Below are 72,089 nucleotides of genomic sequence, written 5' to 3' on the forward strand. Positions count from 1 at the left end.
TATAATAATTTTACAATTACCAAATATTTTTCGCAATGTATCTGAAAATAGATAAAGATAAGACAATACAGACAAAGAAAAACAAGAAAATGTTTCGACGCTTTCTTTTAATAATAGAAATGTGCATTTTACTTGCTTTGCACGTGACCCTGTCATTTCGTCTGTTACTTATTTAAAATTTTCATATTGTTCTATGTCTTAAAATTAGAAATTAAAGTTAATGACCTAAAACTACCATAGTATATTACAGTACAAGTGAAAAAATTGACAGTTTCACACACGTGTGTTTGGATTTGCGCATTATGTGGTCCCACAGAATTTTGGTAAATATTATGGGGGTCCAGGGGGTCGCGAAAAACCTCCCAGTGATAAAAAGGGATCGCGACTGAAAATATTTAAGAAATGTTTCTTTAAAGGAAAGACACAAGCATTATGCTCACTGATCCACATTCAAGCCTGGTGAAATTTCAGCAATAAAACACTCACCTGAAAAGAAGAGAAAACCGTAAATGAAAATAATATTCTAAAATAAAAGCATGATAAGATAATAAAACAGTCAATTAAAATCTCCTTTGTTTAAACACAATACTGAATATAAACCTATTTATGGCTGATTACTTGATCAAGTATTCAAGATATTTTCTCAGAATTCTAAAAATTTTTTTCTTGAAGAAAATCTGCATATTTCATCGAATTCATTAAATTATCTTTTTAACGTGCAAAATTTTAACCATATTCTAAATAACAATATCGTTATGACTTAGGAATTTTATTATAAGTAGCTAAAGAAATTGTTTAATTTGAGTTTAATTATATATTTTAATTAGGATTTAATTTGAATTTAATTATGTATTTTAATTTGAGTTTAATTATATATTTTAATTAGTATTTAATTTGAATTTAATTATGTATTTTAATTTGAGTTTAATTATGTATTTTAATTAGGATTAGGATTTAATTAGGCTTCTACTGCTTCTCTTTAATTAGATACTACCAATGGAATAATGCCCAGTGTAAGTAGGAGAACTGCACCCCTTGCAAGCACACCACCTAAACAAAATCTGATGCGTACACCACATGACTTCCTTGTACGGAATTTTAAATTATACGCATTTTGTCCTGCCTTTTACTTAAACGTATTTCATCGGATTCCATTAGAGATATATTTCTCATTCAATTAATTCAGTTCTCACTTCGTAACAAGGCAAAAACACATAAAATCTCAAAAATATCTATATTAAAAATTGAAAGCTATAGATAAACATAAAACACCAAATGCAGTTAAAACAAATAAAAAAATTATAATTAAAATTGTAGTTTCTACGAAAAAACAAGCAATTCGGCCAAGGGACAAGAAGGCAGATTACTCTGCACAAAATTGAAAGTACACTTTTGGTCAAACTCGGCAAAAAGGCACTGTGCGAGTAGAAACTGACTTAATTTGTTGTGGACGCTATGATTATAAGGTATTTCTACCAACCTTGCTAGCGTGCCTTCGTGGTGTAGTAATTCTGCACGCTGGGCCGGTATTCCAGAGATCCGTGGTTCGATTCCTGACGAAGGCGTTTGCTCATTTTTCATCTTATACCTGCTTCAAAAAAATCCTAATCTCGCTACATTCTTAGTCAATATATACGATAATTTTATAACTTAAATGATAATTCCAGAATGTATTAAACAAAATTTAATTCGCAATAATAAGAGAATACGTTACTTTGTTGTTGCAAAGCTTAGTTTCTCTAGATTGACAACAAATCCACTATTCTGCTGAGTGTCAAATATAAACAAATAGGGCAGCTATAGTAAAAAATTACGCTTAGCCGCCCTTAAAATTTTTTAAATTGTTTATAATTCTACAATTATAGCATGCAGATTAACTAAAGTAATAAAAACCTTAAACGGAAGATAGAAACAATATAATTCAATCATTTTAAAATTTTTAATTTACTTTTAAGTTAAAAAATGCACAATTTACAAACACATAAGAATAAACAAATTTCAGTGTTCTGAGGCTACTCGTTTTTGAGTTACGCGAGATAAATACATATGTACATACAGACGCCACGAAAGAAATCTCTTTTGAATCCATTTTAAATCAGTTTTTCTAATTCGTTTTGGGAAAAAGTGTCCTTTATTCTATACATACGTAGAGATGTCACGTAAAATCATGGCTAAATTGCATTCGATAGCGGTCACAATGAATATTTTCGTTGAAATATGATACTTGACATTTTTCGCGATTACAATACCTCCTTTTTACTTCGTACAAGGAAGTAAAATTTGGGCAGTTCTGTATCATCCAGTCCACTGGGCCGACTGACAAAATTTAACTGGATACCTAATTTAACTTAATACAAAAGAGCTGTATAGTTATTGTATTTTTGCTCTCAGGCATCACTAGATTTGTTACATTTGCGATAAAGTTTTCCCACAAGAACGTCTATTAATTTAATCTAAATTACGCAAGTTAATATAAAAGGAACAGAAAAAGTAAATTTCAGTAATTTTAAAGGTATAACTAATAGAAGGATTCGAATTTCACAGAAATGTACAGAACATCATGGAATACATTCAATAACGAAAAATGGTCTTGCCAAAAAAAGTTACATTTTTGTTTGATGTTACAGATTTACAAAGGACGGACAAAATTAATGGCCACATTGAAAGAAGCTTTTCGATATCATGTGATAGGAATTACAGTTGAGCTGTCTTCCGTCCTGTGCACAGACAACTCTGCTGTGTCTTCTGAACCTCCTCATGAATGATGGTTGTATAGTTATTACTATTGCCTTGAGAAGTGTGCTGTAGCATTGCTTAAAATTGTGGCAAACCGGTCGGCGAAAAATGTAATTATTATTGTAATAAAACACTACATACACACACAAAAAGAAGAAAAAACGAAAAGAAAAGAGAAAAAGAAATAAGTTTCTCTTTTTTCTGAGCATTTCTGTGAAAATCACTTCGAGCTATACTTACCGAAATATTTTACACCTTCTGTTACTTTTGGATCACCTCGAATGCTTGAACAGGACTTTGTGCGAGAACTTTAAAAGCAGAAACTGCGTTTTGAAACCTGATTTGGTTAACGTCTAGTTAAAATAAAAAAAATCCATTTCGGATTAATACTTATTGTTAAAAATATTTCTCTAAAATTTTTAAAACCTCAGTGAATGTCTTTAGTAGGTAGTTTTAAGATAAAGAGATATCATATTATAAAAATAAAAGAATTTCTCTTATCAACACATCGAGCTTCTATGCATTTTTTTAATGTTTATTAAGTAACGGTAGATGAATTATCAGTTCAATAATCTTTTTTTTAATCAATTATTTCAGAATAGAATTAAAAATGAGATTATTTTGTTAATATGTTCTTATAGATATAATGGAAATGATAATATTAAAAAAGAAGATGTCTGAAAATATTATGCTGAATAATAAGAATTTCCAATCTGCATTAAAAATACTCTAAGAATAAAGAGTAATTAAACATTCTCATTCCAAGTTAAAATTGAAAAACGGAATATTTTGAAAATGTATTATTTACGAAACGAATGTTCCCATCCACCCCCTTCACACAGCAGAACAAAATAAAATGGTTTTGAACTTTTTTTTAGTAGTTAATATATCAGATGTAGTTGCTTTGTCTTTTTTTTCCAAGGCATACATAAAGTCTAAATGCCTTTACACCAATTCAAACTATTCAACGTTATTAAAAGAGACTACTTTAAAGATAAGATGGAAGAAGAGAAGAGGTCTTAAAAAAGGAAAAAGAAAAACCAAAAATCATAGATAAAAATCTAGAAAGAAAGTGCTGTTCTTCCCATTTTGCACGGTTATTAAATAAGTTTTAACGAGAAAAACGTGCTTTGGTTCACGTTTGAAAACAGGTACAACTGTCTTAAAAAAAAAAAAAAAAAAAAAAAAAAAAAAAAAAGTCATTTATATACATAATGTATATATATGTAGATATATCTTTTTTCCCTCCATATTTCATCACATTTCTTTGTTCAATTCTCGATAAGTTGAATATATAATAGGATCGGAAAATGAAAGATAAGGGGTTGCGTTTTTCCCTAAAAATCCTTCATTTTCTTCCCTGCGTTGGGATTTTTAATAACAGCTCTTTTAATGGCATTTTCACGGCAGCAAATTCCGAAAATAACCTCTTGAATTGTGAAGACAAGTTGATGACTTGAAAAGAACAATTTGCGCGCAGAAGAAATGTATTGAATTTTCCCCTCCCTCTATTGGATAGGTGATTGCAGCAATCAATAATTTAAAGTTATTGCGAGTATTTTCTTCTCATTTATTATTGTTTCTAGAACATCTAAAAATTCTCATGTCTTTCATAATTAAGAAGCTATGCAGTCCTTTTGAACTTTTCCCAGAATTGACGTTGTTCTTTAACTGGAGATAAAACAGCATATGTTTACTTTTAATAATATGTAAAAACTCTCCACTTTTTTCCTTTTAAATGCTTTAAATAATGTTTTATATTAAAAAAATATATAATTTACATTTTAATTACATTTATAATAATATGACATATAATATTATTTAAAACAATGTTTTAATTTTGATCGTTAAATTTTACTTTTTCACTTTTGTTCTTTTGCACATTATATTTATATTATAGGGAACTTATTGCTTCATCAGGATAAATTTATTTCTAGGTATAGTCCTGGATTTTTTTTTATATCCAAAAAAATGATTAGTGTTTTTCTAGAACATTAGTTTGATATTGATATATAATAATATTTCCGTTTGACATTGATATGTAATAATATTTTAAGAAATTTTGAGATGAATTAAAATGCAATGTTGCAGTTTATTAGTTTTATTTAAATTCTTCAACTGTATAAAATTTTTTACTGTTAGAATAAACTAGTGTCATATTTGAATAATGAAGCTCGGCAACGAAAAAAACAAACAAGCGCCAAACGACATATTGGCGAAAAAGAATTCTACCTAAGTTCTACCTAATTCTTCTTTCATTATTTCAGAAAAATATTGTAAGAGCAAATATATTAATAAAATAGCAAAAACTGACCATTTAAAAATAATCCGAGTAAAAAGCTTAAATTAAATTCGCAGGGAAATCTATACAAAACATAATAAAAAAAGTACATTATCTAAATTTAAAATTTCCTGGGAAAAAACTAGTCTATAGTGAATGTTTCTTGACGGTCTCTCACTAATTTTAAATTGCTTTACAAAAATATTTTTCGCAATTCATATATAATAAAACATTAATGCAATTATGCATGCTGATATGTTATGCAGATAAAGCGAAACTAGATAAGTAATTATTAAATTTAATAGTGTAGAATTTCAAAGATTACCCACATGTCTTCCTTTTCATAAAAATTAGTATATTTGAATTATAATTTTCATATTTTACTAAGAAATAAATTTATTTTATTGTAACGTAATCATAAATGTAAATTTATAAGTGATTCGAAGCAAGAATAATAAAAATAAGTTATAGCGGTATTAGGTATTTTTTCAATGCAGGAAAGATGAAAAATGAGCACTGCACTCGTCAGGATTCGAACCACTGACTTATCGAATACGCGCTGACCGTGCCGACCACTGCACCCCGAAGACCGCGGGAGAAATATCTTATATATTCCCCCTTTCAAAGGGTGACTGGAGATCAGGGCAGTGAATCACCAAACTCTGGTGGTGGAGAATCATCATCCACCACCTTTTTTATTTCGGACTCCACTGTAGCGACATTAGGTATTTTTTGAATGCAGGAAAGGTGAAAAATGAGCAATGCCCTTGCCTCTCGAATACGCACCGAGCGTGCTGACCACTACACTAGGAAGGCATGCTAAGAAGGTGGCATAAATACCTTATAAAGTAATAATAATAAAAAATATATATATATAATAAACAGCATGCATAACAATTTAATTAATTAACTTCTGATCTCTTTTGTATATTTATATATTTTAAAATATTTTAATGCACATATGCATATACATAGTCACATTTACGCTTAAAAAAACTTTTGCTTCTCTCATAGAAAGAAGCAAAATATTTTAATTAAATTATGTTTTAAAATAAGGTATGTAATACATCTTGAATACCAAATAACGAATATATATATACAGAGAGAGAATATTGAGTTTCCAGAGCATATTTTTTCCCTTTAATTTTTTAGAATGCAAGAAATAATCTACCTCACGGAAGCAAAATAAAAAAATTCTCTAATCGCAAATTAATCTTCTGCACATTAGTTACTTATAGATAAATTTTTAGCCAAGTATGTAAAAAACCTTTCATAAACATTTACGAAGCTAGAAAAGCTGAACAATACAAAATTGAGTATCTCATACCATTAACTAAACAAACCATTTTTTTCTCGCTATGAACGAAGAAAAAAAGGATTATTTTTGTAATAATTTCCCTTAAGCCTCCTTTTTTTAATTTATCCTCAACTTTGGTAATTACATGAGTTTACCTACAATTACTCACGTTCACCAATTATCTTCTTCAGAAATAAAAAAAAAAAAAAATTCAAACTAAGAACACAATTATCCCTTTTTGTCTTATAATTAAAACTTACTCTGATTAAAAAAAAGCACATACACCACAGTATTTTGTTCAGTATCGGAGAAGGGAATTTAAAAAAGAAATTTTCCCTCAAAGATCAATGGTCTCTACTCTGTTGAAAGCCAGTCATCGTTCGCTCGCTACAGAAAAATTCCCTTATTCCCCCCAACAGCTACATTCTCCCAATATTTCATTGATTTCCTCTTCCTTTGCTAGCCTGTGGGACCTCTCGAAACCTATCATTTTCTTTACGTAACCAAAGGAAAAAAGAAACAAACAGATAAAACACCAAAAACGAATGACGATGCAAACATTTGTTTTAGTATAACCCCCCACAACTATGACCCCCCTCGTGTATAAAGGTAACGACATTCACAGCGAAATATAGACCCTTGCGTATTTATATAAGCTGTAGCGAAATGTGAAGGTTATTCGGTGGACGATTCCTCAGGGATTAGATAGTGGTTCGTTCAGATTCGAGGTTATTGCCTTACTCAGAGCTATCTCTGGCCCTGGAGGTGTTGAAGACACGTGACTGATAAGATTTTTTGTGATTGGTGCGAAATAGAAAAGACAACGACGAAAAGGTTAAGGATATGGATGAGATGAGATTTGTAACTGTTTGGTTGCAGCACTGAGTGCTAATGCAATTAAGAAGAGAGTTTTTCTTTCGCCAGTGAGCAACCAGATGGAAGTCCAAGTTCACTTATTTTGCAGTATGTCTTTGTATTTGCAATTTTATTCACAGTTTATTCCGTTTACCAAGGCTTACAATGTTATGGCCGATAATATATATTTTTCAACTTACGTTCTTAAGAGAAAGATCAACTTGTTAACTTTTTGAAGATGGGGCTTTGGTAGCAGTAAAAGCTACCAAAGGAGCAGTAAAAGCTACCAAAGGACGGGGAATCTTGAACCGAATGCTTTCCCCCTTTAAGAAATCACCTCCTATTTGCAACAAAGATTCTTGTGTGTAGTTTAATGGATTCTCAGAGGGGTGCATCTATGTCGCAAAAGGAGACCTTTGAAAGAGATAAGTGGTTAAATCCCCAGGGACGTCAAATTTGACTTTTCACCCCACTTTTCAGCCTGAAAAATGGTGGGAAAAGACATGGCCACTAAAGTGGACAACCCCGTCTTTTCAACGAGAGGACTCTATGGCCACTATAATGGCCATCCCGTCTTCAAAAGGTTAAGTCTATTTTAAGTGAGTCTGTTGGAACTTGAGGAAGGTTTTGACAGTTTCCAGAGAAATTTGATGGCATGTCTATGGTTTGGACTCCCACAGTTTTACGCTAGTAGGCAATAAACAGAGTGTCTTAAAGGACCGAGAACGAGGGCTCAAGCTTATTAAATATGCATGTATGTAGGTAGGTAGGTATGGCGCAGTCCACCCTCCTGACAAGCCCAAGCTTATGGCTTTTATAGACCGGCCTCGAAAGAAAAACATATAGGACAACACTTATAAGGCTTGGTATTTTCTTCTCCCTTTCAGCATGTCTTCATGGTGTAACGATAGCGCACTCCGCACGTATTTGAGAAATCTAGGCTCGAGTCTTGGCGAAGGCATTACAGATTTTTCACATTTCCAGCATCAAAAACTCCTAATGACTCTTCAGGGTTTTAAAATGCACCTAATACTTTCAAGATTGAAACACAATAATGAAAGTAATATTTTATAATAGTAATACATCATTTTGTAACCTAAATGACGGTATGAATGCTAATAATTAATAAGTATGTATATTGTTTCTACACGACTTAGGTTTTAAATAAGCAATATGCAGGTATTAAGTAAGAGATGAATTACATGTCTCACCATGTGGAAAGGAAAGACTTCGAAGAAATTAGAATTTGCCTGGCCACACGGTTATGAGTGGATGGTGACATAGAACTGACAATAGAACTTACCAGGTCAACTGATAAAAATCGCCAGCAATTTGATAATGTAACGTAGAATGATATTAACAAATATTAAAAGACTTAGTTATAGATGTTTCTATGGTACACAGAAACAAATCATTGAAGAAAAATTATTTTTATTAAGTATTTTGTTAATGATAAAAGCACATATAATTTAAAACATTCCAGTTACGCAATATGTTTATAAAGATGAATTAATACCTTTATTATTTCCGACCAAGAAGAAAAGAAATTCGAGATAGCTTTGCAAATATGAAATATTTTCCCTCAATTTAACAGAAACCATCATATAAATAAAATAGTTCTTTAAAATTCAATACTCTCTTCGCTGCTCATCCGGGATAGTAGTTAATGACTCTGACGGCCGTACCGAAGGACCCGCGTTCGAATCCTGGAGAAGATTTGGGTGTTTGTAAATGTACAGTGTCTGTGCGGCTTGGGTAATAAACACACCGAGTGCTAATGCAATTAGCACTCAGTGTGTTAATTACCCAAGCCAATTAAGTGTGCCAATTACCCAAGCCAACAATGTGTTAATCATCTTCTAAATATATGACTAGTGAAAAGTCCTTTTGAGAGGTTGTGGTAGAGGAAGAAGGGTGGCAGACCCTCGGATCCATCCCCCGGGGTGCTCTCACTCAAAAATTATGTTCTGGACTGAGCTAAACCAACTTCGTCCTCTAACTATCTAGGAGGTGTTGGCTTAAGTCAGGTTGTCACCTATATTATACTCAAGGCTCTCAGGGCATTTAGCTCCTTGCCACCAAGAATGTAGTGGAACTTGTGCTGATCTTTGTCAGACAAGTGTGATTGGTAACAACAAGAACCGTATTATCTTCAATGAATGTTTGCAGTATGTGCTAAAAGAAAACATATTCATGTTAGCGATTATTTTATGAAAAAGGTAAATGTTAATTAAGAACAAAAACAACGGTACTTACAGGTATAAAGTTTTTAATAACTTAGTTCTCCATTCGAATATGGACATCTGGAAGCCCGAATTAGGAATTTGTTTTATTACCTATTTCACATTTTGCAAAAATTTAAGAAATTTTTAACTCAGGGATTTCAATGCGAGCAATGGCAACAATGTACGAAAAGAAAAACACTTTTATCTCCAGCGCGCGAGACTGTCTGTCAGAAATTCTAAAGATATGCTGTTTTCAAATATTTTGTGATATTGCTGTTGAATTATGGGGTTTAAGTGGTTAACGTGATATTTAATAAATAAAGATAACTCACGAAACGTTAAGAAAACACCCCTTGAGGCGTAATATAAAATTTTAAAGCTTTCAGTTTTTTTTTTTTTTCAATATTATAGTTTGCTGAAATTGAGATAGATATAAATATTAAAACACTGATCATTAGTTCATTATTATCTATTTATCTACTTATTAATTTATTTATTTTTCAATTTGAGTTGATGCAATTAACTCGTTTTTTTTTTCCTTGAGGTATTTTCTCACATTATTCACCAATAATTTTAGAGAAATAATTTCTCTATGATGTTAATTTTGGATCGATTTCTTTAGGACCATGCCAATATAGTGTGGTAGCAAGTGATTTGCCGAGAATAAATAACTGTTCACTTTCGTCTGCCGTAAACAGTCCTACCATTGAGCTAGAACAACTTTATGATCAATTCTTTCTACTTTTTCTCGTACGCATATTCAGTAGACAGGTAGGGATGCTTTGAAAGATTAGCATATGCTAATAACCTGCATTTTTACATTCACACTATTCCTCCTCTCTTCAGACAATTTCCATTACCTTTTTTCTATATCTCTCTTCCTGTGCACGTAATGGCAAACAGCACATTCAGTTGATCAATGTTAAACGAATTTCGCATACTGCGCATGCCCAGAAGAGAATTTGGCGTAATTACGACTTTGGTACAATTTTAAAAGAAGATAAGTAAGGTATGTGGTTGATATTCTGTTATCTGGGCGGAAACAGTTCGGAGTTTTAAAACTTGTTAGATTGTAAGTTCGTTTATTACTTAGAGGGTAACTTTCGACTGTAAACTACTCAAATTTTCGTTTAAGAATGATTACAAAACAGAAAACATCACACGATATATTATCTGAATCTTTATTGAATATACTTGTGAGGAATAAAAGCAATTACTTATGGTAAATAACTATATGTTCCATTTGTATATACTTTAACAAATTAAAGAATAAATCCAGTTTAAATTGCTGAATTAAAGTCAAGGAGGTTATTATAAATAACTGATAATGAAATGAAACAGAAGCAAATGCATTAAGCACAAATAAATATCGGTTGTATTCTAAAGCAGGTATATTATGTAGTCAGCTGTAAAATGTTGGAAGTGATTGCTTTTAAAATAAATAAAATATCCTAATTCTTGCAACAGTCAGATATTCGAAGATCAAAAGAGGTTTAAGGTGTATGAGCCCCCTTAAACAATTTTCTTCTTCCCTAGACTTCTCCGGATGGCATGATAACTGGTGGCACGGTCCGCTACCAAAATACGGAGTTCCAATCACAATGGCAACCTTTTTTTTTTCATGTTTCTTAATTCTAGATAAACCTAATGAATTTATAACTAATATGGTATTTTCTCTTTTTGATCACGCAGATGAACCTTTAAGGGCCTCGTAACATCTTAAAAGATACACAAATTGAATTTCGGTATTCAGCTGTGCAGTGTTATTCAGTAACTTCTCGGTGATTTTGTGTGGATTAGCATCTAAATACTAAAACTCTACAGGCAAAGAAAGCTGTAAAATTGGTCATAACATTGCAATTCTGATATTCTATCACGAAGTGCTATCATGTTTTGCCCTCCCTTTTTATCCCTCCGATCAACAAAGAGTTTTACTAAGTAAACCTAAATTCGCGAAAATTGCCTTCAAGTAAAAGATATTTCCTTAATTTTTAACAAGAAAAATGCTCCTAGTACTTTATACCTGGATTTATTCACTTTTTATATATTAATTTCTTGGACATATTTCAAGGTGCACGTATATATACGTTTCAAGGTGTACGTATATATACGTTCTTACATACATTACAAATATTATTCTAAGCCTTATATATACGGCCTTGCCGGTCAGAGGGATTTACAGTGATGAACAGGAAAATATGAAAATATCAGCTTCATACCCACGAAGATATTTGAACATGAACTCATGATTAATGCACCCAGAACGTGGATCGGGCAATTATATAACATCGCAAACGATTACTTAATATGAATTACGCTATGCAAGTAATTCAAATAGAATAAAAGGTTTTAAGGATTCCAAATCGATCGCAAATTTAATGTTACTTTACATAAAGTATTCTGACAGCATGGAATTTATCAAATAAGTACTTTTTAATATTCTGATATAATCTAATATTTTTATGCAATTTTTCGATACTCTAGTTATTGAATAAAGCATCAGAATTTAAAATTTCATAAAATGTATTTTTTTCTCCGAATAATCTCCTCATTGCCCATATCCACAATTGTGTCGCCAATATATCACTTTAACTTTTCCTCCAACCACCTGAATGAATAATAAATGTTGCTATATTCTTTCAAATTCCCTACTTGACATATTTTATTCCTCTTCTTTTCATTTAATGATTTCTAAGCATCTGAAAGTATGATTTCAAAAATATTTCAGAAAGAAGTTTTTAATCATTCAAAAGCTATGTAATATATTATATCTAATTTTATAAAATATTTTCAAGTTAGATATGTAGGAAATTATTTGCTGCTTAAGTTATTTTTCTCGCTTCATAAATTACTTTTTATGTCTGATGTATTATTTCCGCTAAGCTTAATTTGGTTTCTAACTTTTTCGTTTCGTTTTAATTTTCTCTTTCTTATCTATCTGTTTTGGCCTCCTCGGTGATTGCGGTGATTTGTGCCCAGAGGGCGCACCGCACAAAAGGTTAGTTGCGTTACAGAACGTAAGGGAAGCGGACACGCCAAAATGTCGGGCGTATTACCGCTAATTGAGGTAATTGCATCGTATCTGTCAGGTGACAGAAAACTAATATGATGTATCAATTCACATGCCAGGTGGCAGAATATGTCTATCATATACATGCCAGGAGGCATAACGCTTGTAAACATGCCAGGTGGCATACGACTTGTAAATAAATTGTAAATAAATGTACAGTAAAATATCTTGGTGCAATAGATCAAGAACACGCATCAACAACCTTCTGATCATTTGGATAAGTACATTTTTTCTGGTGACCCGGACGTGATTTGTGGAGATGAAGAATGGACGAAGAAAATTAGTGAGTTCATGACTGAAAAGCCAGGATTTAACGCGAAGAAATTCGAGGTAGGCCCTTTTTCATTTTTCCAGTTTTGAATAGAATTGTTGAATAAAAATCTTGGTGATTATTATAGTTGATAGAATCTAATGGTAAAATGGAGGCTATGAATAAGGCAAAGAAGTTGCGTACGGTGACGCGTAGCTTAACTACTAAGTTGATGAGTAAAATAGATTCTGCATTGTTAGAAGAGGGTGAAACCGCGGATGAGAAATTAAAAGAATTACTCGAAATGTTACTTGAAAAATCGCAGTTGTTGAAACAATACGATTCTGAGATTGAAAAACTTATAATTACGGAACAGGAGTTGGAAACAGAAGTAATTTCCGCGCAGGAATATCAGGAAAGAATTATAAGTGTTAAATGTAAAATTCAGGAAAAATTAAGAAAAAACGCGTGTAAAGTTGAATCTAGAAATTCTAGTGAGGAAACTATATCTCCGAAGTTGAAAACTTGTGAAGTTAATACTTTAAAATTGCCAAAATTAAAGATTACAAAATATTACGGTGATCCTTGTTCTTGGCTTGAATTCTGGAATCAGTTTAGTAATTCCATTCACCAAAACGAAAGTCTCAGTTCGGTTGACAAGTTTTGTTATTTAAAATCGATTTTGGGAGGTTTAGCTTTAAATGCTATTAGTGGATTAACATTTACTAGTGAAAACTATACGGTGGCTGTTGATATACTAAAAAACCGTTTCGGCAGAGATGACCTGCTAATTAATGCGCATATGAATAAATTGTTGAGTTTAGAACCTGTAAAATATTCCGGAAGTACGGCTTCTTTGAGGAAGCTTTATGACGATATAGAAATAAAAATAAGGAATTTAAATTCTTTAAATGTTACTAGTGGTTCTTATGGACATTTATTATCCCCTATTTTGTTAAAATTAATACCCGAGAATTTAACTCTAGAATTCACTAGGAAAAGAAGTGATAAACAAAATTTCGATGTTAATGAACTACTAACGTTCTTGAAAACTGAAGTGGAATGTAGGGAAACATCAATGATGTTAGCGCGTTCTAAGAATTTTGATGTAAATGAAACATCAATACGAAACAAAAGTTCCCATCAAGGTTATCAAAATAAATCTTACATGCATTCTAAAAGAAATGATTACAGTACGAATAAGCAAGGTGCTTCGGTATTAACTAGTGAAAGCGAAACTCCCTCCAAATACTTTCAAAAATCACATTTTAATCCATATCGAAAGTTCTCTACCCCGCCTAAGAAAGAGAATCAAAATGTCTGCATATTTTGTTTATCTGCTTGTCATATGAATCATGATTGCGCATTTGATTTAAAGGCTCGCCGAAAGGCATTAATGAATCGAGGATTATGTTTTATTTGCTTTTCGAAAGGGCATCCAAGGCGTTTCTGTGCTCATAAAGATGAAAAATGCAGACTGTGCAATGTCCAAGGTTTACATAATTCGTTAATATGTGACGCCGCATCGAAAGGTTTAGAGACGGATACTTCCAATCAGACAAAACAAACGCCAATCCCTGAAGCTTCTCTTTCGCTCTTATGTAATGAAAATAATAACAAAATTAAACTACCGACTTCCGTTCTTTTACAGACGTTTTCGGCAACAGTTATGTGTAAAGGGGGCAACGAAAAGGTATTACGTTGTATGCTAGATTCAGGGTCAACAAAGTCATTCATCTTACGAGAAGTGGTTGATTCACTGGGGTTGAAAATTATTAATAAAGAAGCGCTTATTATTTTCACATTTGGATGCAAAGATGCAAAAGAGCGCTTGTATGATATCGTAGAAATCGTATTGCAAAATGTAAGCCATCCCAGTAAAAAGATAAAAATTAACACAATAGTCATTGATTCTATAACACTAGGGCAAGTAAAAGTTCCTTCTCGGTGGATACGAAAGATGGCGTTTGAGAAGGGAATAGAATTAGCAGATGCTGGTACGAGTGACGAAATTCAAGTATTAATAGGTTCGGATTATATTTGGGAAATTTTAGGAGAACGAAACGTGAAGATTTGTAAAAAATTAGTCGCAACAGAAAGCACTTTCGGTTTTGTGATTCAAGGCAAGGACGAAGGATCAAAGTGTAAGGACGCAAGAGTTAATCATATAACCGTTGTAAATGAGGACTTAGATTATGAAAGAGTTAAAAAATTATGGGAATTAGAAGCAATTGGGATAAGTTCGGATAAAGAAATATCTCTATCAGATAAAGAAATTTTAGAGTCATTTGAACGAAATACAACTTACAAGAATAAAAGGTATGAAACTCGATTATTGTGGAAAGAGGGTGTTGAAGGTTTAAATAACAATTATGAAATCGCGAAACAGCGTTTACAATTTTTAAATAATAAGTTTCAGAAAAATAGCGAGCTATATTTAAAATATAATGAGATAATTAATGAACACTTGAGAGATGGTATAGTGCAACGGGTAGATACGTATTTAAATAGTAGTTTGAAAACGGGGTATTACATGCCTCATCACGCGGTAGTGCGCGAGCAGAAGGATTCTACAAAGGTTCGAATAGTTTTTGACGCTTCTTCTAAAAGTAAGGGAAATTTATCACTTAATGATTGTTTGGAAAGCGGACCTAATTTAAATCCTGATTTGCTAAAGATTATCATTAAATTCAGGGTACATTCAATTGCGTTTTGTGCCGACATTCAGCGTGCATTTTTAGAGGTAGGCTTAGCTAAAGAAGATAGGAATTTTTTAAAGTTTTTGTGGATAAATGAAGAAGGGTCAAATCTCGATCACAGTAATCCCAACTTACAAGTTCTCCAACACAATCGAGTTCCTTTCGGGGTCAAGTGCTCACCTTATTTATTAACAGCTACAGTAAGACTGCATTTAAAAAAGTATGAAGATGCCTACGAAGAGGCATGCAGTATGTTAAAAGAGCTTTACGTAGATGATTTAATTTCTGGGACAGTTAATGTAGCAAAGGCCTTACATTTAAGCAAGGACATGATTTTCATTCTTAGCGAGGCCAGTATGAATTTACGTAGATGGGTTTCAAACTCACCTGAGCTGAATGAACTATGGAAACTTAATGGAATTGACTTTCGTGAAACATCTGAAGACTCTTTGGTACCGTTGAAAGTTTTAGGTCTTATCTGGGACAATGTCAATGATAATTTGAAAATAGATGTATCTCAGTTTGAGAAGTTACAAAATCTCAAAGTAACTAAACGCATCATTTTAGCAGCATGTGGTATGCTCTTTGATCCCTTAGGAATTATGAATCCATTTACTGTTCGAATTAAACTCTTAATGCAAACTATGTGGGAAAAGGGTATTCAATGGGACGAAAGTGTTCCCCTTGATACAGAATTCATATTTCAGGAATGGTTAAAAGAAGTTGAAAAAATAAAGTTTTTCGAAATTCCCAGACAGTACTTCAGTGATATGTGTTGGAAGTTTATAGAAGTTCACATATTTTCTGATGCCAGTCCCAAGTGTTATGGTGCCGTAGCATATTTTAGATTTAAGAAGAAAATTAAATGTAAAACAAGTTTCATAATGTCGAAATCCCGTTTGGCTCCATTAAAAAGGGTAACACTCCCTAGGCTTGAACTTTTGGTAACATTAATTTCTGCAAGATTAGGTTCGTATTTGCAATCGATATTTCCGCAGTTGGATAACGGAAATATATTTTACTGGACTGATTCCCAAATTTGCATTCACTGGATCAAGGGATCTGCCAACGAGTGGAAACAATTTGTTAGAAATCGTGTGGTAGAAATCAAAGAGAAAACAATTTTAAACAACTGGTACTTTTGCAGTGGGAAGACAAACCCTGCTGATAAACTTACGAGGGGGATGGATGCTGAAGCTCTAATTAGTGATAGTGATTGGTTTTCTGGGCCACCCTGGCTTTCAGAAGTAGATATTCGACATCACATAAACGAAATGAATACCGAAGCTGACTTGCAAAACGTTAGTGAAGAACGTAAATGTGTTACTTTGAAAACACTTGTGGAATCTACAGAACCGTTACTAAATCTTGAACTGTACGGAAATTTAACCAAAGTACTGGGAATAATGGCTTATGTTCTGCGCTTCGTGAACAACTGTAATTCCGCTCGTGAAAAGCAATCTGGTGTGCTTACCGCCTATGAGTTACGGAAGGCTTCAGAATTTATTATAAGAAATGCTCAACTTAATGAATTTTCAGAAGAAATTAAGGCTTTAAAGAGAGAACAACCTATTAAAACTAAAAGCAAAATCATTTCACTTAATCCGTTTCTAGATGAAAACGAAATTTTAAGAGTAGGAGGTAGATTAAGAAACGCAGAAATTACCAGAGAAAGTAAACATCCCATTATATTGCCAAATAATAATCACTTCACAAAATTAATGATACAGCATTATCACGAAAAACATTTACACGGAGGGTTGCATTTAATGTTATCCGCAATAAGACATAAATACTGGATAATAAGTGCAAAGAATGAAATTAAAAAATGCATTTGGAAATGCATAAAATGTTGCAGAGTACGAGCAGTAACATCTATTCAATTAATGGGAGAACTACCTGCAAGTAGAGTGATGCCAAGTAGAACCTTTTCAAAGGTTGGCGTTGATTATGCCGGCCCATTTTCTGTGAAAATGAAAAGGGGAAGAGGTATAAGACCAGTTAAATGTTATATCTGTATTTTCGTTTGTGTAGCTACAAAGGCTATCCATTTAGAGATTGCTAGCGACTTATCAAGTGAAGCATTCCTAGCTGCTCTAAAACGATTTGCTTCGAGGAGAGGAAAACCTCAAGAAATAAGAAGTGATTGTGGAACTATTTTTATAGCTTCAAATAAAATCCTCAAGGAAGCAGTTTCATCTGTCCAGTCAACCTCAGAATTTCAAAGGTGGTTAGCAAATGAAAACATAAGGTGGATATTCAACCCGCCAGCTGCTCCACATCATGGTGGTATATGGGAGGCAGCTGTTAGATCTATGAAGCTGCATCTAAAGAAATGTGTTGGAACTCAAATTTTGACTTATGAAGAGTTTCTAACTCTAATTGCACAAATTGAAGCATGCTTAAATTCGAGGCCAATAACACCGGTCTCCAGTGATCCCAATGATTTGACAGCTTTGACTCCTGGACACTTTATTATAGGGACTTCTTTAACAGCTGTTCCGGAACAAGATTTAACCGAAGTACGAGTGTCTCCATTGCAAAGATGGCAACTAACACAGCAGATGTTCCAAGGGTTTTGGAAGCGGTGGTCTAAAGAGTACCTGTGCCAACTACAGCAGCGTAGCAAATGGAGACAGCCTAGCAGAAATATTCGCCTAAATGACTTGGTTATCATTAAAGAAGATAATATGCCTTCATTACGTTGGAAACTCGGGCGAGTAATAGAAGTGTTTCCTGCAAGAGACAATAATGTCCGAGTGGTTAGACTAAAAACTGTGCACGGGGACATTAAACGTCCTATTACCAAACTGTGTCTTTTACCAGTTGAAGAACATTAACTTAAGTGTTTGGTTTATATTGAATATGTTTTAATATTATTTTAATTTCTTATTGTACTAATAATTTTATTTGTTTGTTCTAGTTTAACCCTCATAGTTAACTTTTCAATATAGTAAGATATAAGATGTTTTGCTAGAAGATTGGTAAGTGTAATATGTAATTTTATACTTTTTGAAGGTTCTTGTATGTTTTCAGTTTCTATATTTTTCATTTATTTGTTTGCATATATTGAAGATTGTATTAAGATGAATGTAATTCATCGGGGGGGGGAGGATGTTTTGGCCTCCTCGGTGATTGCGGTGATTTGTGCCCAGAGGGCGCACCGCACAAAAGGTTAGTTGCGTTACAGAACGTAAGGGAAGCGGACACGCCAAAATGTCGGGCGTATTACCGCTAATTGAGGTAATTGCATCGTATCTGTCAGGTGGCAGAAAACTAATATGATGTAGCAATTCACATGCCAGGTGGCAGAATATGGCTATCATATACATGCCAGGAGGCATAACGCTTGTAAACATGCCAGGTGGCATACGACTTGTAAATAAATTGTAAATAAATGTACAGTAAAATATCTTGGTGCAATAGATCAAGAACACGCATCAACAACCTTCTGATCATTTGGATACGTACACTATCCTTACAAAAGTATCTGTTACACAAAAGCCGGAAATGTTATAAATTTCGATGCTTTCCTAAAAAGAAAATCTGATTAAATAAAAGCGCGCTTAAGCAAAAAAAAAAAAAGGTAGTACAAGGAGATGAAATAAGTAGATTTTTATGATGGAATGTCAGCGAAAATGGCAGGTTGAAGTGGTAAAGGGTAGTGTTGACTGGTAAGCTATCCCCCCAGGGGTCCACTGGGGGCAACTCCTGGCGTTCTGGCTATAACCTGTACCTATACAGACTGGATTTATGGGGTAAATAATCAGTCTTCACAGTGACATGAACCATCGTTTATTCGGTGGTTAGGTTTAGGTTCGGCAGAAACTATATAATATACTGTCTCGCCTGGCCCTTGGTTGTGGGGACGACACATGGTTACATATCAAAGGTTGTCCTTTGGGGTTTGGCACTCCATGGACAGCACTGGGGGGTACAGTCAATGACTTTATTGTTTTCTCTTTGTTGGTGGAATACGCTACCGTCCACCTGATTTGTGCTACTTATCGCAGACTTTGTGAATCAAAATTGTAAATTCTGGGTTTTCTGGGGGCATTATGCCTCCTTGGATCGCTTTTAGGGACTGAAGCATTTTTAACCCTGTAAGGCACTTCAGTGTAGCGAGATCTGGAAGCCTCTGCTCTCTGGTGTACTGTTAAGCCAAAGCATTCTGCTGACTTAATTGTCCTTCCTTGTGCGAAATTCGATCACTATACATCGCTATAAGAATGCAGAGCTCGCCATCATGCATTTTACCTATAGGGTTACTGTTCAAAGAAGTACAGTTTAAAGCAAGGCCAACTTTTGTGCATTCCTGTAGGTATATTAGATACCGCTGGGGGTTGCTAATTGTCAAATTTCCTTCCTAGTTCTGAGAGAGAATTTCCCGGGAAATGGTCCGAAGGTCTTCCACAATTCTTCCTCTACAACTAAACATTCAGAAGGACATTCAGATAGCCGTAACCTCCTTGACACCTCCTTGATACACATACGCTTTACGCTTACAAACATCAATGCCTTCCTCAAGATTTGAACTTGGGCCCTACCGTGCGGCATTCAGTGTCACTAACCTCTATACCAGTTGGGCGGCGCATAGGAGGTGCAGGTCAGGTCACTTTGAAGTACGTCGCTGAAAAGTGGTAGTTCAGTCCGAGGTTCGAATCCCGCGAACGGGCTTGGCTACATGGGCGTTTTCGTGGTTTTCCCCATGTGTAACGTATATACAAGCTAGTTCCCTTAGAAAGTCCCGTACGAAGGCATCCCTCACCTTTGGTAGATAGCCCTCGGGGTTTTGCCGTAATCACATAAACCAAACCATAAAACATGCTTTGAAGTAAAGTTGACACCCAGTGTTTAAACACAGGTAATGTGGGGGCAGTCCAATTTCACTATCTGTTTATACCGCCACACACAGCGGAGCCCAAGAAGAATCCCCAGAATACTTTGAGAAATGTTTTGCAGTTGATGGTTTTTGCACTTACAAAAATTTAGTATAGTTGGTTAAATTAGTTCTTAGCATTATATATGTATTACAAGATTTGGAACAGTTGGTGCCTTACATGCTTACAACAGTTTAGAGCGGTTGGTACATTTTGCGCTTATATAAATTTAAAACAGCTGATATCCTTCGCATTTACAAAACATTGAAACAGTTGTTAGATTTCGGACTTTTATAAATTTAGAACAGATAGCGTCCTTCCCACTTAAAGAAATTTAGAGCAATTAGTTCCTTTCGCACTAATAAAATTTACACTTAACAAAATAATAGATACCTTATCAGGACTTGTTTTCCTCTTTACTTGCTTTGGAAACATGAACTGTCCTGACTCGGAACAGGGAGCTTACTCAAGCTATGTTCAATAAATTGTGAAGTAGACAATACACACAGGAAGGCTATACGAAACTCTTTATTTTTCTATCTTTACAGCGATTTCCGGAACTTCGGAATACAGAGACCAACCACTTGTGGTCTGAACGTAAGAATATAAAACTACTAACTAAAACTCTAACTAAAACTAACTTTGAATTAATATACAAGTGCCTAACTTTAAGATTGGCCGTTATTTAACAAAATCCGTATGTTGTACAGAGAGCTGCTAAAACTACGATACGTTTGAACTTATCAAGAGGACTAAACCTCTGGCCTTGAAGGCAACCAGCAACCGAGTAAAACTACTATGGCAAGCGGCCTGCTTCTAATAACTCCTTCCTCTCTCTTGCTTGGGAAAAAGCCACAACTTAAGTACTTGGCGTTAGCAAGACAAATTTGCATAAATAAGTTAAAGCTTTTAATTCTGGCCGGAAGTAGAAAATAAGAAGTGATAGTAAAGATTTAAAATAAAATAAACGTTAGTAAAACTTAGGATCCTTACAACCTCATTAACTTCATTCTCAAACAGTAAATGCAGGAAACATATTTTAACTTTAATTTCGGTATGAAATTCTGCAAAGTCAAAAGTTACGCAATATCCCTAATATTTGTCGCAATGAATCTTTGGTTTATTTTGATCTCAATCATCATCTGGGGACAAGACTCTTCTCTGAAAACCAAATGACTACTATATGGCATAACTTTTAACATTTGCGGATTAAGGTAAACTTAAGCTCTTTGAGATTCCTGTCATTTGAATACAGCATACCGAGGGAACTGTTGAAACAAGCCTTGAGTATTTTCTAGGGAAGTCCTGAAGATGGAATTGAAAGGTGTGATAATGAGTTAAACACCACTAGAAGAAGTAACCATGGTTGCAGATTATACAAACGGGAATTTTAATCTAATTTTAGATGTTATACAGTTCGACTACCATTAGATACTAGACGATTCAGAGCTGAAGCAGAGTTCTAAGGAAAACGCTGACGAAGATACTTCAGATTAAAATTAGTTGAAATTCGACATTAAATGGCGTTAATTACACACTAAATCTCTCCAAATTTCGAGAGAATGTGTGCTTTAAAATAAAGTATAAGCAAAATGTCCTTTAAATAGGGAAGTGTATAATGAATGCATACAAATTATCCCCCTCCCATGACATTATTAACAGTTTTACGAGTCTGTTTCTAATTATAAACGTGCATCTTGTTGTAATTAGGTTGCTAAATAATCAATGAAATAAAAAAAAAACATAATTCATACACAAAACAATATTTTATTTGAAATATTACATGGATTCTTTTCATTATAGTCCACTAATTGTAAAGCTTTGATGAAAGGAAAAATTATCTTACCCAGTTTTGTTCAAAATGAGTAGTAGTACTAAGATACAAAATAAAAATGTATGTTTTGAGTTCTAGTGTTTTATTCCGCATGATAATATATTTATGTTGTTCAAATTTTAAGACTACATTTTAAGTTCTTATTTCGTTTTCGTAAGTTTTCAAGCTAATATTCTATTCAAACATTTTCTACATAATTTACGATACCTTTCTTTCGAGTTTACTTTTAATGGCATACTGGGAATAATTTTTGAACAAAAACATTTTTAGGTATTTTTTCATTTTCTGGCTTCTTTTCAATTATTTGCAATCGCTTAATAAACTATAAATCTAATGACGAATATTTCAAAAACTTCTATACTCATAAATTGTAAAATGAAAGGTTTTTGGCATATATCGTATAATCAAAATTGAAGAATGGAATAGCTTACTAGTGGTTAAGTGGGTAACAGCACTAAACACTCGTAATTCTAGAGCTCAAACATCTACCAATGAACTGGCTGCGTAGACCTTCTCGCATTTTTTCCCACGTGTAATATGAATACAAGCTCATTTTCTCTGAGAATATAAAAGCATTCCTTTTAATACATAAAAGCATCCCTTTCTTGCTGAACTGTTATCTAATAACCAAACTTCGTGAATTGTAATCTTTGATTTGCGAACTGTAATCTAATAACTAATGCTTCAAATGCTTCTGCACTCGGAAACTGGTAAATGATATGCTCAAGTTTCTAACATATATCATATAATCATTATTGAAGAAAGAAATAGCTTACTAGCGGTTAAATGACACTCGTAAGCACTAAACACTCGTAGATCTAGAGCTTAAACAGCACTAAACACTTGTAGTTCTAGAGCTTAAACAGCACTAAACACTCGTAGTTCTAGAGCTCAAACACTTACCAATGAACAGGAACAGGCTGTGTAGGCGTTCTCGCAGTTTTCCACATGTGTAATTTGAATACAAGCATATTTTCCCTAAGAATATAGAAGCATCCCTTTTTTATACATAAGAAACATTCCTTTCTTTACCAGATTATTATCATCTGCTCTGTTTTATTAATTAAAAGGCAAATACATAATACGAAAGTAAACAGTGTAATGCAAGGTACAGTTTTCAAAACCACAGGTATTTCATTTCATTGCTTTTTTGACACTCAAACTATACAACGAAATAGTTTTACTAATCTTGAAATTCTCAGATCATGCGGCCTTTTGAAATACTGGAGAGCTCCAGTTATACATAAATAATATGTTTCACAGAAACCGGTATATTTGGATAATTCTGCCACAAAATTCTGCACAGCAATGATGGGATTCATAATAGAAACACGCGTCAAACAATGTGACTCTGTATCATTCTCAAGCATCATTCTAAACTGATTGATATTCACTCTTTCCCTAGAAGGCTGTCATTGAGTGACCTCCCGCCACAACTTCGAAAAGCATGAAAAAATTATGCAATGATAAAAACACATTTTTAGCACTGAACATGCCCACATAATAAGACCCTAAGTTTGGAGTGCCGCCATTTTTAAGACATTCGTAATAATTGCAGATTAGCAGTACATTTGACTTGATTCTTGATTGACCGTAAGAATGATGTAGTACCTCTCTACTTTAAATGGAGTGTGAGACGCACTATACAAAAAAAAAAAAAAAAAAAAAAAAAAAAAAAACAAACATGAGATGAAGTTTTTAGGAAGTAGATGCAATAATAAATATCAAACCTTTGCCATGAGTTGCTTGAACCACTTGAGGAGTTAGATAGCGAAGAGGAGAAAGTGGAAATCTTTCTAAGGACTTCGTAATTAAAGATGAGTAGTTATTATCGAAGTCAAGTAAAAATAAAAAAAAAAAATAATAAAACAGAATTCTGGTAATTTCAGCTTTTATTTAGACTTAACAACTGTCTATTTCACGGAAGCATCGGATTTTCTGCAACCTATTCCTTTATGTATACACATTAATAGACTCGAGTGCAAAAGTAACAGAGTTGAGAAATTATATCTATTTTTAATAAACATATTGAAACAATGATATTAATTATGCCACAGAAGAATTATGAAAAATTTAGTCGACTACATAGGCGTACACGTGAATGTCTGAGCAGCTGTTCTTAAGGAGGCGATGTAAGTTCACGAGGGATTTTTCGGCAATTTATGTGCTCATATTCCATCAAAGAAATTCGCCGTGTTTCTTGGCGAATTTACCCAGCTCAAGTATGCAGAACAACAACATCAAAAATTTACCCAACTGCAGTTGGGTAAATTTTATAAGGTGTCAGGTAAAATGAGTACCCACGAACGTTTGGATGAAAGAATGAGACGACGAATTGTTACCAGAGTGCAGGTGCCCATAAAAAGAACTCCATTAAATTTCAAGTATGTACCATTAGCCATTTTTAATATATCATGCGCGCAGGGTGGAAACATGATGAAAATTTTCTCACAAAGCGGATTAAATTACAAAAATATTTGTGGCAACACAAAATTTCTGGTTATTAGTTTCTAAAGCAGCTATATTATGTAGTCAGCTGTAAAAAGTTGGAAGTAATTGCTTTTAAAATAAATAAAATATCTCAATTCTTGCAACAGTCACATATTCGAAGATCATAAAGCTTTTAAGATTTTAAAGGAAGTTTAAATGAAGCCCCTTAAAGAAGATGTTCATCTAGTTGACTGTATAGTGGTTAGGGAAGCCTACTACGATACCAAAGGGCCTGGGTTCGAATATATATGGCGAGTCGAGAGTCTTCTTGTGTGGATTGGTGGTAAGGGAGAGGAGTGGGGTCCGAGGGTCTCTCCTCGGGAAGCGGTCCCTAAAATCTGGGATAGAAATACCTCCTCCAGTCCAACCTCCTTGAGGCTCTGGCAACCATTGGTCCATGAAATTCATAGACAAGACAACAACAAGTGACTATTTTCTGTAGGCAAACAAAACGACGTACAAAGGACAAAAATAACGTAACATCAGTATTAACAATGTTGTTATTTACAATGATATGAAAAGAATACCTTTTACATTATTCATATTTCATTTATAATAGCTCAATGTATGCAATACATTAGAAATAACGAAAAAATGTACATTCAGTTTGTTATTTGTTTCAAAAACATTTCCGTCTCAGTAAAATACACAGAAATAAAACATCTTATCTTTCAGTCGCTAAAGAACTAAGATGGCGTTTCTTTATTTTTATGTTTCTGAAGCATCACTGTAACATACGAAATCTTTCATATTGTAATAGACTCACGTCTCAGATGCATTCCAATTCAATACACGTATTTATTTAGAATCGCATTTCGAAATCAATGGCAGGCAATACAATACAAAACATTGAGTGGAGTGCATTTCATATGATACATTCCACATCTGACCACCTTGCCTAAAAATATAAATAGAAGTTTCCTTTCAATGGGTTTCAAATTTTTAAAAAAACGGTGAAATGAAAAACCTGAGTAACACAACACTTGATGCTATTAGAATAAGCTCATATTTATATTTTTATTGGACAGACAAAATAAAAGTTTGTCCTCTAACCACGAAAAATTTAAGTTCTTCAGAAAGGTAATAAAAGAATCTTTTTTGTAAATATATACTAGAGAGAAAAATCTAAACATGGATACTAGCAAAAATATATAGAAATATGTTTGTTAGATTGAATTGAATTTAGGAAGCCTACAAACAAAATATATATTTCAATACTTCCAACACAAAAACAGGTCTGAGTTCCTAGCAATACTTCCCAGGTTCTTCCACATTTGAACTTGTACTTATTAAGGAAAATACTTAAAGCAGGAAAACTGCCTTTGTAAAAACATGTGGAATACAAATAAGGGTGTATATATGTTACGGACACTGCATTTTAAAATAGTGGGTAAGGACTAAGCTGTGACTTTAATTCCATCAAATAAGTAAATACCTGGGATCTTTCAATTACAGACCCACACGCAAAACAATTTTCTCTAAAAAGATAAATACTCGAAACAGATCTTCGAGAAACAAAACATACATTTCTCACCAGTTCATTTTAACTGTGGTAATTTTTTTTTTCAAATAAGAAATATATCACCAAGCATAGCTATTTCATTCAAAAGGAAACAAAAAGAATGTTGCACATAAAACCTTTTCTAATAGTTCTGATTTTGAAAGCAAGAACGCTGTTATAAGAGGTTAACAACAACACATTCAATTTACCAGCGGCCATTAGTCAATATTGGAGCATATGTCCTTCTGTAGAAATGTTTTCCCTTGTCGTCCTATAACAGAAAAAAATCCAACTTTTGTGAAGTTCTTATTACTATCTGCTAGTTAAAATGTATTTTTCGACTATCCATATGCAGTCCCCCTGAGATAATATACAGTTAAGAAACTGGACGTTAGTTTTACTTACAAGCGCGGTATATTTCGGAGTAGTGGCACGTATTTTAGTGACTAAACTGCCTTTGTGGTATAGGAGAGTTTAAAAATTAGTGAATCCAAAAATGATGTAGAGTTATTCTAACGGAAGAGGAAAAACAAGATCTTCGAACTCCTTTGCCCAGGTTCTCTTCCTTCCAAATTGGATGCAACTTAGTGAGCTCGCATGTTCTCAGCATACGTCATATGAAAATTAAATAGGAAACATTCTAAGGTTTCTACTGTTAACATTGAAATCTATTTCCTAAACGATCCTGCAACTTTTCCAGTTCTTCCACTCTAGGTACGAGGCGTAAATAAAAATAATGCATTTCTTAACATTAAAGATTTAATGAAAGCAAAACTGATACCTGCGTTTAGTGAAAAATGAACTGAAGAAAAAACTTTAATATATACCTGTGCATATTAAGAAGTTCAAAGGAAATTTAGTGAAGTTAGTTTAGTGAAGTTAAATGGTATTTTCTCCCTCCTTCCGGCATGCCTTCATGGTTTAACGGTAACACACTCGGCGTGTTAGAGAACGCCAGGGTTCGTGTCCCGGCTAGGGCATTGTTAATTTTTCGTGTTTAATGCTTCATAAAGATTATAATGACTTTACAAAGTACATAACTAGAAACCTTTTATCTTAAGGGTAATTTTTCGAGTAACAGTTCAACATTTTTGCTCTTTTCTAAAAATTTTCATAATATAAAAAGAGAAGACGGTTTCAAGAATTAATGTAGATAAGCATTAAACATGTAATACTAAATTCCCTCCTGACACAAGGGTTTGCAACAATGTAAAATTGGTGATCGAAAGCAACTGAAATTATAAGAATAGCTTTAATATTATTTAAGGCTTCAGTGGAATATGAGTAAAACCGATCGGCTTTATGATATAGCATAAAACGCAGTAAATAGTTTTAATCATAAGATATATGTGCCAACCTGACACAACGAAATATAATCTTTTCATCAGTTCATATCGGTTCTGATAAAATTTTGTTAAATATAGAAAGTATATCTCTTATTTATTTAAATGAACTAAATTCTATTATTATTTCAAGAAACGCAATTCAAATAGAATGACTTACTTTAAATTTTACAGAATGAGTTGACAGTATAAAAGTTGAAAAAAATTTTATATGAAATGATAGTAACACATGTATTTTAACGATAGACAATACGCAATGAATGGTTCATATATTTTTCTGCAGAAAACTATTTGATGTAAGTTATTCTACGACAGGAAAGACCCAGTTAATCTTTCATGAAGTTTTGGGTCAAAATTTTAAGAGGATTTTGAGAGTAGGATTCGAATGTTTCAAATGATGAAAAAATGGGCTAAAATAGACTCTTAGAGTGTAGAAGATCTGACTATCCCTTCTATAATATAATGCAATCAAATCCAAAGAAAACGTTTCCTGCAGTTCTTTTAAAATAAAGGAAACTACAAGAATTACCCTCACGCGCTTATATGACGTTAAAGTCAAGAAAATGTTTTGGTACTTGAAAGTTCCGTTTTCAATTTGAGGAAAAGAAACTGTTTATTTTCAAACAGGTCTCGTTTCCATTTTTAATATATAAGACCCATCTACTTGGTAAATAATTTTTCATAGTTTCCAGTGATTATTTTGAAAGAGTGGTAAAATTGTTTGTAAAATTTGTAAAGATGTTTTCAAAGATATTTTTACATAAATACGGTATTATAATTATTAAATTATAGCTGTTATGTAATGCTGCATTCAAATTCACTAATTGTTTCTTTAGAAATTAAGATAAAATTATTTAAATACGTTACAGGTATTTTAGCTATAAAATATAAATACGGTATTATAATTATTAAATTATAGCTGTTATGTAATGCTGCATTCAAATTCACTAATTGTTTCTTTAGAAATTAAGATAAAATTATTTAAATACGTTACAGGTATTTTAGCTATAAAATATAAATACGGTATTATAATTATTAAATTATAGCTGTTATGTAATGCTGCATTCAAATTCACTAATTGTTTCTTTAGAAATTAAGATAAAATTATTTAAATACGTTACAGGTATTTTAGCTATAAAATATAAATACGGTATTATAATTATTAAATTATAGCTGTTATGTAATGCTGCATTCAAATTCACTAATTGTTTCTTTAGAAATTAAGATAAAATTATTTAAATACGTTACAGGTATTTTAGCTATAAAATATAAATACGGTATTATAATTATTAAATTATAGCTGTTATGTAATGCTGCATTCAAATTCACTAATTGTTTCTTTAGAAATTAAGATAAAATTATTTAAATACGTTACAGGTATTTTAGCTATAAAATATAAATACGGTATTATAATTATTAAATTATAGCTGTTATGTAATGCTGCATTCAAATTCACTAATTGTTTCTTTAGAAATTAAGATAAAATTATTTAAATACGTTACAGGTATTTTAGCTATAAAATATAAATACGGTATTATAATTATTAAATTATAGCTGTTATGTAATGCTGCATTCAAATTCACTAATTGTTTCTTTAGAAATTAAGATAAAATTATTTAAATACGTTACAGGTATTTTAGCTATAAAATAAAAGCAATGTACTTATTTTATATAGTTAAATACTAATTATTTTGATTTCATATACAAATGATGAAATTAGAAAAAAAAAAAAATAACACACATCTGTTGCCTTCTTTAAAATTCCATTGGGTTGAAAATACTTATTGAAGAAATCAGATGCCATAATATGAATGCATGCAAAATATATTAATTTCCGAACAACTAGAATTATAAAACGATGTAAAATTTTTCCCAAAAAAGCCAAACGTTAGACGAAAAATGGCATTGAATTTTTATTCTAGAATATTGCAGTGCAGAAGTCACAATGGGAGAAGAATGGAATAATTTATTATGCATGTCAAACATGATAAAATTTACATTTCAAACAATTTATCCCACTGATATAAATTATTATCATTACAATAAAAGAGTCCACTTAAAAATTTAAAAATAATTTAATTCTCTTTTCAGTAGAAGTTTTTTTTAATATTTTTTATGATAATATATTGTCATATGATAGAAGCTTAAACGAAAAATAAAACAAGCAAAAAATCTTTCAAGCCCATTAGAAGTTATGTTTCAGTCACTAGCTCGCATCGGAAATAAATAATCGTATATCAAATCGGGTAACAAAGGCAATAATTTCTCCAAATCCTGCGTATCCATAAATAATACTAATTTGCAACGGCCAGAGACAAGAGTTTGCATATGTGAAAAATTAGTTCTTGTCCGATCGATACGGAAGGATTAAGGCATTTCTGCCGTGTTCTGTACTTATTTCGTTTGCGGAAGTGGAAACGAAACGATGGGAATTATGATAAGAAAATTACATATAAGGAGTCCAGAAAACAGTTGTTTTCTCTAAATTTAGATGTTCTAGAGACGAATGGAGGGAACAGAAATGCACCGGCAATTTAAAGAATGAAAAATGTATGGGAAAAAATTTATTTTAGGTAGCGAATATATTACTAGGGAGATTTATTGATCAATGCAGTATAAAAAGTGGTAGAGAAAGGAAATCCTGACTTTCCAGCATAAAATGCTTTATAAGTTCAGAACTGCATATAAAATGTTAGAGACATTTACAAATAATAATTTAAATAGCAATCTATTTGTCTAAAAAAAGGATTACGTATATAGTACTATTGAGTTTTAGAGAATATTTATAAGTGTGAATAAAAAATAATTACTGATAAGTCTAAACAGTATTTTTCTTTCTTTTTTTTAAAATACAATCATGTAATCATAGCATAATGAAAAATTACATTATTCTTAAGTGATAAGATTAAAACACAAATTTTTGAAGAAGTTTGGATTTAATATTAGATTTCAGTTAAGTTTCAAGCATAATATACTTTAATGCAAGAAAAATCTTTCTTGTTGTTAGTAGCCAACTTAATCATAGATTAATGTAATCATACATATTATAGACTAGGTTTAATAAAATCTTCTAAAAGACTGGATGTGTCAGTAGTAGAGACATTAGGATTTTTTTGAAGCATGGAAGATAAAAAATTAACAACAGTTTCGCCAGCAATGGAACCATGGACCTCTCGAATACGCGCCTAGCGTGCTGACCACTACACTACGAAGGCGAAAGAAATACCTTATATACCCCCCTTTTAAAGGGCGACTGCGGTTTAGGGGACCCAATCGCTAAATCCTGGGTGTGGAGAATCATTATCCACCATCCTTTATGTTCGGGCGCCACTGCGTAGAGACATTAGGATTTTTTTGGAAGCATGAGGGATGAAAAATGAGCAACGACCTCGCCGGGAATCGAACCACAGAGCTCTGGAATACGCGCCCAGCGTTCTGACCACTACACTACGAAGATACGCTAAGAAGGCGGAAAAAATACCTTATGCAGTTACTAAGAGTGCATAAAGTGTCTGAGTATTGGCCAGTAGTGGAGAGATGTACAGACAACGGCGAACGTTTTCATAAACAGAATTGATTAGTGCGCCCGCGCAGATTACTACATCTGCCATTGCAATTTCTTGGAGACAAATCTGTAACATAATTGATTTCCTGCTCTACACGACGCCTTCAAGGTCACCGATATAATTCTGATTCAGTGTTGTTACAGTACGAATTATTAATTAGTTAAAGTTAACGTATGGAACTGATTGACGATGAAATCTTAATGCAATTTATTTTCCCAAAAGAAACAGTTTACAGTTCTGGGACTTTTCACAAAAGTTCTATTTCAACTTTTTTCACCATGACAAATCCAATCATATCAAACTACTAAGAATCTATCAAACTACTAATAATAGTTATCATATCAAACTACTAAGAATGTTAAACAAAGACAATACGAAAAGCCGTAAATGCGTAAGCTCGCTCAGTGATCTCGCACCATCAGAACTGAAAACTGATGCTTTCTCCGATCATATATAGTTTGGCCCTGACAGCCAAGAAACTTCTAGTACCTTCAATTACTCAAAATTGCTAAAAGACATACATAGTAACAGTAACCTAGGGCCAGATACAGTACCACACAAAGAAAAGTCAGGTTACAATTATATAAGGATTGGACCAAAATGTCGGCTCCTTCTAGTAAATTCTCGCCAAATTATACGCTAAAAATATGGCCAGCTTGGTCTTATCTTGCCAATAGCCATTTACTTCAATTTTAAATAGACTTACAGTTTCATTTTTTTGCCAACACTTTATATTTCTGAAGCCTTTCATGTAACATTATGCAAGAGATACTTAAATTTACATATAATTTTATGCTACTTTCTCGTTTTGCCGGCGCAAACGATAAAGTCGCCAATAATGGTACAACTGATGCCAAACGGAATATCTTCGCTGGTAAACTTTTACGCCTCATTTTCAAAATAGTTTGCAGCCATTTCTTACCAGATTGATTGTTTCTTTCAAAACTGGCATACAGTTACTTAGAATATTTCCAAAGATAGTTAAATTTTATGCCCCGCGGTAATTAAGTCCATTACGATGCAATCACAGCGCTCACCCGAAGGCAAAAATATAGAAAACGCAAAATCAAGGGTTAAATTCATCCATTCTAATGAGAATGCACTAGCGAAGTAGAGCACTACGGTTTTACATAATTTCTGAAAAAGCTATTCTTACGAATTGAAATAATTCTTGCATTTAAACTTGTATTCCAAATTAAGATTTAACTTGAAATTCATGTAGATAATTACTGAGAGAATTATATTTTTATAGCGTAGTTTACGTGAGATGAGATCACGTGATTCGAACCGGCGAATCACGTGATTCGAACCGGCGAATGTTGAACCATGATAGCATAGTATATTTTTAAATTAATGTCTTTTTACAAATTTATTGTCTTTATTTATTGGCTTTTTACAAAATTATAAGCCATATTAACATTTTTATACCTTTAAAATAAAAAATTCTTAGAACAAACATTTGTTAAAATTTTTTCTGTGTATAGTGTATGTTGTTGCCAACAAAGTCTGCTTGGCGAGATTTGCGCCGGCAAAACGGAAAATTACCAATTTTATTAACTTTTTACATATACACAAAATTGGTAATACATTCTACATCACACGTTACAGACAAGAAAATACCAACATATGTTCAGCAAGCATCACGCTACGTATATCAAACTCCATACTATACATTATAAAGAACATTTAACTTTCAAACCAATGCAAAGATTCCTTCTGTTAAAGCATGTATGTAGTTTATGATAGATCCTATATTTTGCGTTCTAATATCTGATCGTAGTTCCAAATTATTTTAAATTATAGCGGCATTTCTCAAACGATAAATGAATGCTGCTGTCATAAGGCCTCTTTATGCATTTTAAGGAATATTTATCATTTAATACACCTTATTTAATTAGCTAGAAAGAACATATCTCAGTCTCAACTTTCCAAATTGGATAACAAACGTTTGTACAAAACCCTCGCATATTTAAGATTGATTATAAATGTATTTTATATGTGTATCATACATAATTAACTTCATGACTCCTTAATTTTAATAAAACAGAAATTAAGTAAGAACAATTTTAAAAATAAATAAAAAATACAGGTTTTGTGATATTAGAGTAAGTTTTCTAAAATTCGCCTACAAATTATTACTTAAATAGTTTTATGGAGCTCTCTGAGACAAGAGAAAAAATGAATCCATAAATTAATTTCACATTTAAAATTACTTCGTTGGTTGTGATCCAAAACTCGAATGTAACCTGGAATACATTATTCAAACCGGTAAATAAATTGTTATGATATTTATATAAACTACGCAAATTAATGACAGTAACATTTACCCGAAGCTAAATTTCCATTCCATGCGGCAAAGTGCTGTGAAATACGCAGATTGTATTGTTTACTCACCGGCTTTTGCAAATAAAACAAGTGTGGCAAATTTCGCTTTGGACATGTGTCAGAAAAGCTCTCTATTTATAACGATTTCTAACTCACGAAAATTTATCCGAAACTGTATGCTGCACAGCTTACAAAGAAAACCCCCACGCTCAGGTGTAAATCGAATAGATACTGAAAAATAGACATCATTCTGTATAATTTTCAGTCTTATCGAAACAATTTAAATTCACTAGTAGTTTGCCCGGATACGATAAAGGATAGCATGTTCATATAACAGAAGTGGATGTTACGTAATTTTCGCCTAATCATAAATAGACCTCTCTGTAATTATATGAACATTTGCAAAGAAACAAGAAAATTATCATGAGCCGCAGGCGTCAGTCTCTGCACTTAATGCATTATGTTTTTATTTCCTTGTACGAAATAAAGAAAGTATTGTAATCGCAAAAATTTTCTGGTATCATATTTCACCGAAAATATACATTTTGACGGCTATCGAATGCAATTTAACGATGCTTATACGTGACAACTGTACGTAAGAACAGAATAAAGGAATCGTTTTCACAAAGGGGGTTGCAAAAAAAGTATTTAAAATGGATTCAGAAGAGATTTTTTTTCGTGATGTATGTACGTACGTAATGTATATAGGTATGTAAGTATGTATGTATCTCGCATAACGCAAAAATGATTAGCCTCAGAACGTTGAAATTTTGTATATAGGACTGCTACAACATGTAGTTATGGACCTCCCTTTTTTGGTCGCAGTCGGCTGCACCAGAGGTATAAAGTATGTATATATATATCCGGTCTGTTATTCGGCTTCGTGAGCTCTATTTTATTCTTATATGTTGATATATTGCGCATTTTTTGCTTAAAAAATGATTGAATTGCGTTATTTTTATCTTCTAGTTAAGGGTTTTATGCCTTCAGTTAATCTGCATGCAATAGTTGTAGAATTATCAACAATTTAAAAGTTGCTTACTTGCGGCTAAGCATATTTTTTTTTTTTTTTTTTTACCATAGCAGCCATATTTATTTATATTTGGAAACTCTTATTAGAATAGGGAATTAAGTCAGTTTCTGCAACTTCAGTTTCTTTTGTAGCCTATATTAACAGAGTGAGATGAAGTTATTTAATATTTACCTACCCATCTTCTCTTTCATGTTCAAAACCCACCAGCAGTCCAGCGATAAAGTAGCTGATAATTCCGACCTGGTTCGATTCCAGGCGAACGGGTTGGCTTCACGTGTGTTTTCGTAGATTTTCCCATGTGCAACGCGTATACGAGCCAGTTTCCCTTAGAAAAATCTCCCGAAAGCATTCACTCTTTAAGCAGTCTGTACAGTCTGTACAGTCCCTAGTGTGCTTTGCCATAATCAATTAAATCAAACCATTTCGTGTTCAGGCGAAATTATCAGTGTCAAACCAATCCGATCTGCTTTTCTGAATAAACACACATAAAGGGAAAAAAAACAAATATAAAGATTGAATTTACAATAAAATAATCATAGATTTAATCATTAATTCCAACTATTAGCTTTTAGTATGTCAATACTTAATACATCTCTTAATAAACTATTAGCTAAATGAAGTCTCACATATAAACATACGAGAAATCTCTTATTGGCTATAAGCTAGTAGTCAAAGATGGAGCTTCTGGTATAATCACTAGAAAACACAATAATTAATACAGTTAACTAAGAAAGAGTTGCATGTGATATTTAAACGCTAATTTCCATTCTAATGAAGCCTGACGGATAAGCAGAAAATGTAAAAAACCAACAGAAAATTACTAGCTGTTTAAATAAAATATTATAACTCATTTAATCAAATTAGTTAATTAATTATTTTTATTAATAGCTTTAGAATCACTGCAGATTAAATAATTAGTTTAATTGTATTGATAGTAGACATTTTTACTATCATTTCTGATGCGACCTTTCACCAAATAACACCCGTTTTCATATATAGAAGTATTTTAATTCTCGATCAAAAAAATTTCACCATATTTTTCACATCACGTTATTTTTTATTAGTTTTTTATTAGTTTTATTAGTCCCTAAGAGACTATTGTTTTCGTTTCGTGATTTTGCGTCGAATCACTCGGATGTCTGTTTCAGTTTTCAAACTGTTGCCACCAAATATAATCGCCTTGTATTATATTTGGAGAAATTAAATACTGAAGAATCTGCATTAAATGTATGCATGTTTCTTCCAGTGTGATAAGAAAAATTCCTAGAGCCATAAAATTTTGAATAAGGTAATCCTACTTCGAATATGGGCATCTAGAAGCCCGAATTTGAAACTTGGAATTTACTTTATTATCAATTTTATATTTTGTAAAACTTTAACGAATTTCTGATTAACAAACTGAAGGATTTCAAAGCGAGCAATGGCAACTTTGTAAAGAAAAAACACTTTTATCTCCAGCGCATAAGACTATGTATCGGAAATTCTCAAGATATGATCAATTTCAAATTATTTTGCGATATTGCTTTTGAACTGAATTTTATGGTTTAAGTACAAAGAGCATGATATTTAATAAATAAAGGTAACAGACAAAATGTTAGAAAACGTTCCTTTGGACGTAATTTAAAAACTGAAACCTTTCAATATTTTTTTTTTTATTATTTTAATATTTGTGAAATTTTTAAATTTTGCCAAATTCGATAGACTTACGTATCATCAGAAAGTTATTTTTGAGTTTTGTAAAATATTAGTGTTAGAATATTAAATATCTATATAAATACATGGAAGATTCTCCGATTTAGTCAAAGAATAGAACGGAATACTCATGATGCTTTAAATTTATTGCTCATTTACTGTTTACTAAACAATAAAGTAGCTGACGTCTATAAATCTTATTCCAGAAATAAACGGCCATGTGGTAATTATCTCTCATTCCGGAAAGGAAATGGAGTCATTAGTAATCCTTTAACTGAACACTCTTCCTTTTTGCAATAATGTAAATATGCACACTAGGCAATAAAGCGAAAGAATACCCAACCGAAATTAGACGCATAAAAGAAAATAGAATTCCATTTTATTCAATGGAATATTAAATAAAATCCCGCAAGCTGCACATATTTGGGAAACTTTTGCAAATAAATCAATTTAGGAGAACATCAGCCTGTATGGGATAATATTCCAAGGAGACCCTAGGGCAAATTCGGGCACAGAGTGACAAGGGAGGTTTCTATCATCTTTTGAAAGGGTTACCCGCTGCGGGAGATCTGAATTTAAAATGAAAGGAAATTTCAGTTTTTCGCGTAAAAAGCTTGACAGGAAATTTACACGTATTAAACCCATGCGACAGCTGTAGATGATGGATGCCATTGGCGTTTAGAAAGCCTTGTATTTCTGCCTCAAGAAGAAGACGTACCAAAAAAATGTGTTGATTGTAAGTTGTGGGAGGAACGTTCTTTGAATGGATGTACGAGGTGTGTTTGACAATCTTGGCGTGTTTTATTTAAGCCTTGTGATTTGTTTAGTGAAAGGGCTATGTATGTAAAATTGGTTGTTTGAACGTCATGATTAGAATAACAATGATAATCTTTCAACTCTCACTGCCGTTGTTTAGTGGTCTCAATTATGAAAACAACCTTGGTTTCAGATTAACACAAATATCTAAATAAGTTAATAAATTATATGAAATTTTCCCTCAGATTTTTCAACATGATAATAATGAAAATTGAATTAATACATCATCGTAAAATTTCTGACAAAAATATTTATAAGGCCTACATTCGTAATATGCATCTTAATAAATAATGTAATTCCAATTTTAAACAACTCAAATTTCATCTGGTGTTTTGATAGTTTTTCTAAGTTTTGGCTTGGAATATGTTTCCAGTATTATCACACTTTCATATGAAATTTATAAATCATAGAATTTACAGTGTGTTTGTAAAGAGATTAAAAAGTTTGACAGCCAGGAAGAAATTGTAAAAGATGCTGTACAGAACGAGAAATCTTAATAACAAGTTCAGCGTTTTAAACGTTACATAGCATAGCGTAGGAATGTCTTTAATTCGTTATATTTCTCTTCCTAAAAGTGAGTGAGTAGTGTACTCTATGTGCTAGCTCTTGCATCACATAAAAGTATAAGATAAATGCTTTTATTGCTCTTTATTCCTCTCTTCCAGAGTCATAAAATAATTTAGGTAAGGTCACAGGAGCTTCAGTATTCATATTGTTGAGTTCTACGGGTTCGAGGATTTGGAGTTATTGATGATAAGACTTGACGAAGGATGAAAACCTAATTCATTCGCCCATATTACACAGGACAGTTCCAAAGACGCTTTACAGTCTTCGGAAAGCTACGCTGAAACAATCAGCAACACAGACTTCAGGCTATAACGGGGGAGGCAACTTCATGGCAAAGCACTAACTCGATGGTGTAGATTGACCATCTGTTGGAATGTAATACTGATCATTTCACTTCTGGACATCTTCTGAGCTGTTTGGGACTTGTTAAAGAGGACCTATTGAAAAGACCTACCGCCGTATTGAAAATACTGATCACTCTTGGACTTACGGATATGGTTTAGGCTAGTGGTCAAGCCTCCAGTTAGTATCAGTAACAACAACGAGACATTCAAAATTTAAAAAAAAAGTACATAGTAAAATCGTGTAAGCAAAATTGAATGAAACATGAAACTTTTAAATACACAGAGAAAGCTTAATCAGATTGACTTGATGAGGCATGATTAGCTCTTCCCTTGCTATCTATATATATATAAAGAAGATTGTATGTGTGTTTGTTTGTTCGCTATTAACTCGGTCACTACTAAAGCTATTGTCACAAAACTTTCTACAGTTCTTTTTTGGATCCTGGAAAAGGTCGACGTCCATTTGTTTTCAAGAAAAAATAGCTCAAATCAGAGATATTTAATTAAAAACTCTGAAAACGCTAATTTTCGCACTCATTTTTTCCGAGTGGCAACAGTCTCGCGAGTTTGAGATAAAAATGATTTATTTCGAATCTATATCTATCTATATATCAATATATATAAAGAAGAATGTCTTCTTGTGCGTCTGTTTGTTCGCGTTATTGATTTCTGATCGATTATGATAAATCTTTTGCCACATTTGATCTACTAAAATTGAATATAGGGGTGTCCGCCGATAACATCGCCGCAAAAACATCGCGGACGAAAACGTCGCGGAGAAAACAACGCAAGGCGAAAACGTCGTGCTACAAAACATCGTGGGAGAACACATCGCAAAGAGAAAACATCGCAGTTCTAAAACATCGTGGTACAAAACATCGTCGTCGAAAATAAAGCGGTTCAAAAACTTCGCTGTTTAAAAACATCGTCGTCGAAAATATCGTGGTAAAAAATAAAGTATCTACAAATCATCGCATGACGATCACATCGCAGACATGCTTTTTTCAGGCTTTAATAACTGTAAATGGATATTCTCATAATGATTTGTGAGCGCAAGATGTAAAGAAGGATAATTTTTACTTTCATATTTTTTATTAAATATTAAATTTTTGCTGAGAAATTAAGAAGAAAACTTAAGCATAGAAAATTAATGCAACTTATAGCACTTAATAGAATTTTAAGTCGACATAGTTAACTAACAAAGACCATTAATAAATAATTTTTATAAAGATTTTACAGGTAATTTTTCATAAAAAGTATAATCTATTAAGTTGCATTTAATTTTCTATGCTTAAGTTTCCTTCTTATTTTTTCAGCAAAAATTTATTAGTTAATAAAAAAATGTGAAAGTAAAAATTATCCTTCCTTACATCACTTGCGCTCGCAAATCATTATGGGAAGAAATCATTCTCCAGATTTCGGTGTTTCACCGTAGCATATATATACTTTATAATAAATAATTATTATAAAGTCGAAGAGATAAGAAAACAACGATGAAGTAAATTTTAAGAAAAGAATTTACACAAGTTAATTATGAATAATTTTCTCGCTATGCATCCTGCCAAATAATTGCAAAATGCCAACTGAAAGACTTTGAAAGATAATTAATTACATTAAGATAATATTTTTGCTTATAATATTGCTGTTTGCTAAACTGTCTGAGCTATCTTAAAATTCATAAATTATAATTAATAAGTGACTGCCATTTATCACTTAAAACGCTCTTATAATGAATCCATTTGAATATCTGATGCCAGCTCTAAAACCTAATAATATTATAAATACTATATATCTAAAATTCTGAATTCTTGATGCAAGAATGGGAAAGAAAATTAGCTGTCCTTGAGGTAACATTATGTAACAAACGACTACTGGCTTTTAATTTAGGTACGGGAAGTAGAGAAAAAATAATTCTTCCTAACAAGTTTGTCTAAGAAAGTTCCTGTCAATGCTTAATAAATATCACCACTAGACATTATATGGTAATTAATGCATTCAAAGCGTTATCGCTCTTTTTTATCTTCTTGTACCAAGCAGTATTAATTAGGATTAGATGTAGACAAAGTCATCTTAAATGAATCATCTCTTATAATATTTCATTATGTAATATAAACTTTCTACGAATACGAGATGAGCGTACGTTTTAAGATTCTTTGTAGATAAAAACTGCAATATCACAAGCTCACGGCTAATGAAAAATACTTAAATTAGATTATATGGATTCTATATAATGATGCATTAAAGTACTTATTACAAAGAGCTTTTAATGACAGATGCAGCTAACAAAACTCATTACGCATAGAGTTCTGCAGACTAAGTATTTCCTAATGGCACAGCATTTCGAAGTGAAGTAAATGGACTTAAAAATAACCCATATGTCTTAATTTGTTGTATTGTATATGTTAAGTTTCAAAACGTATTTTATCCTTCTATATAGGTGGCGCTGTGATCGCGCCAGATGTTTTACAGTTCATGTATTTTCAATTTTGTCCTGTGTTTGTGGCAACAGATTAAAAGAAACGAACATGTGAAAAATTCTGAGAGTGCATAAAGTCTAAATCTTTTTAATTTTGTGTCCTTATTTATCATGTCAAAAGTCCTACCTGTAACTAACAGGTCTATGAAAATTCAAAGTAAGCTATACAATAATTGTCAATTACTGAAATTACTATCAGTCAGATATAAAAACAGTACTTTGATCGGTATATAAAAAATACGAAATGTCTTATGTGATGAAAGGATACATGTTACTTAACAACTTAATTAACTTCTTTGTAGAATATTGTTACAAATTTTACATATATGTAAGCACTTTAGTGCCATTATATGTAAATCGTAGTATCTTTTCTATTATAAGGTATTTCTACCACCTTCTTAGCATGCCTTCGTAGTGTAGTGGTCAGCACGCTAGGCGCGGATTCCAGAGGTCCGTGGTTCGATTCCCGGCGAAGGCGTTGCTCAGTTTTCCCCTCTCCTGCTTTCAAAAATACCTAATGTTTCTACAGTGGCGCCCGATCTAAAAGGGTTTTGGATGATGATTCTCCGCCTCCAGGATTTGGCGATTGGGTCCCCTGATTCTCAGTCACCCTTTAAAAGGGGGGAGTATATAAGGTATTTCTACCGCCTTCTTAGCATGCCTCCGTAGTGTAGTAGACAGCATGCTGGGAGCGTATTCCAGAGGTCCGTAGTTCGATTCTCGGCAATGTCGTTGCTCATTTTCCCCTTCTCCTCCTTCCAAAAATACCTAATATCCTTGCAGTATAATGTCACATGAAATGACTTCCAGCAATGTCGAAAAATGGAAGGTATTGGAAATCTCGCTGCGGCCTGGGGGAATATTATATAAGATCTCAGAGAGCATCAGTTCTCAGTTTCTTTAGCTCAGAGCTGAGTTCAGAATATTGAGATATCTCCGTGCGAGCTTCGCATTTCGTTGTGTTTAACGATCTTAGTAGTTTGAACTGATTTTGATCTATCATGCTGAGAAGAGCTGAACGAGTACTTTTGGGAAAATATCCAGCCCTCTAAAACGTTTCTTTTGGGAAAATAAATTTTATCAAGCGAACATCGTTTCTTTTCGCCTCCAATCCGTTACTTAATTCAATCCATAACTTAGCATTACGAAGTAACTTTCAAATCAATTGTGCAATGAAGAAAGTTAGTTTGGCTAACTGTGGCTAAAGTGATATGTAAAAGGAGCTAAAGTGCTAACTGATTATTCAGCTGATTCTTCTTAAACATGTTATAGCGCTAGGGGTTGTTGTTTTTCGGGAAAGATAATGATTGTGATGCAGAAAAAAAAAAAAAAAAAAAGGTGAAATAGACAGAGATACTACACAATAAAAATATAAAAGACAACAATTCGTGTTCTAAATAGAAAACTGGTTTCTTTAACACTTTGGTGATTTCGAGATTAACACTTCGGCTGCCTCGGCTCTTCGGCAAAATTAAATCATTATTTCTTTACAAATACACGCGATATCTGTGAATCGTAAATTTATAACGCTAGCTATATGCGTTTGCGCTCACTGCGGTGCGTAAATAGATGTGAAATGAACTCGCTAATGAATATCAGTAGGTTTGGTTTATTTGCAAAGGACGCAAGGACTATCCGCCTGATGAGAGGCATGCCTTCGTGGAGGACGTTTTAAGGAAAACTGGCTCGTATACAAGTTCCACATGGGGAAACCTCCGAAAATACCCATGCAGCCAGCCTGTTCGCCGAGATTCAAATTACGGGCCGAACTACCAGTATTCAGCGATTTTACCGCTCGGCCACTGGTGGGCGATGAGCATCAACAGATATATTGGGTACTACATTCTTAAGTTTCACAGATGCTAATATTTTACTAAGATACATTTAATATTTTTATTCTTATTTTTACCATATTTTAAATAAAAAATCTTAATCATAAACAAAATTATTTTGTAAAAATCAATATTTTTTAAAGTTCTTAGATTTATTTCAATAACATTTTACAAGGTATTATTTTCATCTGAATAGAAGCATATATCATTCAGAAAGTTTCAAAAAATGGTTAGGCATGTAAACTGATATATTATAAATAGAAAATCTGAATTAATCGGAGCTAGAATTGCTTTATGTTGGGGAATTGGCTTTTTAGGCATACATAAGCTTATCCTCCAATTCCCGCATATTAAATCAATATCACCAATGGCAAAAAAAAAAAAAAAAAAAAAAAGGATGAAGCATTAAGTTAATAGTTTCATAAAGTCGTTAACTCCCAGGAAATACTGAAAACGATCCTCGGCTTTAGGGTCATTTTTCTATCTAATGTAAGTCGGTTTTGTTTTTATATACCATTTCAAACCTATCTCTGTGCACACGTTAAAAAACATATATTTTCCTTTCGTTCTGATCCATTAAGATCGGCCTATACTCTTCGCGGCAAATGTCTCTAGAACTTTAATGCATCCGGAAAACGACTTTACGCTGTAATATATCATACTTCTTTCCACGCGCTTTTGCCAGAAACAGGGGAAATAGCATTTTCATTCGATGACGCTTAGTGTGATATTAGTTCTTATTCTTTAACTTCATTGGTTTGAGAAAGATGGAAATGAAGTTTCTTTGTGCAGATTTAAAATTTCGTAGCAATTTTTAAAGAGGCGGTCGTCTGAACTGCTTACTTTCTGAGCAATTTTGGGTTATTATAATTATAAATAATTATTGGACTGAATATTAGATAGGATCGTTTGAAGTGATATATCCAAAATAAAAAAAGGAAATGTATGTGGTTACGTTACTAAACTTAAATACCAATAACTTCTGAGTGACCATACAAGACTGTCAGACCACCTCTTTGTCTTGTTTGGATGCTAGTTACAAGTAGAAATATACCTCCATGGAGTACTAAATAGCCATCGGATATACTCTGGTGTGTAAAATTTCAAGAATGTCCTTTTGGTGCAGCTGCGTCAGAAACGGATTTGAAACTGATCATTGGAAGAAACAAAAAGAGAAATTAATCTAAATAAAATCTTGTTGTTTTTTCCACGTGTCTTATTCCACATCTAGACCAAGTCCACGAGCCGAAGAATTTTCAAAAAATCATAAATGAGAATAGGACTCATAAAAAGGTCAATCGTATCAAGATCTGCACAGTTGAATATGTGATCGGGAGACGTCTGCACAGGCATGTGAGAAAGTATTTTACCCCAGATCGAATGAGAGACAACTGATGTGCCCACTTGCGAGCCTGCCAACGGTGGACTGAATGATTCTTTCAGCCTTGACTGTAAGGGCACCATTGGAGCCTGCCTATTATACCAGGGATGAACTGGAGGGATTCTTCATAGCTGCTAATTGACATTTCTGTCTTGGAGCAGATCTCTAAGAAGGTCAAAGAATGATTTGAAATCGACACTTCAGAAAACACCAATAATGATTTTAAAACAAAGATTTACTTTTAAAAGCATTATTTGAAACTAAGAAATGCACATGGAGTAAGAATAATGAAGTATAGCGTTAATTGTTTTCATAATAAACTTTGCTATATATGCTGTGATATATTCTTAATTCAATTGCAATAAAACCTTAGTTCAGTTACGATAGAGCCCACATATTTTAAATGTGTCCCTCCGCACTCGAAGCCATTTTCACTCGGCCGAGCGAACAGCAACTCGAAACGATTTTCTGCCCATTTGATGAATTTCCTTTAGCTAACTTCAAATAAGTGAACAGACAGTTTAAAGAAATCTAATGGTTCTTTTATGTCTGAAGACGAATTCAATGCCAGCAAAATTACTCCGAAAACCTTGACAAGACTTAGAACTGGCCATTTCAGAGGGATGAGAATCTTACCAGTCAAAACAGGAACCTACACTGTCTGCTGAAACGACCCTGAAATCCAACTTGGACCAGACCACATCTTCTTCTGTTCTGCCATCTTGGCTGCAGTGCAGAAAATTAGTGATTGCCCCCAGGAAGACTTACATGGAGCAAATTACCTCGAGATAGCTAAGACGGTTTGCTTTGCCCATGCTACCATCTAACATACTTCATGGGCACTACAACAAACAAACATGCCTGAAGATACATGCTGTCCTACGGCCTTTTCGTAGAATACAAACGACTTTGCAACAAACTTTGCGATATTTCTTCGGATTCTATGCGAGTTACCCATTCTGAATTTTTGTCTCTTTTGCGAAATCACTGTCGCTTTCACATTCACTATCTATTCCCCTGATTTTTCGCCTTCTTACACATCTTACGTCATTTCTGTCTCCATCCTTGCTTTCTTCCTCTTATCGAAGTGATCTATGCACAGATGTTATTCCGTTCCTCATCAACGAAATATGAACTCATCTTTACATGAACCGTTTCCTTCCCCATATTCCATGTTTACTGAGCTCTGTAACTTTAAAAAAAATATTTATATTGGCCACGACTGACGAGTTCGAACTAACGTCGAAGACGTATATACACTGTTCGACATTGAAAGTGCAACACCAAGAAGGAGTGGTCAGAAAGTGATGAAATTTGGAAAAAAGGCAGAGACAGCAAGCAACAATAAGTGATCTTTATTTCAAAATGATAGTCAGAATACAGAGCGAGAACGGCGTCGGCTCAGTAGGATAAGCGATAAGTGACGGGGGACGTGGGCACCTTTACCGTAGTGGTTAATCAGTACAGCACCACGCCCACCATATAGAGAACAGCATTAACATATGTAACTAGTATTACAAATCAAGCATGGTTCGATGCACAAAGCAGGACCAATTACATCTAGAAGAATAGGATATAAACTATGTAACATATGAGCGTCCACACTATCTTCACAAGTGATGCTATACCAGAGGTACATATACATACGCATACTGAAAATGCGTGCACATATTATGTAACATATAAGATGAAATAGTACACTAATTCAATATAGAAATGCGGATGTAATACATAGAGCAAAGAGCAGTAATGGAATGTACAGTCATACGTATAAGACAGGCGATACAGTCAACTGCTAATAAATAACTTGTAAATTACTATAGGGTGCAACTACTGTATGAGAAGAGATTGCAATCTTACAGTTGAAAAATGAATACAACATGTACATATTTATATAGTGTTACTATTGTGGCATAAAACGATGTACATAGCAGGAGTAATTACATCTCGGGTGGCAGATATAAACAACATAACATATACAGATTGTTATTGGCTCAGGATATATGGTCACTTTACTTAACCTGTTCCGCCAAACTGAGTTAATGGCACTACAGGGTTAGGAAGTTATCCTATTCATTGCTAGCAATCTGACGGTTAGGCCGCCTTTCTACATTTTACTTTAATCTGTAGTTTCTTGGATATAATTATTTTCATTCACTTGCTTCATTATCTCTAAGATGCCCTTGTTGCAGTAATAGTCCGTGAACAGTCTGTTCACAGGATATGTGATGTAGTCGGAAGGAAAGAACTGCTGTCGAAGGTGCTCCGTCAGAGGGCAGGAGAGCAGGTAATGAAGTGCGTCCGCGTCTTCCCCGCGAAAACCGCAAGAACAATTGACGCCCCGTCTGAGGAAACGTCTGTAATACGCTGGGAATTTCCCGTGGTTAGTACAGGCTTGGAGGAAGAGTCGGTTGCATTTCAGCCTCTTGAGAGAAGGTATTGGGAAGATGTTGTAAGTAAATCTTCCTGTCTCTTCTTCCTGCCATCGTGATGACCATGTCTCTTGAAATGCTGTCTTGAGGAGCCTTTTTGCAACTTCTGCGGAAAGCGGAACTTCCTTGTCAATTTCTGGTTTGAGAGCTGCAGTATTAGCTAGTTCATCCGCTCGTTCGTTGCCTTTATGCCCGGTATGTCCTTTTATCCAGTTGATCTTTAAAAGTATGGATGTAGGACCACCGCGGACAGCGATGCACGAAGAAACACGTATAGGCATAAAGTCAGTAAGAGTGCGGATGGTGTCCTGAGGGATGGCACTCCATTCCCTTTAAACCATTTACTACAGTTCGTCTTCTGAACGAGGCAGGGGCAGAGTCTGCAAATGGCGACCAATCACATCCCACACATGTTCGATTGGTGTCAGGTCAGGGGAGTACGGTGGCCAGGGAAGCATCTGTATACCTTGCAGAACATGTTGGCAGATACGTGCACTGTGGGGGCGGGCGTTATCCTGCTGAAAAATTGCATTGGGCAGCCCCTGAAAGTAGGGGATTGGCACCGGTCGCAGTACATTATCCAAGTATCTTTGGGCCGTCATATTGCCCTGAATACGAACTAGAGGTGACAGGAATCGTAGGCAATAGCGCCCCAAACCATTATGCTACTTTGCGCGCGGTGGAGCGTTCCACAGTTACTGCCTGATTAGATCTGTCTCCACGTCGACACCACACACGTAAGCGGCGACTGCCACTGGATAAACAGAAGCGTGACTCATCTGAGAACACGACGTTTCGCCATTCTGTCTTCCACATCGCTCCAGTCCGGCACAATTCTAAACGTTTGCGTCTATGCTGTGGGGTCAAAGGCAGTCTTCTTAACGGAAGCCGTCAATCGACGGGAAATGGCTCTGTTCGACACGGGAACATCCAGGGTATCTTGCACATGCTGCAGAATCGCGGTACAAAGTGACTTGCGGGACCGCCACAGCTTGTCGGCGGATGCGTCGATCACTCCGGCTGCCGCTGCACCCCTCCTTCTGCCAACATTTCCTTATTCCAACCATGTTCGCCATAGCCGATGCACCGTGCTCGCATCACGATAGCCGATAGCCCCATAGCCGATGCATTTTTACATTTTTATCGTAGTACTTTTAATACAGAAACTTTGCATAAAAAAGCGCCGATACTGAAGAGAATTTTTAACAGTGTTATCTTACCTAAGATTTTCTATGGAATAGGTGCTTGGGGTGCTAGGGCAGGAGAGTTGATCCGCTTGCGAGATAAATTGAATACTTTGCAGAGAAGCTGGATGCTGGCAGTTACGAGAGTCTTCAGGACAGTCTCTATAGAGGTGGTCTGCCTCCTTGCTGGTGTCCCGCCCTTCTCATTCCAGTATAATTTTTATTATAAAAAATTTTTACTTTCGAATAATTTGGTTGATCATATAGATATAAATGAATGTGTTATTAAAAGTGAAGCGTTTCTAAATTTTGATGATGATTGTATTCATCCTAGTAATAAGATTTTGATTCCTTATGACTGTGCATTTCTCGAATGTCAGGAAATGAATATTTTCACAGATGGTTCAGGACTCGAGGGGGGTATTGGAGGTGCGATCGTGGTATTCTTCTATGGAATTGAAATACAAAATTGGAAATTTCGTTTAAATTCTATGAATTCTGTCTATCAAGCAGAAATGTATGCTATTTTTGAAGCTCTCAATTGGATTAAAGGCACATTGAAAATTAGATATAATATAAATATTTATTCTGATGCATTGTCGGTGCTAAAGACCCTCTCGGGTCCTGAAAGTAAAAACTCTCTTGTATTTGAAATAAAAAAGACATATGCACAATTGAAAGATATACATAATATTAAGCTTCACTGGATAAAAGCACATGCAGGATATGAAGGGAATGAGAGGGCGGACGAATTAGCTAAGTCTGCAGCTGTGGATGAAAATGTGATTATTAAAAATATCCCAGACTCTAGAAGAAGGGCCACCTCTACTCTATATAATTATGTATTGAACGAATGGAAAAATAATTGCGAACAATCTAATAGAAATTGTGGTTTACTGAAAAATATAAATATTGAAAAGAAAATGAAATTATATAAAGATATTGATGCCAATCAAATGCTTACGGGACATGGACGCTTCCCTGCATATTTGAAACGTTTTGGATTGCAGGACAATGATAAATGTAATATTTGTAATGTCACTGGAGACTCTATGCATTTCTTTGAGAACTGTATTATTACTGGGAGTGCAAGGGATAGATATCAAAAATATTATAGAAGTGATTTCAAGAAAAATTATAAGAACTTTGTGGAATATTCTAGACAAATTATGAAGATTGTGAATAGTTCAAGAGAAGCCATAGGAATCTATGTGTGAATGGTGTTTTTGTATTGTATTTGCTTGGTTATGTGTTGTCTTATTTTTATTTTCTAACAGTTCTTTATTATTTTATTATGTTCTTTTGTGTGAATGTTTAAGGTCCAGTGATGACATGAAATTCACTGGTCGTATTTATGATTTTGTTTAGTTCTCTTTTTTCTAACTTTTTTGTTACTCGGTTCCTGGGGCTTTTGGTTTCCCGGGATTCATAGTTTAATATTTTATTTGTTTGTTTTTCTTTGTTAGTTTTTTGAGCACGGCCGGGTCTCTGGCCCCTCGTTTGTTGTTAGATGGGCCGGCCCTTGTGATAAGTCATATGACCAAGTGTTCTTGGTTGGGTGGGCTGAGGGCTGCGCCCCCGTTAATTCACCGTGCTCGCATCCATGTGGGTATTAGCTGCAAATGGACGTAAGGACCAACACGCCCTTCTCAGTCCGATCGCCATACGCCTCGTAAAATCGTTTATCTGCTGGAAGTGGCTTCGTTGACGGCGGCCTGACATTATTTCCTATTACACGTATCCTCCGGGACAAAACCAACTTTCTTCGATAGTTCATCTGGCAGAAATAACGACATGGATATTGCCCATTCTGCACGTTCCTTCCCTTATATCTTACTTCGCGTGCGTGGGAGAGCTGCGCATTTCACATCATTCACATAACTCAGTGACGTGCGTCTACTCTAAAATTTCCATAAGTTTCTGACCACTCTTTCTTGGTGTTGCATTTTCAGTGTCGAGCACTGTATAATGACAAATCTAAATAACGCATTTAAGGTTAAATATTGACAATTTTTATACTCCAGTATTGTTGAATACATTCATCAAGTGGTATTGGCCAAACCAAATCTAAATAAACATCTTTACAGTTTGAATCAACGCGTCAAATCGCGTTATGATGGCGAATCACCTCTCGAGTTACCACAAAGTGGTGACCGTGAATCACCTTTCGAGTAAACTTATCAAATGAAATGTGACCGCGAGTCATCTGTTGAATGCGAAGACATAGGGAACAGTAATTTTGGATAACTGATTTAAACGGTAATTCTGACATAATTAGGACATTCTAACCAAGGCTAAATTTGCATAAAATTTCGCAAATGGTTCATTTTTGAGCACATCATACTTAACAGCAATGTTCATTTAGATTATTTATCTTAGAGTAAATATTCCTTTATGATGTTTCTATTTAAGTAACGTAAGAACCATAGCACACTGTAACAAAATAAATAAAATTAATATTTTTTACAATTTTTGCTATATTTACATCTTTTAAAATATTAAACCAGTGTTCTGCAGATGATATGTAGGATGAAAATTAATAATCTTTTTGTTTAAATCCATGACCATTAATAAAAAAGGGTATCATTAAAATACATTCTTAACTCATAAATAACTATAAGCTTTCCTTTCCAAAATTCTCTTCCGAAATACTCTGTACACACTTGGTGCTGACAAAATTTTTTTTTTGTCTTTTTATTATTAATGTTTTATGTGTTAACTTTATTTATTAGACATCACGTTCTTCTCACTTACGTTATACAAATTTCAATTCAACAGCAAACTCACACCATATTTAAAAACAACGTATCTTTATATTTTCCAACAGAGAATCTCTCGCTCTGAAGATAAAAATATTTCAATTTCGCACAGTGTTGCCACTGCTAGCTTTCTAATCGTTCAAACATTCATTAAAGTTTTACAAAATATGAAATATAAATTTCGAAATTCAAAATTCGTTCTTCCAGGAGCACATATTCCTGTGATGGCTAACTATATTCAAAATTTAATTGATCTACGTACCGTCGTTTTTACACAGTGCAAGGAAAATGCATATATACATGCATATTCTTCATAACTTAATTTCTTTAAAGATAATACAGTGCGACAATATTGCTGGCAACAACTTGAAAAATGATTCGCCGTTTATAATGAACGACATAAAATTCTCTTTTGAGACTAATAACCCATTCAGGTTAACGTCCTTTTAGGCTAATCATTCAGATTAAAGTACGTTCGTCAAGAAACATACAATTTATGCTTACAGCACTGGCTTATAATTTTATATTATGTTTGGAGGATTTTCTAAGTATTTTTATTTTTTCCCCTTGTCTTTTCCTTGACATTTTTCGAGTCCACAGTATATGGTTTTATTTAAGCTTTAGACGAATTTAAGCATTTTAAAAATAACTATGGTCACATTCCAAAGATTGAAATGATCTGATAATTAGAGCAAAAGTGCAAGTATCTATGTGAGTATAGTAAATACCTTACACTTAAGTAATATTTTAAATTGCAACAGATAGCACTAAACCTACGAATGTTCTAGTCTTTAAAACCAATATTCTTCAGAAAGGTTTTCACGCTCAGTTGAAATTAGAAACAAGATACCAAGATGCAGACTGACAGTTGGACATCTAATATTATGTTTTATTCTCCATGCAGTAAAACCAGTTACCATAATAAAACAAATTTTTGATGTAATATTTCAAAGCAACTGTTACAACTAACATTAGGATTCAAAATATGTCTGGAAAAATAATAATTTACATAAAACCTGATATTACTACTATGTAAAAGATATATGTCTCTTTTATTCATTTGCACCTAAGCTAGAAAAGAAATATCTATAAATATGTAATTTAACTTGGCTGGCGTATATTCTCATTACTTATTAACCACGAAATTATAGGCTGATAGCGTTTGAGTTGCTTTGCCTCAATCAATTAACCTAACCTAACTATTCACGAAATAAGTTTTACTTGCTGCTTGTATGACCATAAATAAATATTACCATTTATAAACATAAAATGCCTTGATAAATATGCTAATAATTAGCCACAAGAATCAGATAATTAGCAACTAATAATTAACAACAAGAATCTGAGTAATAAGCTTAAGTTTGCAAGACTGTAATTTCGAAGGTATAATAAGACTGTAATTTCGAAGGTATAATAAGACTGTAATTTCGAAGGTATAATAAAACGTTCTTCTCCAGCTGCAAGTAGGAAAATGGCGACGAAGAAACGCGTTTAAATAATAACAAAATATAAAAATTTCAAGAAGATTATAACTAAAGGACAGCAAAATAAAACCGCTGATTATCTCTTGCCAAAAAATTCAACTAAATAGGAAATATATTCTTGAAGAGCTAAGAGTGAAGAGATATTAGAATTGAGGTAATTAATTAATCAGATCCATGCATTTTTATGAAAGCAAAGTTCTTCTAAGAATTCTAATTCTCCAACAAAATACATTTCTTGAGTGAGAAGGAAGAGAAAGTAAAAATGTAATTTTTGACCCGCAATAATGGACAATATAGTATTTATAACTTTCTATTTTGCGAAAAAAATCCTCATGATATTTAATGCAAAATTGGTACGGCTCATCTTGTTTTACCAATATATATCAAGTCACAATGGCAACGAATATTTGATATACCTCACGAGACTATATGCGAAATAACTTCTTTAGCCCACCCCAACCGAGATAGTGGCCAGTGATTCTGATTGTCGCACCGAAGATCCCCGGTTTGAATCCCGAAAAAGGCACCTATGTTCCTATTATTTATAGTATAAATTCTGCATAATATTTAACTGCAGAGGAAATATTCTTTAATTTCACTAAGGTAACATAACGTAAATGCTGATTTAGCGATGACCTTCAGCACAAGGTTTGGCAATCTACGTAGAGTTTTTCGCCATTTGTACAACAATACTTCCACTATACTTTGGCACGAATTGTTAATGAGTTGGCACTAAAACAACTTGATAGCAGTTTAAAAAAAAACAAATTTTGCAATCACATGTACAGCAAGAAGGCATTCCCTGCTCGTCTGCCTACCTCTCATCTTAACTTTGCCCTAAAATGAAGTTAAATACTACTTCAGAATCCCACAGAATTAGATACATGACTCATTTTCGGAAATCTAGTATATTATACGGAAACCTTTCACAACAATATATTATCGTCATTACTGATATAGTTTTACATAACTAAGATGCCTATATTTCAGTTTTGTCACACTCAGAACAATAGCATGTTTTATGGATAATCATAAATGTGAAAATCCTTTACACATTTTAAAATTTGACCGTGGACTGCCTAGGCTGTGGCACTGGATTTTCTAGCAATTAATGAGAGGAACTGAAGATCCAAGATAACCACTGAGTCATCGAAGGGAAATCTTTATAGGAAGGCATTAGCCCGCAGTCTAGGTAGGTATTGACTTGTCTAGACATCTGTGATGATGGTGATGACTTTCAAACATTCGCTTGTTGTATTTAAAGACGCATTAATTTATCTTAAGTTGCAAAATGAATAAGTTAAGTTGCTAACTAAAAAATAATAACTAATGAAAATGAGTAAATAAATGAAACGTAAAAGTTATTTGAATAAATCTTAAAAGAATGAAAAATAAATTCTAGACGAAAATTGAAAGTTATTTGAAAACAAAATCCGTCACATTAAGTTTTAGAAAAGCTTGTAATTATTTTAATAAATGAAACGTAAAAGTTATTTGAATAAATCTTAAAAGAATGAAAAATAAATTCTAGACGAAAATTGAAAGTTATTTGAAAACAAAATCCGTCACATTAAGTTTTAGAAAAGCTTGTGCAACTTCTACTGCATCTCCTTAAATCTGATTAAATGTATAAACTTCAAGACATGTTTGGGTTGTAAAGAAACGGCAAACGATAACATAGTTTAAAATATACTTAGAATGAGTTTAAATTTAAACTTTACTCTTTTATTACAACTTAAACATGCTTCTCAAAGTTTTAAATAGATCAGAAACTCTGTATTAAATCAATACAAAATCCTAATTTCGTCAGTATAAGGTATACCGGGATACAATGTATAAATTATTCTCAAGGAAGATTAAATATTTCAAGATCGTATATTCCAACCATTAAATACACTTTTCCTCCATGTTTTAATAAAATGCTGTCTCTTCATTAGAGATATACGAAATCCAGGGATTTCCAGTCAAGTTAATCTCCACGTGAACTACTAAACTTCCTCATCTTCTAAGAATTTCAATTAGAATTTTAATTTATTATGAATATATATATATTACAGTCGTAATGAAAATAGCTCGAAATGGATCGCAGAATGGATACCATGATTTATTACATTTATCCTTTAAATTATGTTAAAGTTCCCTGTGGCTAAAATTGCACTATAGAGAGCGATTAAAATTCAAAATGGAAATGCTCTATTTTCTGCCATAGGGAATTGCATATATTTGAGTTCATGGTATTAATTAGTTTGAATCGCAGGATGGAGATTTCATTGACCTTTCAGATATCACGATTGAGATTTTATTGACATAATTACCATGATTTCTAAATAAATCTAAATCTATGATTGTTTCAGATGTTATATTAAATTCATAATTGACTTTCTATGCAAATATGTTCTATGTTTCTGTACACAATTTCAGCGAAGCATTTACCGAATGTTTACGTTGTAGATGACTTTTTACTAGGAAACCTGTTCTTGAAGTAAAGAGCACTACTCACTTGGTGTATTGTCAGAAAATATATGTCGTTACTAGTAAGACTATTTCTAATTTTTTCATACCATGTCTAGTATTATTTTTTAATTTTTAATAATTCTAAAGTTTATAAGCGAACTGAACTTTCCGCTTTTCAAATAATGGTAATAATCAGTAACAGCAGCATGGAAGTTAATAATAATATTATTACTATTACAAGCTCTCATGATTGATCGTATTATTAATCATGATACAACACACAGCTTGAAAGTTAAACATATAGGCTTAATATACGTTACATAGTGTAAGACAAGTGTGATCTCTCTTTCTTTTCCCTCTCACTACTCTCACTATTCACTAAACTTCTTATCCCATGCAATCCAAAATGGCACCAGCCAAATAAGAAATATTTGATATTTAAGCCTGTCGTGCTTATTGAGAGATAAATAATATAATTAAAACAAACGTAAAAACTAATTTAATATCCGTAAACATACTTTATTGATATATCGTACAATGCAGACATTATTGCATCAGTATTTCTCGTGTAATTATCAGGATGTGTAAAACATTAATTACTTAAAAGATTTCACATTTTAACCATGATATATAATTAATGTTAATACGAATAATCATTTTCATTTCTATTTGTCACAGTTTATTTAGAATTAGGTGATAAAGTATATTTTAATCAGAGGAACAAAAATGTCTTGGTTTCAATGTTGACATAAGGAATCCCCTTTTATAAATTTCTGCAAATTTGCTTTCAGCAGTTTAAAGCGTTTTATATTATCCTTTATCGTATTCTGAAATCTTGTACCTACAAACCTCTAAACGTTTTACTGGTATGTTATTGCTAATATGAATTTAAATTTACATAGAAACAATAAAATGTTTGTGCAAACAAAATATCCAAGTCAGTTGCAAAGTTGAAAACTTGATTTTAACGTTACATAAAACACAATTCTAAAAGGTTTTCAGATTTTATATTACGCGCAAAGGGGCGTTTTTTACGTTTCGTGTGTTACCTTAATTTATTAAATATTATGTTCTTCGCACTTAAACCACAAAATTAAATTCAATCGCAATATCACAAAATATTGTAAAAGAGCATATCTTTAGAATTTCCGAAACACAGACTCGCGCGCAGAAGACAAAAATATTTTCTTTTTTTCGTGCCGTGTTGCCATTGCTCCCTTTGAAATTGTTGAGTTTGTTAATCAAAAATTCGTTAAAGGTTTACAAAACATTAAATAGATAATAAAACAAATTTCACATTCCAAACCTCGGTTTCTAGATGCCCATTTTCTAGTGAAAGACTACGTTTGTCAAAATTTGATGTCTCTAGGTACCATTGTTTTCTCACAGTGCGAGAAACATGCATACATGCATGCAGATTCTTCATTATTTAATTTCTAAAAATATAATGCAGGGCTGTAATATTTGGTGGCAACAGTTTGAAAAGTGGAAAGCCGTTTGATAGTGGATGACGCAAAATCCCAAAACGAAATTAACAGCCCTTCTGTGTATTTGACATCTTTGGGATAGCTAGTAGTTAAGCCTAAAAATGTACATTAATTTACAACCAGTATACTGAAGACATGCACATTTAAAGCGAATTCATTTAGCTACATTTTTCTGAATCTTATTTTCAATAAACGTGAGTTTTAATGACTACCTAGAAGAAATTACTAGAAAAAGGCTGATTACAACGACAGATTCTTGTAGAGAGAGCACACAATCTTTGTTCCGATTACACGAGTAACAATTAAATGATCCAATTTCAGGCAGCGACAAACCTCTCGACTCTATTGTTAAGAAATGCGTTAATGAATCAATTGCCATGGTAACATTCTGCATGCAAACTCCATCACATTTTTAAGTCCTCCATTAAGTATTCATTCGAAATAATTTCTAGAAAACGTATTCATTCAACTTTCTAATCAATGGAGGAGATTGTTCGGCGTCAGAAAAAGGACGAGAAACTTCTACTCGAACAAAGCGAGGAATAAGGAATACAACTACACACTTAATAGCGAAACCATGGCCGATATCGATTATGATGAAGTATTATCCCATTATCTATCGATTCGGTTACAGTTTCGAGACATTTTTCGAGTGAAAGAAAGGGGAGGCAATTAATCTGTGAGAAACCACGAGATATAAAGTGAAACAGGGAAAATGCAGCAAGGAAAAGGGAAAGTGAAATGAATACTGAACGCGCGAGGCCGATATGGAGTTGAGGATTTTCATCGATAATTAGTTGAGGAAAACTCCCAGACGCCTCGAGTTTGCCAATTATTGGTTGTTCTTCGCTAATCTTTTTTCGCTTTTTAATCCACCGTGAAGTTTTAATGCGTTATTGATGTCTGAGGCAAAACCGCGAGTTTTAGAACAAGGTCATGTGAGTGGAGCAGCTTGTTCAGAAGCTTTAAAGAGAACAACGAAGTTCAATCAGTGTGTGGAGACAGTTTGTTTTTATTTTGCCACTTCACATGCCTACCTTCCTGCTTTACTTTACATAAAGTTCTGGTCGATATCATTTATTGAATGAAGACAAAGGTGTAGAGAAGAACGCTGTACATTAAACACCTGGGGATGTTATCATTTAAGTTAAAATAGATTAAATCTTCGTTGTTGCATTCAACACATAAAATAGCAACTAAAATTACAGCGAATTTTTGTAAAAAATATATGTGAATTTGCATTTGTTTTCTCATTTGAGTAACTATGAAATTATTATCACAACACATCAATTAAATATGTGCACATACAATTGTTTAAATGGCAATGTATTGAAAATAATCATGATTGCACAAGAATGGAAAATATTTCGTGTACTTTATGCTAACGCAAAAGACCTATGTAATAAGTACAGTAGATGATATAGGCGTTCGAAATGATTATATAACAATTCAAATGAAATGATTATATAACAAAAAAGAAAAAAAAAAAAAAAAGAAATCTGAAAGGCTTCACATGTTAACGATCTCTCAAATGGGTTTGTTAAGGTTTTTTACGCTCTCGCTCAGCTCGCAGTCTAACAATCTGTTATTACGCTAACTCCTACTAACCCATTTTCCCCCCTATTTAGCTTTATTATTACGCATAATTTTCATGGCACATATCCCACATAAATCAATAATAAAGAAAATCTTTAAAGTTTCAGATTTTTAATTTAGACAGAGTGTTAGGTGCTGCTACACATTTATACATATACATATATTCGCTATATTATTTCTTTAAAAATTATAGAAATTAAAAAGCATAAAAAATAGTTTAAGAACTGCATATGCTGCTTCACAATCTTCTGGTTTGCTACGGTGTAACACATAGATTAAATACTTTACGCTTTACTGAATGACATACCCTGGTGCGTGGAGCATACTTTGTGTTGCCGTCGCAATATATTGCTTTCGAATAGCCGAAATTTAGATTAAATTTGAAACATAAATATGTTACATGTTGCTGAATGGCAACAATCAAACACGCTGGAGTTAAAAATGTTTCATTTTGAATTGTGTTGCCACTTCTCGCTTTCAAATTGTAGAGTACGTAAAACAAAAATTCGTTAAATGTATACAAAACACAAAATAAATCATAAACAAATTCTAAACTAAAAAATTCGGGCTTCCAGTTGTCCATGTTCAGATGCAGGATTACGTGTATTAAAAATTCAATGGGTTTATATACCATCGCCTTTTCACTAAGCGATAAACATACATACATTCCTTCAGATACTCGGTTGTCTGAATTTGTAAAAAAAAAAAAAAAAAACACTTTTATCGAAAACATTTAGTGGCAACAATTAGAAAGGGTATTTGGACACAAAAATGACACGGATAAAAAGTGAGTTTCGAGAAGAATAACACCCTAGTAAAAAGTAGAAAGACATATGTTTAATTTTTACTTAATTGAAGTACATAGTTTACATAAAATGTTTATCTGAAATAAACAGAAATATAACTTGAAAACTTTCTATACCCTCCTTTTTTTTAATTCGAAGACGAACGAAAGAAGCTAATGTTTATAACATAAATTCTGTTTTCATACTGAGAACATATTTTCCATCAAATGACGTAATATAAATAAAAACTAAACTGTCATAAAAACTAATCATTTAAATATATTAGATTTCTGAAGACATAATTTAAAGAATAACACAAAGAATGATTTATAAACTAAATTCGTATTAAAAATGAGGTTTCATAACTTTGTTTCCGCTTTGTTATTCTTATTCTGTGATACATTTATTGCACTTTTAAAAGCATTTTTAAATTATTGAAGAATATATTCTTATTGAATTAGAGAGCCAAAGAAATTATTTATGAGTTTTCAATAAATGTATCTAAATTTAATATTTTTTGTGATTTATGAGTTCATAACAAATATGTAGATAAAAGTTTTAACAAATAGTAAAATAAATAAAAATCTGGATTAAAATTTAAAGCTATGTTTGAATAATATATGAAAATATGCACTAAAATTCGCCTAATTACAAAACGGCAGAAAAGTTTTATTTTTTTATTTTACAAAATGTGACATTTGTTTATGTGAAAACACAATTATTTGTATACATTTTTCGAAAACCTTTTTAATTTTACGTTTAAAATTTTTTAAAGTTCGGTATCCCCTCATCTCGCAAGCTATCTCTAAAAGATCAAACAGAAATATAATCAGTTAACTAAAATTTAGATAATTTAAAATTCAGTTTTACTACGCTACATAGTACAGTGGTACATCACAATAGTATAGTGGTATACAATAAAAATATACCTAACTCAGATTCTTGCAGAGAAACTTTTTTGTTTTTACAGCTTTTACAAGTTTCCTAACTAAAGTAAATGAAGCTTAAATACAATTACCCATAAGGGCCCTATCACTTAATAAAACTTCGCCAAAGGCAGCAATTCCGTCTCGCCTATGTCTACAACCAGAAGAAGCTCTAGTGCTAAATAATAAGATCTGGTTAAGAATTCTTAAACAATAAGAAGAATCTAGGCACTAGATCAGCGTTCATTAGACAGAAACTAAGTGGTAATTCGCGTCTTTTTAGCTCTTTTTCAGCCTTATCTCTGGCAAAGTTCCCTTGTAACAAATGAGGAGTAATATAAAAGTATCATTTCTTATAAATTGTATTATTTTGTATAGAATATTGTTTAAATTAGCAAATTATACAACTTACATTATAAGACATTCTTATACATACAAGCATATATATATATGCGCGTATTTGTATGTCATCAAATTAATATTTGATTATATTATTTATACAGAGTGTTTCAGTAAATTAGTTATAAACTGTCAGAAGAGATAGAGTGGACCTAGGCGATGGGAAAACACATAGGAATGCATGGTCGGAAATGATTTTCTGGCACGGTAGTGACGAGACAAAACACAAGAAAGGAAGGATACGAATAGAGTGAGAATATATGTTTATAATGTACAGTGGTGCAGTGGAAACCAAAGACGATTGTCATCAAGAAAGGTGTTCGAAATTACATTCGAAATGTATCCTCACCATGAGATCGGCAGGAATCGTCCGGTGCATTGGTCAGCAAGATCGCCGGATCTCATTTAGCTTGATTACTTTCTCTAATGGTACGTGAAGGCATAGATGTACTAAACCCCCTACAAAAGTTCTGAGAAACTTTCTGCAGCTGCTGGGAAAGTCCAACATATGTCTGGCAATTTCCAGAATGTCAGATCATCCATGTATCGGAGATGTGAAGCCTGCATCAAGGTGCGGAGGCGTACTATCGAACACATTCTTCGATGACGATCATGATCTATTTCTGCTCTTATGTCTTGATTTCTGCTGTGCTAAGCATAATAAACATGTCTCTTTAATCTGTTCATGTTCTCCCTTTCTTGTGTTTTTGCTGCCACTACCGCGTCAGACAATCCTTTTCGACCATGCATTCCTAGTGATTTTCCATCGTGTAAGTGTACTCTATCTCTCCTGAAAGTTTGTAAACGATTTACTGAAACACCCTATATGTACCAAGTATCAGAATGTCACAGAATCAAATGGAAATAAGTCATCGTTAAAATGCACAAACAGAGAAGATCTATATAAAATTATCATTAAACTGCATTAATTTCCACTTCCTTGTACGAAGTATTGTAACGGTGTCCGCCGATAACATCGCGGCAAAAACATCGCGAACGAAAACGTCGCGGAGAAAACAACGCAAGGCGAAAACGTCGTGCTACAAAACATCGTGGGAGAACACATCGCAAAGAGAAAACATCGCAGTTCTAAAACATCGTGCTACAAAACATCGTCGTCGAAAATAAAGCGGTTCAAAAACTTCGCAGTTTAAAAACATCGTCATCGAAAATATCGTGGTAAAAAATAAAGTATCTACAAATCATCGCATGACGATAACTTCGAAGACATGCTTTTTTCAGGTTTTAATTATTGTAAATGGATATTCCCATAATGATTTGTGAACGCAGTATGTAAAGAAGGATAATTTTTATTTTCACATATTTTATTAACTAATAATTGTTTGCTGAAAAAGTATGAAGGAAACTTAAGCATAAAAAATTAAATGCAAATTATAGATTATATTTTCATGAAAAATTACCAGTAAAAACTTTATAAAAATGATTTATTAATGGCCTTTGTTAGTTAACTATGTCGGTTTAAAATTCTATTAAGTGCTATAAGTTGCATTAATTTTCTATGCTTAAGTTTCATTCTTATTTTCTCAGCAAAACTTTATTAGTTAATAAAAAGTATGAAAGTAAAAATTATCCTTCTTTCCATCTTGCGATCACAAATCAATATGGGAATATCATTTTACAGTTATTAAAGCCTGAAAGAAGCATGTCTGCGATGTTATCGTCATGCGATGATTTGTAGATACTTTATTTTTTACCACGATATTTTCGACGACGATGTTTTTAAACTGCGAAGTTTTTGAACCGCTTTATTTTCGATGACGATGTTTTTAAACTGCGAAGTTTTTGAACCGCTTTATTTTCGACGACGATGTTCTGTATCACGATGTTTTAGAACTGCGATGTTTTCTCCCACGATGTTTTGTAGCACGACGTTTTTGCCTTGCGTTGTTTTCTCCGCGACGTTTTCGTCCGCGATGTTTTTGCCGCGATGTTTTCGGCTGTAACCATTGTAACTACGAAAAATTCCGGGTTCCATATTTCAACGAAAATGACCGCTATCAAATTCAATTTAACGATGTTCTTGCGTGACACGAATTCAAGAGCGTCTATGTGCACGTAAGGACAGAAGGATAAAGGACTTCTTTTCCCCAAATGAATTATAAGACTAATTTAAAATGGATTCAGAAGAGATTTCTTCATGAGCTCTTTTTTTCTTATTCTTATATGTTGGGAAAATGTGTATTTTTTGTTTTAAAAATGATTAAAATGTGTTGTTCTTATCTTCCAGTTAAGGTTTTTATGCATTCAGTTAACATCCACGCAATAATTGTAGAATTATCAACAATTTAAAAATTGTCTAAGCCTATTTTTTCCCACAACAGCCGTATTTGTTTACATTTGAAACTTAGCAGAATAGTGAATTAAGTCTTTCTGCACCTCTGTGTCTTTCTACGCAGTCGGACCAAAATGAAACTTTTAGTTTTGCGCACCGAGAAATCTGCCATCCGGCCCGCTGGCTGATTTTTTTTTTTTTTTTTTTTTGGTAACTGTAACTTTAATTGAAAAAAATTGTTTTTTAATTGCTTTAACTGTATTTGGTGTTTTATATTTTTCAATGCCTTTCAATTTTAAATGAAAATATTTTGAATATTTATATATATTTGCCTTGCCGCGAAGTGAGAACTGAATTAATTGAATGAGAAATATGTCTCTAATGAAATTCGAGGAAATAAGTTTAATTAAAATGCGAGAAAAAATCCGTATAATTTAATATTCTGTACAAGGAAGTCATGTTGTGTACACACTAAATTTTTTAGTTATCACCTGATAGATGCTGTTCATTTTTTATTAAGTAATATAAGTGATGCATACATTTACGTGTATTTTTTGTGAAATACTGAATATATTATTTTTTGACGTTAATTTCTGTATTTAGGCAAGAAAATAATGAAATTGAGATCACTTGCAATATTAGTAGACAACAAACTATTAAACCGTATTACTGAAAACTACAAACAAATGATCGTTATTATCATATTTACAATTTGAATTTGCTTTCGAAATATTGGTATAAATATTACATCATATATTTTCCCCATTGATTACTAAATTAACATAATTATTTGATGATAAATTTCCTGAATGCTTTACTATTTCTTAACTATTTCTTATTGCTTTAGTTAACGAATGCTTAAAATGAAAAATAAAGTAAGTGCGTTTTCCTAAATCTAGTTTAAAAATCAGTACTTACTGCTAGATCTTACTTATTTAAATCATAGAATGCGAGGCAGCCGTCCAATATATGTGGAAATCATCTGTTTGATATACGTCAAATGAATATTTGAATGGAATTTCATTTTCAGCATCTCATAAAGTTCGAAAACCCCAAAAAATATCAGAATATTCACTCTCAAGTGAGGAAATGGGGAACATTTGGGATTGATTCCCATCCAATAAGGTAGCCGTGTCATATGGAAACGCTTTTGCTGAGCGTCAATTTCGCTTTAATACCATTGATAAGTGAAATTAGAAAAAAAAAAAAAAAAGGAAAAAGAACATTTTATAACATGAGGTTATGAGGTTTTCGTCAAATGCATTTAAAATTAGAAAATTATTTTTAGCTAGTCTCTTATTCATTTGTGACTAAATGTAAGAACTCGAGGTTATTTATTACCAATGGCCAATTTTAAATCAGATTTGTCAAACAGGTATTACAGCTAACTGAATATAATAACTGAATTCGTGGCACTTCATTTTCACTCAAGGGGACAGTGATTTACGAAGATTGAGTGCTAAACTGAACTCCAAGTTGCTGGTTCGACTTTCGCTTATTGTTTTTATCAGACTACAGACACGAAACATAGTAAGAAACATCAATTAATCAATTGAAGGCAGTGCTTCAGCACAGTGCATTTTTGGAAAGCCTATTATTATATTTTTAGGCTTAACGCGTTTCTCAGTAAGTTTTTTTGCGAATTGTTTTTAGCGTTTCGCGTTCATATGCCTAAGGATTTAAGACATTTTTTTTAATATATGCGTTTTCCCACTTCTCGCATTTGTATTAACGGTCTACGGATATGGTGCATCCAGGCTAATGCTGTCAATGAAAGGTGCCTAAACGACAAGGGTTTCAACCATTCCCGATAAATGCTTAAATAGAAAATATATTGCCATTTGGAGGGGGGCAATTTTATTTAAATTTTACTAATGCCCTCTATAATTCTTACATGGAAGTCACCAATTCTATTTTAACCCCCATATAATCACGAAAACTAAAAGAGCAAAATAAATTATTCTTTTGGATTCAATTAAAATTTCGCAGTTTAAAAAGTTTCACTTATTTTAAATAAATAAATAAATATAAGTTAAAGAACATGAGGCATACTATATTAGGTAAAAGGAAACACAGAAATCCTCTATAGCCCAGCACTGTTGGTGCGAAAATCAGAATTTCTTTTTTCTACTGCCAAAATTATTGAATAAAATTTTCCAGTGCTGAATTATATTTTCCAGAGGCGCTTCGCATTCAAAAAATCTTTCTCTTTTAGTTAACGACGCTAATTCCAATCCATCTTTACCGTCAGCCTTTAAGTAAGTTATCTTTTAATTTCTTGTTTTATCAATAGATGGTGCCAGAAACTTAACTTCTGTCCAGCCAGTCTTGTCTTATCTTATCACCCTATCTTATCTCGTTCATTTTCACTTAGGCAGTTGGAGAGAATAGTTTTGTAGTTAAACCATCGAAACTAGTCCTGCAGAATTTACAAACATTACGCTGATTCTCGTTGTCTGACTTTTCCAACAGTCACCATTAAATTACTGTAGTTTTGACCTTGGAAGGGCCGTTCTTTAGAATTTTCATCAAATGAAAACGTCTTGTTAATAACTGCAAAAAGACTGCCAGAAGAATTTGAACTACATGGACTGAAGTGCTTTACACTACTACTCAAAGTCTATTTGACCCCATGCCCATATGTCCAGTGACTACTATTGGTGCCAAAAGCTCTTTGTGTTAATAAATTTTGCACGTTCTTTACCGCAAGTTTAGCTGAAATTCTAATCTTTTCATCCAATCATTGTAATATTATATTTTAAAAATATAAATATCATGTTAACCGCATCTCTTCATGGAAACAGCAAACTGCAAATTAAATAACTAGCCGTGTGTGAACTAATTCAAGAGTTTCTCATGAAGAATCCTAATTCTATGAACGAGACTAAAGTACATGGCATTGAACACTATTTTGCTGCTCGAAACTGGGAATTAGTCCAGCCGTCTTTATTATGAGTGCATTAAGGAATTAATGGCATTGATTACTGCGGAAAAAGTCATTATGGCATTAAGTTATTATAGTACTGAATACAATGGACAATGGAAAAATACTATGGAAGATATGCTGGATACTATGGAAGATAGATAAAATATATTTTGCTGCTCGAAACTGAGAATTAGTCCAACCGTCTTTATGATGAGTGCATTAACGAAAAGATAAGAGGACGACGATATGACAGCGTAGTACAAAATATCGTGAGTGGTGTGGGGACATTATAAGCTAACGTCAGAAATGTGGAAACTAATTAGCATTACATGATTCATTTGATTTTCTGCATGATAAATGATTATATAATTGTCTTCATTTCAATTAAGTAAGATAAAAATTAAAAAATAAAACAAGAGTTGAAAAGTACATGCTCAATTCTAATTGTCATATAAAAGCTACAAAACAGAATATAAGTATTAATTACAAGATAATTAACAAAATAACTGAAAGCGTTCAGATTTTAACGATTGTTCAAAAGGATTTGTTAAGGATTTTTACGCTCTTGCTGAACTCACAGTCTAAGCAGTATGTTTTGCACTCACTTCTGCTAACCCATTCCTTTTTGTCTTTTTAGCTTTAATATTAAACAATATTTTCTTCACACTTACGCGGTATGCAATTCAACAACCAAAATGAATAAATAAATAAATAAATAAATAAAAGGAGAATAACAAGTTTAGAATTAGCGTTGTAAAGTTAAGTTTTCGTATAAAAATATTTTTTTCTACTTTCTTCAGGCTTTTCTCAGTTCACCATATTAATGTTTTTTTCATAGCAAGATGAACTTATTGCAAAACATTTTATCCTTTTTATTAGTAACGTTTTGCGCGTTAAATGTATTAATAATGCTCATCACACTTACACCACACAAAATAAAATTGAACAACAAGATCACAAAGTATACAACATATCTTTAGACTTCCGATACACAGTCTCGCCCGCTGGAGATAAAAAATGTTTTATTCCGCAAAGTGTTGCCAGTCCTCGATTTCATATCGTTCAGTTTTCTAATCAAAAATACATTAAAGTTTTACAAAATATGAAATATAATATTCGAAATTTAAAATCCGAGTTTCCGGGTGCCCATATTCGGCTGGAGGACTACGTTATTCAAAATTCGATGGCTCTATATACCATTGCTTTTTCACAATACGAGGAACATTTTTATATACATACATGCAGATTCTTCATTATTCAATTTCTTTAAAGATAATACAGGCCATAAAATTTAGTGGCAGCAGTTTGAAAAGCGATATAGCTGGTTAGAGTATATAGCTGCTTACCAATATAGCTGCTGGAGGACGCAAACATCCCGTTTCCAGACTAGAAGCCCATTCGGGCTGAATTTATTTTGAAATAATAATAGAAGTAATATATATTCTCAGGCTTCGCAGGAAACAAAAGCTACATAATATCTACGTCAGCTGAAAAAGGAGGGCGGAAAGTATCTTATCCAGGAGCTATATCAAAATACAACAAAGAGTTGATGGTAATTTTATAAAAAATCGTAGCATTGTCGGTTATTAAATTAATAGGCTTTCACGCAGCACAACCTAGCGATAACTGTAAAAGTGGTAAAAAATCGAATATAAATAATCCTTTCTGTATTATCCGTATTTATCATTCCATTCAGTTTATTGTGATGTATAGGAAACATATTTAAAATAAGATCCGGAGCAATAATTTACCAAATCTCTTTATAAAAGTCAAGTAATTAATTTAAAGAACTCGGACTTATAAAAATAATGCTAGCTTTTGTACAATACCAAAAAATCTGATGTTGACACAATGGATACAACATGACGTTTTTGTGTGGCCTATTAAATTGCACGCATTTTTTGCTGTATTTCATTTAAACTTATTTCCTCAAATTTCATTAGAGACATATTTCTCATTCAATTTATTCAATTGCCACTTCCGAGCAAAATAAAAATACATAAAAACTCAAAACATCTTCATTAAAAATTATGAAATACAGTTAAAAAAGTAAATATTTCTTTTACTATTAAAATTAGAATTTCTTCGGAAAAAACAAGCAATTCACCTGGCGGGCAAGAAGGCAGAGTTTTCGGTGCACAAAACTGAAAGTTTTTTTTTTTTTTCTTTTTTTTGGTCCCACAGACACTGAAGGTGCAAAAACTGACTAAATTCACCATTCTAGTGAGTTTCAAATGTAAACAAATGGCGTTTCTTTAGGCTTAACTCGCCACTTAAACTTGTAAATTGTTGATAAATCTATAAATATTTAATGCAGATTAACTAAAGCTATAAAAACCTTAACTGGAACATAAACATCACACAATTCAATCAGATTTGAAGCAAAAATTGCACAATTTATCAACATGTGAGGATAAAAAGCTAAGCTCACCGAGTCAGGTAACATAGGGGGAATATACATATATATTTATATAGGATTGGTGCAGCTGATTGCAACGAAAAAGGGAGGTGCACAACTGCATGTTATAGCAGTCCCATATACAAAATTTCAACTTTCTACAGCAACTCTTTCTTGAGTTATGCGAGATACATACATACGTACGTATGCTCATATGTATGAATGTACGTAACTCATTGTTTCTTGACGTCTGCACGTACGTACGTACAGACGTCAAGAAAATATCTCTTCAGTCTCTTTCTTTCGTCAAGAAAAATATCTCTTCAGAATCCATTTAAAATACATTTATAACCCATTTTAGTAAAAACAGTTATTTATTCTGTCCGTATGTACAAATGTCACGTAGAAAAAAAAAAGTTAAAGTGATTTCGAGAACAATCGAAATGGATATTTTGTTTGATCTGCAAAATTTTCCGTAACTACAAATACTTCATTTATTTCGTTACAAGGAAATAAAACTTCCAAAAAAAATCAAGCCCTAAATATAATGACTTAAAATCTGAATAGAGGTGTTTTTACAATCTTAATGATCCGTAAGACATACTCAAGATTGAGGTTTCCGGAATGAAATTTTCTGTTTCTCCTTATGAGCTATCAGTTTGGGCAGAAATCATAACTTTAAAAACTTTCAGCTATGGAGAGCCCTCAGCCTTAAATATTCATCGATAAAATTCAGAAAGTTTGAACTCTGAGAGAAGATTCATAATTTGCTCGCGGCATTAATGTGTGGCACGCGTGTAGCCATAAAATTTCTGATGAGAGTTTAAACTTTTCGAGTCCTAAAATGTGGAGCAAGCTAGTTGATTGCTTACTTTTCATGATAAGGCGCATTCCAATGGGGTATTAAGATTTAATACTCAAATTTTGTTCTTTAATCTATACCTGAAAAAAAATAGTTACGGTTTATTGAAAATATTATGTTACTATTTTAGTGTTTGTTTAATTTTTTTTTTCTATTTATACTGAAAACTCCATTTCCATTTATTCGACAATATCAAAAATCTCTAAACAAATTTTGCACACCGGTATTATGAGTTCTAGCCGGTGATATTATGAGTTCTAGATAAACCAATAAGGCAAGTCAAGACAGAAGAGAATCACACCAAAGTAAGACATACAATCAGACATAGTAAAAACTTCGTGCTTGGCATAGATTTTAGTCAAGAGTTTCTCAATTTTGAAGGCAAGCAGGTACAGGTCCCTCTTCATCAGGAGCAAAGAAATCTGCAACGAAGGAAACTTCCTGTCATTGCAGATTGCACTAAGTCAAGTATTAAGTTGGTTGCACTAAGACAAGATTTTTCAGTTGACTAACTCGTTACTTGTTAGTTACTCTAATACAAGTATTAAGATCTTGGAATTCCTTTTCTACATAACAAATTTCGAAATGTTATAAAATTATAAACTTTGACCCTTGAAATTAGTTAATGATTAAAGGAGAGATAAATCACTTGACCTGGGTTCAGTCCAAGAATAGGTCTGCAGCAGGAAGGCAGGGCTTTACAATCTTTCGACTTCAAGAAAAGATCCAATAATGTATAAGAAAATCATGGTAGTGAAAATTAGCCTAAACATTTATACAGAAGATCTTCTGTAATTAGGAAATCAAGGAAAATGTTATACTAACTAGATATTTTGAGTGCAAGTGTGTCAATTATAATTACATTGACAAAAATGAATTGTAAGTGATCTAAGAGTGGCGCAGAACTGGTTATTAGAGAAATTTGAATTAATTGAAGAAATTTTACTAACAGAAAACATGCCTTTTTCGTCTTGAGTGATTACACGATCAATTTACAAAATATTTATAATTAAAACACTCCTTTTAACGCCTCAATGTTAATTGAGTTTAGTATGTATTTGTTAATAACTCTTCTTTTATTAAACTTATTTTATTCTTCATTTCACATTTCGAAAGTTAGGTTTGTTCCAAATAAAATCGCCCAATTTTGTGATTTATTTTTATTTCCTTGTACAAAGTAAAAAGGAAGTATTGTAATCGCGAAAATTTTCAGGCAGCATATTGAAACGAAAATATCAATTTTGACCGCTATCGAATGCAATTTAACGATGATTTTGCGTGACATCTGTACGTAAGGACAGAACAAAAGACCCTTCAAAAAAAATTATAAAACTGCTTTAAAATGAATTCTGAAGAGACATTTTTGTGGCGTCTGTACCTACGTATGTATCTCGCATAACTCAAAACCGAGTAGCCTCAGAACATTGAAATTTTGTATATAGGACTGCTAAGATATAGATATGCATCTCGTATTTTGGTTGCAATCGGCCGCACCAAACGTATATACTAAATATATTTATGTATATATCCACTCTGTTACCCGGCTCGTGAGCTCAGTTTCTTTACTGTTATATAGGGTGGCCCAGAAGTCACTTTACATTTTGAAAATTAAATAACTTTTTCTTAAATGACTGTATTTAATTAATTCTTTTTTATTTTTTGCTTATTCACATGTCCATTCAAATGGAAATGAGCTTCATCTCCCATGATCAACTTGTGAATAAACTTATTGTCATTTCTTGCAATTCTCTGAAACCTGACAGCATAATTTACTCATTTCTGAAAGTCTGCTGGTTTTAAAGATTGCACTAATTGAACCTTGGAAACGCGTCACTAAGTTCCTTATTGCAGGCCTACTAGGGAGATGTCGAACATTAAAATGGCGCATATATTGCGTTGCAACAATTGACCGTCCATTTTCAAAGTAAAATTCAATTATCTTCACTCGTTGTACTGTTGTAAACTTATCCATACCAAAAATTTCCAGGGATTATATTTTTTAATTCTGAAAAGAGAAAAAGAAATATATTAATAGAAAAAAAGTTATTTTAATTTTCAAAATGTAAAGTGACTTCTGGGCCACCCTGTAAATTGGCCATTTCTTGCTTTAAAAACTTTAAAATTATGTTGTTCTTATCATCCGGTTAAGGGTTTTACGCCTAAGGAAATCTTCAAGCAATATTTGTAAAATTATCAACAATTTAAAAGCGGTTTAAGTGCGGTTAAGCCTAATTTTTAAATAACATGGCGGACATGTTTGTTTATACATCGTTCTAAATGTATTATAGAATTTGAATAGAACATGTGGCAACGATTAGATTATTCTTCAAATGATATAAATTTTATGCATTCTGAGCTACAATATGAACGAAGCATAACGCTGTTAAGGTAACATATCGCCAGAATGTCGCTATGGTAAGCAAATATAGTGAATTTAAAGAGTGCATTTAAGTGCATTTATTCTATTGTGGTTTATGCGCTATCGACGAAGTAGATTTAATTTAATTCAATAAGTTTAAATAAAATGCAAGAAAAAATGAGTATAATTTAATATTCCGTACAAGGACGTCATGTGGTGCACACATCAGATTTTTTAAATTTGTATTTTTAAATAATTTTTGTAAATTTTTCGAAAAGATTTTAAATTATAACCTACAAAATTTTTAACATCACCTTGAAGTAGCTGCATTTCTAGGCACACCCGCAAAAAGTTAAGAGATTTTTATTCAAAATTTTCCGTGCTATACGTGAATTTATACATTGGACCATTTTGAAACGGCATATTTGTTAACTTGTTATAAGCGATAATAACGCCAAATGTGGTTTTTAATTTATATTTTGCTGTTATATTCGTATTTTGTGGGATGCACTGCTGTAATATATTACGCCAATTATCAAAAGCCGAGTGCTGTGTAAGTGAAATATGTGAGGATCATCATAATTCCCTGTGCAATAACAAATAAAGATTGCATCTTTCAGCAGTTTTATCTCTTTTCGTAAGATTTAGAGCATGGGAATTACTTAATCCTCCTAAATATACTTTATCAAAAACTATACATTTCTAGAACAAGAGATCTGACACCTAAACATATCACAATAGAACGTGCTCAGTTTCCTCAAAATATTGATTTTATCACTATTTTCTTTTTATGCTGAAAAGAACCAAACAGCTTTCACAGAAATCTCCGATGTAAGGTTTTGATATAAATGGGGTATTATGTTTGTATTAAAAGCTATCAAACTGGGATTTGGCCCACCAGCTGCCGAGCGGTAATGTCCGCTGAACACTGGTAGTTCGGTTCGAGGTTCGAATCCCGCGAACGGGCTGGCTGCATGCGTGTTTTCGTGGTTTTCCCCATGTGTAACGTGTATACGAGCCAGTTTCCCTTAAAAAGTCCTCCACGAAGGCATCCCTTCCTTAAGGCAGATAGCCCTCGAGTGCTTTGCCATAATCTAATAAACCAAACCAAACCAAACTGGGATTTTATTTCCTTTAAAGAAATAGTCACTATAAAGCAATGGACAGTGACTACTGTTTGGATGGGGTTATTTGATTGAGGCAAAATAAACTAGAACTACATGACAAAGCGGAGGTATTTCTTCATGGTGGAACTTTAAGGGAAACTGCTTATATTCATGTTTCATACGGGAGAATACCAGGAAACACTCATTCAATGCAATATGTTTGCAGGATTCGTATTCCATATTACCTTTTAGAGTATTCTATATTCCCGTTATATATACATTTTCAATTTCCTGTGACTCTGCAAAACATTCCGCACGTGAAAAACAGTATGTTGTATTTCTATCATTTCGCACATTACTGGAACGGTTTTAAGTTTAGAAAGTAATATATTTTTTGGGTGTCGTCATGTTTGATAAATCAACCACTTTTATCAATTTAACCACTATATAATTCTAATTTTATTTATCTCAATTTATTTTTCCCCTGATCTAGTTGATAAAAATCAGCTTACATTTATCTACATAATTTATTTTTTTCTTTGATTCAAACAACATAAATAGATATACGATGCAATATCAGCTTCAAGAAGTTGATAAATTAACACGGATTAATATGTACAATACGCAGAGTGTCCATCTTTACGGGTAAAGTAAGAAAAAGCTTTACTGATTAATTTTAGCATAGATGAAATAAATAAATAAAAAAAAACTGAACCAGTTTTTCTCAGGAAATAAAAATCTAATTCTTTTATATTATTTTGTTTGAAACAGAAGTATGTTTCGGGTTTAAGTAAATTAATAATAAATTCAATATTTATTTATAAGATTTTTGGCATTTTGTTTCACAGAAATGAAGGCATTTTCCAGCATTAAAGTAAGTTGAATTAAATGTATTAATTGAACTAATGAAAATGGCATTATATATAAAAAACAAAAAATTTAAATTAATGATCTAAAATAAACTAAATTATTCAACAAGACAAATTCTTTCTCAGAAAATAATGTTTATCACAATTATAAAGATTTAAATGACAAGAAATAAGTATAAGAACTACATAAAGAGGTAAATCTCTGCTATTCGGGTTTGTTTGTTCAGCTAGATTAAGGCAAAGCATTCAAATGCTATCTTGCCTATGGAAAAAGATG

At 32.9% G+C, this 72,089-nt stretch overlaps 1 non-coding gene across 1 annotated transcript; it reads left to right on the forward strand.

Moving 5' to 3' along the window:
• The first annotated feature begins 40,685 nt into the window (after nt 1-40,685).
• TRNAP-CGG (transfer RNA proline (anticodon CGG)) lies at nt 40,686-40,758 on the forward strand. The gene has a single exon. It is a non-coding gene; the product is annotated as a tRNA-Pro (tRNA).
• The last annotated feature ends 31,331 nt before the right edge of the window (nt 40,759-72,089 follow it).

This window comes from Stegodyphus dumicola, chromosome 1 (genome assembly GCF_044657685.1).
Source record: "Stegodyphus dumicola isolate Sdum_Otavi_A_Nest chromosome 1, ASM4465768v1".
Taxonomy (NCBI): domain Eukaryota; kingdom Metazoa; phylum Arthropoda; class Arachnida; order Araneae; family Eresidae; genus Stegodyphus; species Stegodyphus dumicola.